The sequence below is a fragment of the Capricornis sumatraensis genome, chromosome 9 (assembly GCF_032405125.1).
Source record: "Capricornis sumatraensis isolate serow.1 chromosome 9, serow.2, whole genome shotgun sequence".
Classification (NCBI taxonomy): Eukaryota; Metazoa; Chordata; class Mammalia; order Artiodactyla; family Bovidae; genus Capricornis; species Capricornis sumatraensis.
The window spans coordinates 60036314-60108402 of NC_091077.1; the positions used below are offsets into that span (position 1 = coordinate 60036314).

The window sequence follows — 72089 nt, forward strand, 5'->3', positions numbered from 1 at the left end:
GCAAATTTAACAGATTTACAGGTGAACCAAAGTACACAGAATCACAAAGAAATGGAAAGATATCCCATGCTCTTGGATTGGAAGAATTAATATTGTTAAATGGCCATACTATCCAAAGCAACCTACAGATTTCATGAGATTCTTATCAAATCACCCATGACATTTTTCACAGAACTAGAACAAATAATCCTAAAATTTATATGGAACCATAAAAGACTCAGAATTGCCAAAGCAATCCTGGGGGGAAAGAAAAAAAGCAGGAGGCATAACCCTCACAGTCTTCAGACAATACTTCAAAGCTACAGTAATTGAAACAATGGCATTGGCACAAAAACAGACATATGGATCAATGGAACAGAATAGAGAGCCCAGAAATAAAACCACATACAGTCAATTAATCTTTGACAAAGGAGGCAAGAATATATGGTAGAAAAAATACAGTTTATACAGTAAGTGGTGCTGGGAAAGTTGGATAGCCTCACAGAAATCAATGAAGTTACACTGACACACAAAAATAAATTCAAAATGACTCACACCACACACAAAAATAAACTCAAAATGACTTAAAGACTTAAATGTAAGACGTGATACCATAAAACTCCTAGAAGAAAATACAGGCAAAACATTCTCTGACATAAATCGTACCAATGTTTTCTCAGGTCCATCTCCCAAAGAAATAAAAACAAATATAAACAAATGGGACCTAATCAAATTGACAAGCTTCCGTACAGCAAAGGAAACCATAAATAAAACAAAAAGACAACCTTAGTCTGAGAAAAAATATTTGCAAATGCTGTGAGTGACAGGAGCTCAATTTCCAAAATATACAAACAGCTCATACAACTCAACAACATAAAAACAAACAACCCAAATGAAAAATGGGCAGAAAATCTAAATAGACATTTCTCCAAAGAAGACTAACAGATGATCAATGGGCACATGAAAATATGCCCATCATTGCTAATTATGAGAGAAATGCAAATCAAAACTATAATGAGGTACCACCTCATATCAGTCAGAATGGCCATCATTAAAATGTAAACAAATAACAAATAGTGGATAGGGTGTGGAGGAAAGGGAACCCTTCTACACTATTGGTAGGAATGTAAGTTGGCGCAGCCACTATGGAAAACAGTATGGAAGTTCCTCAAAAACCTAAAAATAGAGTTGCCATATGATTCAGCAATCCCATTCTTGAGCACATATCCAGACAAAATCACAAGTCAAAAAGATAAATGCACCCATACATACATAGCAGCACTATTCACAGTAGCCAAAACTAGGAAACAAATGTCCATCAACAGATGAATGGAAAAGAAGATGTGGTACATATATACAATAGAATACTGCTACTGCTGCTGCTAAGTCGCTTCAGTCATGTCCGACTCTGTGCGACCCCAGAGACGGCAGCCCACCAGGCTCCCCCGTCCCTGGGATTCTCCAGGCAAGAACACTGCAGTGGGGTGCCATTGCCTTCTCCAATGCATGAAAGAGAAAAGTGAAAGTGAAATTGCTCAGTCGTGCCCAACTCCTAGCGACCCCATGGACTGCAGCCTACCAGGCTCCTCCATCCATGGGATTTTCCAGGCAGGAGTACTGGAGTGGGGTGCCATTGCCTTATCCACAACAGAATACTATTCAGCCATAAAAAAACACAAATGAAATAATACCATTTGCAGCAACATGGATGGACCTGGAGATGATCATACTTATTACACTAGGTGAAGTAAATCATACTTATCATACTAGGTGAAGTAAGTCAGAAAGACAAATACCATATGATATCACTTGTTCAATCTAATATATAACAGAAATGAACCTATCTAGGAAACAAAAACAGACTCACAGACATAGAGAACAGACTTGGGTTTACCAAGAGGGAGGGGGTCAGTGGAGGGATGGGTTGAGAGTTTGGGGTAAGGAGATGCAAACCATTATATATAGAATGAATAAACAGCAAGGTCCTACTGTGCAGCACAGGGAACACCACAGTATGTTCAATATCCTGTGATAAATCATAATGGAAAGGAATTTTTTAAAGAATATATTTGTGTGTGTACATATGACTGAATCACTTTCCTATACAGCAGAAATTAACACAACATTGTAAATCAACTATAATTCAATTTTTAAAAGTATGCAGAATCAGAAAACTCTAACCAAATTTCTTAGTGAAGTGTAAAATGGGTAGCTATAATGCTCTTCACCCAAATATATGTGTGTGTGGCTGGGGGTGTTGTTGCTGTTTAGTCACTAAGTCGTGTCCGATTCTTTTGCAACCAGGATTACCTTGGCAAGAATACTAGAGTGGGTTGCCATTTTATTCTCCAGGGGATCTCCCCAACCCAGGGACTGAACTCATGTCTCATGCATTTCAGGCAGATTCTTTACCATTGAGCCACCTGAGAAGCCCATGTGTGTAGGTATTTATGTGTATATATGTGTATGTATTTATGTATACAGATATGTATATTTGTAACAACTGAAAAATACTTGGCCAAACAGAAACTCATATGAGCAGAGACCGCAAATGATAAACTCATTGTGAGCCAATAAGATGTAGCTGTTGGGGAGAAGAAAAATCTTAATGCAATGTTAAAATATGATATTAAACTACATTAAGTACAGTAATGGGATTCCCTGGTAGTGCAGATAGTAAAGAGTCTGCCTACAATGCATGAGACCCGAGTTCAACCCCTGGGTCAGGAAGATCCCCTGGAGAAGGAAATGGCAACCCACTCCAGTATTTTGGCCTGGAAAATCCCATGGATGGATGAACCTTGGGCGGGGGGGCTACAACCCATGGGGTTGCAAAGAGTTGGACACAACTAAAGAAGCAGGGGAAGTACAGTAATGACCCTCAGTACTCTCTCTACCCACCAGCCAATACCTGTTATAAGAAGCACACTATCAAAGGGACAGGAACTGGCATCTGGCCAGAGGAGAGTAATAGGTCAGTGGGGAAAAGGGGAAAAGGAGAGGGTCTGTAACCTGAGACAAGTGGGGAATGGTTCATGGCTTGGATCCCAGAGATCCCAGAGAAGCAAGTCTTCTTCAAATATAAGATTCGTAACCATTCTGGAATGCATGTGCCTCCCAGCAATGTTGTTGAAAGGCTTCTGCATGGGAGGTTAGACTCAACTTCAACATCCCTCCCTTGGGGATTTTATGGTTTGTGGTGGGGGCAAAACCACATCTATCTTACATGGTAGTAGACTAGGTCACTTCATTTCCTTCCTGAAGAATACTCTAGAGTAGAGAGCATTTTAACAACCAATCAAGCTCCTAAGAGAAAATAAGATGTACCAATATGTGCACAATATTCCTGACTAGAAGATGCACTGCTGACTCAACTCACCACCTCTATCCTACCCGTCCACACCACCAATCATCTGGTTGCCCCAAGAAGCTAGAAAGAGAGGGCAGAGTATCTTACAGTAAATCTAAGCTGTCTGTGATCAGATGGTGAGACTTGTAGCTAGATCTTGCATGTTTCCACATTTCAGAACAACAGTGAACCACCAGCATCTGGGGTATTTCAGATGCTCATTAAAAATCCATGTTCCTGGGTTATCTCCCAGACCTACTGAATCAAAATTATTGGGGTAAGAACCAGAAAGTTCATTTTATGCAAGTTTCCCCGGTAACTCCTTTTCACATTCTCTGAGAACCATGGTTCCAGAGCATTGCTTCTCATCCTTTAGTGTGCACTAGAATCACCTGGAAAACAGGGTAAAGCCAGGCTCCTTGGCCCCAGAGACTGTGCTTCAGATGTCTTAGGTAGAGCCCTGATATTCACATTTCATACAATCTCAGGGGTGACACTGATGTTGCTGGTCCAGTCAGTGGGCCATTCTTGGAGTTCATTGCCTTAGAAAATTCCTGATTCTGTCATCAAAGAACTCAATACTGCGGTAGCCCCAGCTGACTCCCCACCTTCTGGAATCCACATCCTTGGTAAATCCTTCCCTTTTGTGTGGGCTGGACCTAGTGATTCACATATAATGGAAAAAAAAAAAAGCAAAACTAGTTGGATGCCACCTCTGAGACTAGTTATGACAAGACAGTGACTACCCATTCTCACCCTTGCTCTTATTCTTCTCACCTGCCATGCTATGAGCTGCCCAATGGCAAGGCCCACAAGGCAAGAACCTGTGGGCAGCCTCTGGCCAACAGCAAGCAAGGCACTAACTCCTACTAATAGCAATGTGAGGGAGTTTGGAAACATATCCTTCCCTAGCTGAGCCTGAGAAGACTACAGGTATAGCTGATGCCTTCATGGAAGCCCTGTGAGCTACTCTGAGCCAGAGGACCCAGAGAAGTCAAGCTTGGATTCCTGCCTTCTCACAGAAGCTGTGAAATAATCAATGTTCCAAGTCACTAGATGTGTTATGCAATGATAGATAATAGAGATGCTTTGTACATGAGCAACCCTGGAATCAATATGACCCCTTGGTATTTAACCCATCCTTCAAGTCTCTCATCTCATCTTCCTTATTATTAAGGAGACAAATGTGTGAATAAACATAAATGAGCAATGTTTAATAATACACACTATTTACATGTAATTTACGTCATAATGTTCTTAGTGCTCAATTTTTAAGCCATGACCCTGGGGAGGCTTCCCCTGGGTTTTAGGGAAGTTGTAGGGGAGCAGAGCCTCAGGGCAGGATGGGGAATGGTACAGACCTCACCCTCTGTGCACTCGACCTGGCCATTCTGAGGCTGTGTCTTTTGCACTAAGAGCATGGTGAATTCTCACCCGCCAGTCCTTGTGACAGGAGGAGTAGCACCTCTACTGGCTGAAGAAAGAGAAGAAAGAAATGACTAATTTCACAGCTGGCAAGGGGAGGGGTCTTTCCCTGAGAAAAGTCAGTAAAGGGAACAAAGTCCAATCTGCTTGCATTCTCTCCAGTGCAGTGCCTGATTTCTTCACTGAGAGAAGGGGACAGCTTTTCTAGGGGCAAAAGTTCTCATTTTCTCTAGAACTGTGTGTCTAGAAAGTACATTTCAGGGGCTGCATGTGTGGAAGGGCCACAGTCTACTGGAAAGGCTCTAGACACAAAGCCAGGACCCTAATCCCTGCTCTACCATCCATTCCTTGTGTGACTGAATTGAGCCCACTCCCTCTAGACTGTGCTCTTCCCATTCTGAGATGAGACGATGGACCAGGACATGGCTTGAACTCCCCAGATTAGTGTCTAAGAGGCTAAGAAGAGAGGTAGCTTCTGACCATGGCAACTGGTTGGAGATGGGACAGCTGTCCTCAGAGGGCCAGGCCCCCACCACTCAGCCAGCGTGCCCTCTCTGAGGAGCGCCCAGAGGGACAGCTATGCCACAGGGGGCTCTGGCAGATGTTGTCCAGCCTGGTCCTAATGATGTCCTGCAGCTCCTCGTCACCAAGCAGGACCGCTGCCGCCAGGGCCAGCCAGAAGTACTCGGTGGCATCGTGCGCATCCTAATCCCCAGCATGGGGGCAGAAAAGAGACAGCATTAGCAGACATTTCCAGGAGAGGCTTGGAGGCAATGCCGGGAAATTTAAGAAAACTAGCTTTTGCCTGTTTGACATCCTTTCCCACCCCTTTCTCCTGGTTCCTTGGGGGAGTTCCCTCACCAAGTCCACGGCAGTTCTGTGACATTGCTAACCTTGGTGGCCCTCCTCCCGAGGCACAGGGATGGCGTCTTACCCAGACACAGACAATCATGAAGCAGCATCACTCTGGGCACAGAGCTTTAGGTATATGAATATGACTCAAGCTGACTTGTCCCAGGTCACTCCCTGGGACCTTTCAAGTGTGACCTAAGAGAGAAAATGGTCCCTCATCCTTTTAGATGAGGGCTTGAACCTGCCAGTAATAGAAGGAGAAAAGGCCAAGTAATAGAGAGAAGTAGAAACATTCTAAGCCAAGGAATACAGAGAGAGGTCCCCACCTCTCTCTCAGATCCATGATGGCATCTGACTACCAGCTTCCAGAACTACCTGAAATTAAACTTACACCTGAACGTCCCAGTTCCTTGAGCCAATAAATCTCCTTATTTGCTTAAGCTAGTTTGAGTTGAGCTCTTTCCCTTGCAATGCCTAGAATCCTTGGTTGATGGAATCAAATCATATACATTTTGTCCCACTTCCTGGGAGCTGTGGATCAAAGGCAAGATTGCTGAGGGGAGTCCTTCACTACCCCATTTCTCCCTACATGGTTGGAACGCAGAACATACGGTTCTTCCGGTGAGACTCAAAAAGATATGTCTGGTTCTCATTAACCCTCATAAGTCAATAATAAATTCAGACCAGAAACACTCTGGCAAATAAGAAAAAGACAGCAGAGCTGCCCTAAGGGTCTGCAAACAGAAGCCACTGTTTCTGTGTGAAGAGAGAAAGGGTTGTGCTAAAGCAGACACAGACATCTGGTAAGGGAAGCCGGTGCCTAGGGACAAAGTTCAAGGGCCAGAATGCAACTGAGAATTATAGACCACACACACAGTTCTATTAATAGAAGTCACTGGAAAAATAAGAAGTTCTGGATTCAACTCCAGCAGAGCAAACAGGAGATCAGGGATAAGATCTTCTCAGGACCTAGGCATGGTTATACTCTTAAGACCCTGCATGTTATTATCTCAAACATGCAAACATGTACCTAGATTTCATCTAAAATATCATTTATAAAACCTCATAAGAAGTGAGTTTCAACTGACTAGTTCATCTACAACATTTTTTAGACATACAGTTAGGAATTAATTTTAATTTTGAAGCTTATAGTTCTTTTGTTTGGGGGTCTCGTGTATTGTTTAGGTCTCATATATTTTCACAGGCCCTGGAGGAGCTCACAGGCACTAGAACATGTGCCCATAGTATATGATAAATGAAATGGTCCCAGAAATCCCAGCAGGGCAAGGAAAGAGAGGAACACGTCTCCTCAGCAGAGATGGGAGCCTCTTTGAGGTCTCCAAGGGGGGCTAAGTGGAGACTGTCATTGTGTTCCCAGAGGAGCCACACCCCACCCTATGAGACAATACTCCCCGATTTACCTCTCTCTACTTTACCCTGAAGGCTCAGGGTCAGGGAAGAATACAACTGGACAGCAGCTCTCAGACAGCCTCACACGCCTGGTTCTTACCTTCAGCTGGTAGAAGGTGAGTCGGCCCAGACGATAATACACCTTGGCATAGTATAAGGCCTCCTTGGGGCTCTGCAGGCAGGGTGGACAGAGGGACAGAGTCTTCAGGTAGCAGTCCTCAGCCATCTCATACATGTGCAGGGAATAGTACACAGTGGCCAGACGGTGGAAGGCCACCAGCTCCTGCCGCTGATCTCCTAGAAATTGGAAGACTGAGAGAGAGATCCTACAGCCACACCTTGCATCATTAGTTCACTCATTCATTCTGTACAGTTTAGAGACCCTTTCACTTTTAACTCATGCTTTAGAATCTTGGGATCTAATGGGTCTATGACTGGTTTTGTCTTTGGTGGATTCACTGTTTCAATAACTAACTCTTTTAACACAAAATAAACTTTTAAAGAGAACAAAGGCTTCCAATTGTCTTTTTTGGAATATTTACAAGGTGGCTGTTTGATGCAATCTAAAAACATCACTTTTAAGCTTCAAAGAGCCAAAAGCCAAAGCTAAAAGAGAAAAATCCAACTCTCTGATATGGAAATATCCAGTCATGTGGAATAGCTTGAAAGGGTGAATATATCCTCCTTTCAGCTTCCGTCCAAGGAAGGATAAGAATGCTCCAGAGGGAGCTGCCTGGGCCCTCAAGGCCTTCCTAAGACCAGCAGACAGTTGCACAAATAAGGTTTTCTGCTGTAAAGGAAGAGTTAGGAAAAGAAGAGAGAGCTCTGAAGTGCAATTAAACACAATAAAGTTCAGTACCATCCAGATCTCATGCCCTGGAGAATGCCCAGAAGTCCCTTCTAGAATCATCACAGAAGACTCCATTTGCCCATACATCTAATCAAGCATGCTTTAATAAAACCTGCTTTTCCTCAAGCATCAATATTTGAGATGAGTTTATCTTTGTATATTCTGCATCTGCATTTTTTTTTTCTATTTTAGTGACTTACATTGTTTCTCATTAGCTTTTGTTGTAAATGCAAGCTATTTCAGCTACTGAGTGAGTTAGGTTAATGGGAATCTGACTTTCATTTACATTTCAATACCATAGGAAAATACGCACTTGACTAATAATCAACTAATTAAAAAGTTAAGGCACAGTGCTTTTGTAATAGGCCATTAATGCATAGGATAGGATAGGATAAAATACCATATGTGCATAGGACAAAATACCATTTACCCTGAACTCAGAATAAAACCAACGATACTAACTATAATAGTGTGCACAAGTAACACTTATCAAGGACTTATATACCAAGCACTGTGCTGTGGGTTTCAGCTGGATTATCATTGGTCTTCATAACAACTGCATGCTGTGGGTGTCATTTTTAATCCTGATTTGCCAATGACAAACTTGAGGCTTATAGATATTAAATTAAGCAACTTGCTTACCTGGGGGCTCCTTGACACTTTGACCTAAAGTTTGAACCTATGGAGTCTGACTCCATGGGTATGCTCTTACAACTTTGTTGTCCCTCAGGGAGCATCACCCCCTCCCATACAGTACCCCCAGACAATTAGGACCACCTACCTGCAACTGTGCTGAGTCTGGCTGCCAAGGTGGCAAACTCCAAAGCCTTCTCATAGCCTTCCAGGCTGATCTGCAGCTCTGTCAGCTTGTTGAAAATCCGGAGCTCGGTTCTCACTGCCTTCATCCTCCTTGCTAAGGGAACAGCCCCAGTCTGAGAACAGAGGCACAAGGAAACAGTCTAGCCAAGAATCATCAACACATACCATATTCTAGAAGGTTATATTATATCTTACTGCCAGGGACTGAGGGATGGCAGTGACTGAAGCTCAGGAGGAGATGGCACTTCCCATGCATGGCTTTTCTCAACTCTCTCCTGATCCTTGCTCAACTTAGTTGCTCTGCCCAGACCTCAGAGGTGGAGGAACTAGAGGTCATCAGGCTACCCTGAAACTGAGAGCAGGAAAGAGAAGACAACTTTCCTCAAGGCCACATGGGAAGTTACTCACCTTCCAGTTATACACTCCCTTAGCACCCACAGTGCTAATCTACGAAGTACATACATGGAGTATGTGCGTAGTGTCAGAGAATCCCCAGCAAATAGTCATTTCTATTATTTTCATTATGAATGTTGGGCAGGTCACTTCATCTCTCTGACCTTCAGTTTTGTCATCTATAAAATGTGTATGACCATGAGAACCTCAAAAGTCAAAGACGTGTTTTTCATTCACTCCTACCAGTGCCTGGCACATATTGCCTGCTTGATGAATGTTTGATGACTGAATAAACAATTGAACAAGCAAATGAGTAAGTATTGGAATAAGTGAAATTTTAGGATCAAATAAGATAACAAAGTTTCCTAAACTTCAGTCTGTAATGAACAATTATGGTTTTTTACATATCTACTTAACATATGGACATTTATTTAATTACTATTATTTCTTAAATTAACTGTCTTTTTTTTTCTTGCTTCATTCTTTGCAATAATATCTGTAAAATCATGCATCTGATGAACTGGTATTATACATATTTAATTTTTTAATATATTTTAATACATAATAAAACACAGTAAAGCAAAAGTGTTCATCCATAGACCAATCATCTCCCACCATGTCATGTACATAGAAACATTCTGGTCGACAAAGACATGAGCTACAAACTGTATAGTACCATGCACCTAAAAGTTGTCATTATTATGGTATGTTCTCTCGGGAAGAATACTTTATTTATCAACCACAAGAGTGACAGAGTTTATCAGCTCCTTCTTTGAGAGCCTGCTGGACTTAAGAGAGGGAGAGCCTGTAGGCATTGAATGAAGAAAGGAAGACACAGAAATACCATCAAGAGAGGGGAACTGGGCCCCAGACCAAAGTCCAAGTGAACCTGCCTACATTTGTGCCACAGCCTGGCTGGGGATACTGCTGACTATGCAGCCCATGACTCACTCGGTAATACTCCACTGCACGATGCCTGTGGCGAGTCCCGTTGAAGAACACATCACCCGCTTCCTCATAGAGCTTGAGAGCCAAGGAGGGCTCCTCTGACTTCAGGGCTTTCTGGATGGCTGCCTGGGTGGAACAGAGACTGCTGTCAAAGGTGGAGAGAAGCACTTCTGAATGTCCACAGGACTGGCAAGGACATCCTGACCATCTAGCTTAACCCTCTGTTAAAGTCCCCTGAACCTTAAATGACATGGAGATGAGATCATTTGATAAGATGATAAGTTTACTTTGATGGCCCTAGAAATGGTTTTCAGCAGCACAAACATCTTGTAATAGTTGAATATTTATTTTAATGTGTTTCAGAGAGAAAAGATTAATAATACATCAATAGATAGCTAGAGGGAAACTTGTATAACACAGGGAGCTCAGCTCAGCGTTCTGTGACAACCTAGATGGGTGGGATGGGGGAAGTGGTTGGAGGAAGGCTCAAGAGGAAGGGGAATATATGTATTATAGCTGACTCACATTGTTGTACAGCAGAAACCAACAGAATATTGTAAAGCAATTATCCTCCAATTAAAAATTTAAAAAAATAATACATCAAAATATCTGATTTTAGATAGCACCGTTTAATGTAAAAAGTTAAGTTGATTTGAAGTTGAGTCAAAGAAAAATAAATAAATAAATAATGGTACAGAGGTATTAGCTATGGTAAAACTATAAACGTGATGTATAAATGACTGAAGTTTGGAAAAAGTGAGTTCATCCAACACTTAAGAGTTTCCAGACAGAGAAACAGGCTCAGAATAAGGAGTTTTAAGTTTACATCAATAGTTAGTGGCAAACAAATGCCAGTGTCCTTGATTCCATTACCCTTCTCCTGGCCCTTATGATCTCTTTATCTCAAACAAGCTATTTAATTTTGCACCTAAACAAAATGTGATGAAGACATAGAAGAGAAGAATGTACCACACCAGCAGCACAACTACAGTATCTCAAAGATCCTTAGGTAGAGAATGGTTTACCTCAATGGGAATGACTGCAGAACATCAAGTCAGGTGGTAGTCTAGGGTTAGGGGTACCTGGGACCAATCCCGGTCTGTGAATTACAGGGCCAAGGTCCCTCAGTTATTTTTATTGCATATACAGATACACAAAGATAGAGGCAGTGAGATAACATCCTGGAGTCAGGAGTTCTGCCACCAAGCAATGAACAACCCCAATAGCCCCCTCTGGGCCTTTGTCTCCTAGAGAGAAAAAGACAAGACCAAATTTTCTGTTCTCTGATAATTCTTCCACTTCTAAAATCCCACAGCAGAATAGAGTCTCTGAAAGAAAAATCTTTAAGTCATACTGCTGGAGAGCAGTTTTAACCACTTACTAGCTGTATCACTTTAGGCAAGTTACTCAGCCTCACTGAGTATTGTCTGTAAAATGTAAATTTCAGTAGAAACTCCTGCAGCATTTGTAATGAGGATGAAACAACATCATGCATGTGAAGTGTTTAACAAAGTCTCGCATGCAAAGTAAGCCTTCAAACAATGTTATACAATCATTATTAAGACTCAGTGGAAGCAAATTTGTGTGAGTATAAGTAACAGAGTAAGGGAGTTGGGTAAAGGGGAAGAAAATGACAAATGAGAAGGAAGTGAAGATTAACAGGCATATTTTTGATAGAGTACATCTTCTTATATACCATCATAATGTCAGTATTGTACACATAGTGATAATGATGATGAAATACCATTTATTAAGCATTTACTAAGTCCCATGTACTTAGTAAATATTTATGTACATGTGCTTACTATGCAAATGTTATACTTAATATTTACTAAAGACAGATCCCCTCATGAAGAAACTGAGGCCCAGAGAGCTCAGATAGGTCACACGGTTCATAATCAATGGCCCTGTGATTTGATTCCAGGTCCATCTTTCTTTAAAGCAGAGGTACTTAATCTACACTATGATATACTACAGATGTTAAAGGTGTGCAAAAAAAAAATCATAAGAAAATAATGATGTTAATATACTGCAAACATCAACCTTCTTTACCTCCCTGAAGTCAAGCTGTGTGTTGAGCTTTAGAAAGATGGATAAAACTGCCAAGACAGATGAGCAAGTCTCCCATCATGTTCTTTTAGAGGTCACACACGCATATGGAAACTCAGGGACTGGCCCACAGCTGCTTGTATTTAGCCTACCAGATTGCCCTGGTTTCCATCTTGAGTCCAGGGAGCAGCCTAGAGTTGACTGTCCCTCTAAAAGCTTGACAAGAACATCACCTCTCCCTAGTTCCAGCTCACCACTTTGGAGGCTACAGCTGCTCCCACTCCCATGGTCCAGGCCAGCAGATAAGCTCTGCTGGAGACCTACCTGCAGGTACAGCTCCACCAGTTCATCTTCCTGCATGAGGTAGTGGAGTCGCCCAGCCCCAAGCCAGGCCTCAGCAGCCTTGTCTCTCTCCCCCAGGTCAATGAAGATACGCAGGCTCTCCTTGATGCAGGTGAGGGACCTCCTGAGGGACCTGGGGATGAACATGGACCTATAAGGTATAAGGGCTCAAAGAGACCTAGAGTCATTCAGCACAGGAGGACACTGAAGCTCTAGTGGGGAAACAACATTATTTCAGATCACACAGGGAGATCTGCCTAAACCAGCTGTGATCTGGATCTGCCTAAACCAGCTATGATCTCGTTCCAAACCAGCTGTGATCTGGATCTGCCTAAACCAACTGTGAGACCTTGAGAAAGTACAGAATCTCTCTGTCCCTTGATTTCCCCATCTGCAAAATGGAGATATAATTGTACCTGCCTCAGAGGATGCTTATGAGAAGTAAACGAGATAGTGTTTTGAACAGTGCCTAACATAGAGTAGGCACTTGATAAACGTTTAAATGTTAATTATCATTTTTATGATTACTGGCCCATGATCCAACTATCTTTCCATGACACTATAACATTTTTCATAAGAACCTAACACAGTGGATGACAAATGCATACTTACTGAGTAAATGCACAAAAGAATGACCATAGTGGTAACTGTAAACCATTAAAAAGATTTTGATGTTTTTATAATAAGAAAAATCAAAGAAGGAGGAAAGTTTTGGTGTTTAACAGACTACTCTTCAGTTATTTGGAAATTGTTCATGTAGAAAACTGTTCCCCTCACGTCAGGGATTAATGAAGAAATGAGGCGTAGGTAATAAAGTGTTGCACAGGTTCAGAATTCCAGAGCAAGAAGGAACACTGGGCATCACCAACTTCAGCAATAATTAGAATCGTCTAGAAACTCTTTAAACATGCATCCACAGGAAAAGTCATCACCTCAATGTGTTGACATACCATGCTAGCCTGGTACACTCTAGCTCAAGCAGCAGCATTTTGTCAAAGCTCCTTATCAGCTACTATTGTGACTCGATTATTGTGCAACTTGGGTTGAGACTCTCTCCTTATTTCATAGGGAAAATGGGCCCAGAGATGGGAAGTGACTTGCACAAGACTGCACACCACACTGGGGAACAATCAAAGGCCAGAACTCCATTCTCCTGAGTCTCAGCCCAGGACTCATCCCACAATACCCATGTTCTTCATAGTGTGATTCATGACTCACCTGTACCAACATTACCTGGGTTGCTTATTAAAAACAGATTCCCAGAGATCTCTCAGACTGACTGAATCAGAATCATCACAGTAGCAAGCCAGGAATCTGAATTTCTAAGACACACCTAGATTATACTACTTTGCACTGAAGTATGGGAAACACCAAACCATGCAAATCCTTCTAGAAACACTGACCATTACCAACTAAGTCTGTAAATAGTTAGGAGGTCCTTATCAAACATGGTTCCATCTCTTGATAGGCAACCCAGGCCCCAGACCCCCTTGTTCACAGTGATGGAAATAAGCATTGTTTTTGACTAATAAGGCCCTGATTCATCTTGGCAACAAGGCAGCTATTAGCCTTCAGAGAAACTGCCAGACATTTGGCCCTTGTAAGTCCTGAGAAGAAAGAACTCTAATTCTCTGCTGCCCTGCTTCTGATATAATATTTACTGACATCAAGGATGGGCAGTGACCACTCTCTGTCAAGAATCAGAATGTCAGATTTGCTGCTGAGATTGTGCTGTGAGCTGAGAAGCTGCACACAATGCTGAAGTGGTCACCAACCTCCCTGGCCTGATAATCACAGGCCTCCTTCACTATAGGAAGCCCTGACCTTTTCTCACCCACTCTGTACCCCTTTAATGCCAAGCAGGGATAACAGGTCTACAGGCCTGGCCTCCACTTCTCCCCCTACTCCCACTGTAACAATTAATGAAGACAGGACCCATACATCTCATCCTGGGACATTCTTGGGATATGGTTATTTTCTCCAAACCCTCAGGGAGCAAGATGTGGGTTATCACAGAGAAATCAACTCACAAGAATGCATTTTGATCTTAGAATTTTTCTCTCTGAGCTCACTGTGACTATGAAAGAGAGGAGGTCAGCGTTCCTCAAAACATACTCCAAGGGGGAAGGCAGGAGTTAGAGAGAGCCAGATGCCCACGTAACTCTATCAACACTCCATGTGCATGGATTTTCCAAAGACCACTGGTTCCACCAAGACTTATACTTGATTCATGACTCCAGTATAAGACAAGCACCTTATGGTCTAAAGTTGGGAAGTGGTCTCCAGCTTCCTTGGTTCTTTCCTACCACCACTCACCACCCCATGTATTTACATCTACCAGTGGCTATGCTATATCACCCACAAGATGAGTCACTAGCTTGGTCTGGAATGTCCCAGCATGCCAATTCTTACAGTCAACACCTGCAGGTTCTAGGTGTGGCTCAGCTCCCAAATCAAAGAAGTAAGGAGAACAGCTGGTAGAAGACTATGAAATCAGTCTTGATCCCAAGTCTCATGAATTCCTAGCCAGCTATGCCCAGGCCCTGCCATAGTATCTCCTCTCCTCTTAAACCCTCAGTTTTCTCTTTTTCTCATTTTTTTCTGCCCCCAAAATTCAATCTCTGCAGCTGAATCCTCGTTTCTTCCTTCCTGTGTGGATATCAGCCATGAGTCTGTGGTGAGGTGACCTCAGTACACCTGCCTTCCCAGACTTCCTCCTACCAACCCCTGCTGGGGTTTTCCAGATCCCTGCCCTGCCTGGATGAATGTTGGACCTCTGGCCAGAGCCCAGCCTCCACTAATTGGTCTCATCCAATTTCCATAATAAGAACTGCCACTCACCAGGGGCTGACCCTGGGCCAGGTGTTGGGATACAAATTTTCAGTACACATCCTTTCATTTAATCCTCAAGAAATCCCCAGCCATGAAAGTTCTTAGCTCATTTTGCAAATAAAGAAACCCATGGGTCTTTTAAAAAACTTGTCCATGTTTGCATTCCTCATTTCTAAAGCTTTATGTGTAGCTTTCTGCTGTTTTGTCTTTAATAATGGCACTGACAGTAATTGTTACTATGATTTATTGAGACCTTAGCATGCACTAGGGGCTTGACATGCATAATTTCATTTAATCACCACAACAGCACTAAGAGAACAGTATTATTATCATATCCATTTGCAAATGGGAAAAATAAGGCTTTGAAGGGTAAGCAATAAAGACCAGGTAATAAACTCTGTTTAAACAAGGATCTAACCCTGAGAATCAAATTCCACAGCTCCCCCACAGACCCTCAAACAGTGCTCAATTTCTGGCTCAGAAATCAACTGTGGAAAGGCTTTTGTTTCTTTTGCCACTTTAACAACTTCAAAATTTTGAAGGACATAAGCAAACTCAAACCTTGAACAAAGTGCCCCCATTGGAAAAAGATGGATGGTGATGTACATCCTAGGCTTGTGATAAAAGAAGGACATGTCAGCAAGTGCAATTCTTTCCTTGTTTATGATTCCAAAAATGTTAGGGATTAGTCATATTAGCTATACTGAAAACCAAACATTGAAACATTTTTTTCAGTTCCATAGGAGTAAGATGCACAAGAATAAGAATAAAAGCCATGAAAAATGACTTCTAGGCATCTAGGGATTGTATTATATGCAAAGAATCATTACTTTGCTAAGGCTTGTTGCATGCAAGGTATTTCTTTCTGAAAAATAACATGCACATCCTTTGTGTCTCTTAGCAACATTTATGTGATACTTGCAGTGAGTATGTGTATAATATCTACTTCCTGACCTAGATGATAAGCATTGTCAGCTCAGGGACTGGGCTGACATTTGTCAGCTTTTAAAATAGGGTCTGGGCCATAGTACATGTTCAGCAAGTATTAGTCGAATTGATCCAATAGAGCCATAAAGTTCTCAAGTAACTCACCTGGTTCAGCTCTACAGCTGAGGCTATAGAAAGTCTAAAGTCTATATTGTATCACCTTGAGACAGAAGACAAGACCCCTAATGACCTTTCTCGTTGAGAGACTGAAAGACTTTATCAAACTAGATTCTGTAGTCATCACCATGAAAGTAAAGAAAGCAATTCTCAAAAGATATACTGAACAAAGGGACAGCAAAGTGTCTCAAGACAAAATTCTGAAGGCTGAGCCGAAGTTTTCATCATCTACTGCCCTGCCTTCCTACTCACCATCACTGAACACTAGAGAAAACCTTTCAAATAGGAGGAATGTAAATAAGCAGAAAAGCAGTATGGGTAGTGAAAATCACTCACTCTTTCTTCCTCATAAGGTCATCCTGAGATTGCACGTTGGTTGGTAATCAGTGCATGCTCAATGAATGTCTTCTGTTACTATTATGACCACCATTTTCTATATGGATGCCGACTGTGCCAGTCCAGAGGCCCACTGTAAACCCCTGCACCCCCATCTAACCTCCACATCCCTCCCCGGGAAGTAGGCTATAGTCTTCTCTCTCCTTTAGTACCTATACCCAGAGAAACATCAAACTCGGTCTGTTAAATCTACAAAATGTTTTTCAAATGTGTCCTCCCCTTTCCATTGCTACAGTTAGACCCTTGGTCCCAAATGGTCTTCTCTTACCCTTCTCCAGTTTTCAAAATCTTTCTTATCCCTCAAGGGCATCTCTAAATGTTATCACCTTCATGAAGTGTTCCCTGACAGATCCACCAACCCTTAGCTGAAAGTGTTGTTTCCTCTCCCTCCAAACCTGCCCCGGCAGATGCCTGCCATCTCGCCCATGAACACTTCCTGCCTTTGCCTGATATGGCTTTGAGCTTTGTAAGAATGGAAATTCCATGAGGAGAATTTAGTTGAAAAAACCATTATCAAAACCCACCTAATAAATTCTTCCTAGAAGTCAGTGCCAGGAACAAATTTGCTCCAACAGATACATTTGTTTTTATTTTTTTTATCAGACAGTGAGAACCTCATATGGTTTTCCCCTTTTTACCTCAGCTACCAGGAAGCTTAGAGCTAAATTACAGTAACCACCTCCAGGTGCATGGAAACACTTGTTTATCGATTTCTGTTAGCTGGTCTTTGTTCTATTCTTTTTCACAAAGGCTTTGCAGGAGTAGTTGATTTACACATGCTAAATAAATATAGCATTATAGCATGTTCTTGACAAACTAAGCACCCTGAAAAGGGGTAAACATCTTATGCCCACACAAATATATATGTCTCTCTGTTCTACTCTAGACACCAGGTCTGCCCACTTGGAGTTTACAGTCACTACATCAAGACCCTCTGAAGCTACTGCAGAGTCTTTAAAAATCCCCAAAAGTTTAGGTCTCTGATCTAGAAGGCCCAAAACTTTAAGAATCTGCCTCCAAAACCCAAGACTCTGGAGGCAACAGGAATTCTTATACTAACACGGCCATTACCAGTGTCAGCATAGCATAGCTGGCTCATCCTAGACTTAACATTTTAGAACAAGAAGGCACCTTATTCAATTTAACCTTATAAATGGGGCAACCAAGAGGAGAAATGACTCATTTAAGGACACGTTATAAGCTCATGGCAGGCTCAGGTTTCCTGACTCCCAATCCAGTTTTGGTCTCTTCTCCCACTGCTCTGTGGCCTGTGACTTCCAGACACTCCTTGGAGCAACTCCAGCTACACACTTTCCCTTCTCTCTATATACTCCTCACACCTAAGAAATCCAGTGGTCCTTCATATTGCCTTAAGAAAGACCTCTGCACTCTGTTGACAGAATCCAGGGCTTTTTCTTTGGCTTTTCCCTTAGAATATCAGTGGTTTTCGACAGCTGGAGGCAGGAGGAAGGCTGTGAGCAAAGGATGGCAGTTGGGTAGGTGACTAATCACTGCACAGCAATTAATCCGAGATTGAAGTTGCACACAGGGAAGGGTGGCAATAAACCTGACACATATTTGCCACCCATACTCCTGTCCCTTAAAAGTCAACTTTCCCAAAGCCCATTCTCACTATGTGTTACCATGAATATATGACTATCTCATCTCTAAGATTAATTTAAGCCTACCTTCTGGATCTGCTCCCAAACTATACAGATTCCTAAGGTGTTCTGAACAGAAACAAAGTGGGGCTGGGGCCAGGCTTCCTGGCCCCTCACAGGCTGCAATGATCCAAAACTCCATTCCTGGGACAAAAGACAATGGGATATTTGGAGGATACCTGATTCTTGTGAGAGAGGGAAGAGATGAGGGAGAGGGAGACAGAATGGGAGAAAGAAAGACAAAGAAAGATTTCATTATCTGATTATTAGGTGCCCAAGGTTACCACGTTGCCTAGAAAAGCAAAAATTATCATTTAAATAGCTTTTCCTCAATTACTTCTCTTTGCTCAACCCTAGCAATCATCTCTCCCCCATGTTAGAAGTCATTCATAATTATGAATAAATGCTACAATGCCAATCTATTGCAAAGTATATAATTAAATATAAACCATGCAGAGTTTAATGGAAACAATTAAAGGCTTGTTAGAGAGCAGAGTTGCAGGCCATGCCATTGGCAAATGAGGATCAGGCAGATCTGATCAGTGAAGAGACAGAAAGGAAAATCAGCAAGAGATGGCAGGATAGTTCACCTGAGAATAATTTAAATACCAAGAGTGAAAAAAAAAAAAAGCCTTTGGGTAAAACAGTTACGTTTTGGGATATTTTTGAAAAATGAGCCTTTCTAAGAGAGTCCCGAAAAGTCAATCACAAAACACTTCTTTTGCTATGTTTAGTCTACGACTCAGTGCACAGTTGCAGTTATAACCTTAGCTTCTTAACTAAAAAGTGAAAATAAACTTAGTTTCATCATTTCCAGTTTCATTTTAAAGGTAAGTTACCATCAAAATTTTTTACTGTGAAATTTTACACCCCTGCTTTCTGTGCATTTATTTACTTTGTGTCTTTTCTCTAATACCAACTGTCCTCAGGTAATGAAGACCTCCTGAGAGTTCCATGGTCCTCAGTATAATAATTGCCACCTCTCTGAATTATGCACCCTCAGCCACATCCATTTGATGGATTATTATAGAGACACACAGGTAATTACTTGTAACATAGCCAACATGATCGAGCCTTATCAGGCACTGTCCAAGTGTCCCGTGTGCACTAACTGGTGAGGAAGCAGAGGCATGGGCAAGTATAAAAATTGCCCAGAGTCACACAGCTAATAAGTGATGGGTGGCACTGAGTTTACAATGTGTGTTAGCTGCAAAGACGACATTCTTTTCCATGATACCATAAACACATCATGTACATTTGGACCTAACTTTGTGAGGGAAAGTATACTGATTCTCCTTAAGGAAGGAAAGATGTTTCTAGGAGAGTCCTTGAGCCTGCACTCACCTGGATGTGTTTAGGTTCCGATAGAGCTGTCCAAGGGATTCCAGCAGCCTCCCCTCCATCTCCCGGTCTCTGAGTTGCTGAGCTAGTGTCAGCCAGTGCTCGTGGTAGGTGATGCATGCCTCGGGGTTTGGGGACACAGAGCTGTAGAAATGGCAGAGGGATTTGGTGACCTGAAGCTGACCTGAACATAAAGCAGGAACATGGATGAGATGACTGGAGACAGGACAAAGGAAAAAAATGTCCTCTAACACTTTTCTCTAAAGCATCTCAGCAGCACAGGACATACTCACTCTTCAGGTGTTGATGCCTTAAGCCAAACAGCAATGCCATTTCATAACAAAAGCGGCCACTAGCCAGCTGGTGTCCATACACCTGGACCTGGGCCAACCAGAGAAGCACCTGTATTAATTCCATGTCTGTCTCCATGCTGGCCTGGAGTGTAGAATAGAGTTGCACAGATTGTAGAAGATAGTTCCTGGCTGGCTGCTGAGGCCAGGACTTCAGGGTCAGATGGCCAAGATTGGCCAAAGCCACTGCCTGGTTGCGCACATCCCCTACCTCCTGGGCTCTGTTCAAGGCCCGGAGATAGCTCTTGGCTGCCCTGTTCACCCTGCCTTCACCTTGAAGTCCAAGTCCCATGAGGTTATAGACCACTCCTTTGTGGATAACACTCTCTGTCTCCTTCAGGGAGTATAAGAATGGCTCAAGGATGTCCAAAGCCTTCTTTGGCTGGCTGGATAAGAGATAGGCCCATGCCAAGCAGAGGGAAGACTCAAAAGCTTCCTGCTCACTCAGCAGCTGGCCTAGCATCAAAGCTTGGCTCAGGTAATGGATGGCACCATCAGGAGATCTGTGTTGGAGGTACACTTTGGACAAGATGAGACACAGGACCCTCTGGGTGCTCCAGTCTGCCTGTTCCTCACAGGAAGTCAGTGCCTGCCTGAGTGCCGGGCAAGCCAGGGAAGAAACTTCACCCCAGCTTGGGGAGGAGATACCAACGAGCTTGGTGGTATTCTGCAGGACCAGGTGGACCTGCCAAATTGGAAGGGCCATCCCTTGGACACTCGGAGTTCCACGCAGCCGGACAGAAGCCACTGCAAGGTGTGGCAGATATTTCTTGTCATAGAGAAAACTCAAGATGGTGGCTGCAGCATCTGAGGTGGGAGGGTGTCCAGAGAGGAGCTGCAGGCGCTCGGCGAAGGGCAGGACCTCATCATGCCGGCCAAGGCTTAGGAGCAATCGGATGGCCAGAAAGCAGGCCCTGGCCTCCAGTGGGCAGCTGCCTGACACGATGCCCTGTCTCAACACATAGGCCACCACATCCAGCTCGCTCCTGGTACTATACTCCCGGTCAGGCAGGCAGGCCAACAAGGTACCTGCCTTCTCCAGCAAGGATGAGCCTTTATGCCTCAGCCTCTGCCTCAGGTAGATGGCCGCCAAATTGATATACAGGGCAGCCACCAAGGATAGATCCTTAAATCCCCCGTTGAGAATGTGGATGGCCTCCTCAAAGTACACCCTGGCCTGAGAGAGTTTGACCTTCCTGACACTTAGCCGACCCAGGAGGAAGCAGAGCCGGGCGTGGGCCCAGGTCATGTGGCTCCGCTTGGCCCACTTCCTGGAGGCCTCCAGGTAGGCCATGAGCTCGTCCTCCTCAGAGTAACTATAAAAGGAAGACGTGAGAAAAGAGAAGGAAAAATCATAGAGGCTCTTAAAGTGGTCAGCATATCCCTCATGATCCAGAAAAGCCAATATGGGGGCGAAGTTCTCAGCCTCCTCCTCCTCCTGACCAGTGTTCAGGTTCATGAGCAATTCTGGGTCATCGAGGTCATCAGGCTCCGGCAGATGATAGGTGTCTGAGGCAGCTGAAAGCAGCTCTTCCTCCAGACTGGAGTCCTCAGAGCTGCTGGACTGTCTGGAGCCCATGGCCTGATGCTCCTCCCAGGCTCCACCAGGCCGGGTCTCCTTGAAGCCTTCGGATTGGGACACTGTAAGGGACAGGCAGAATTGAGCAACACTAAGTACCTGCAACTATTGTGGCCAGCTCTTGGCAAGAGGACAAGATTCTGTCCCACAGGACTGGAGGTCTGGTTCAGCATGATCGCTACTCACCGCTCAGATCGTTTGGAAGACTTTGGATGGATTCAAACCCACCTGGATAGAGATGAAGGACAGACCTGAGTTAGGTCAGAATGGTCCAGCATGCCTATGCCTGCATGCGTTCCCTGGACCAGTGGCCCCTTGGACACTTTGTGTTTCAGACCAACTGCTGTCCCTAAGGTACAAGACAGCATCTCCCCTTCACCATCAGTGCTGTGGGGACCTAAAGATTATCTGGTTTAACCCACTCACCATACAGTTGAGAACTGAGGTAGAAATGAGAACAGAGCCAGAGAAGAAAAGACAGAAACAGGAGCTCCATGCCAAGAGGTGTGAGTATGCAGGGCAGGGGTGATGACAGAATCTTAAGGCCCAAATCTTTCAGTGAGTTTATGACAGAGCCATGAACCAAACTCCATGGGCAGCACACTCTTGGCATGTGGCATTGCCTCTCGTTTCCATGTGTACAGCCTTCCTTCTTCCTTCCTCTGTCATCCACCCATTCAACAGATTCAGTGTGCATAATGTGCTTTGTAAATATGATAGGATGAGGTGACCAAATGTCAATAATTAAGAAAAGAAGGTAAAGAAGCATCTGAGGTTCCTAAGTCTTGTTCCCTGAACTACTGTGGTGGGATGAGGTGGGAGAAAGCACAATCTCTAGTAGTTTTAGACATTTTGAATTTGTAGTACTTGTAGGAGCTCTAGCAGAGAATCAAATAGATCTGTGGCCAAGGAGAAAAGTGGAGACTTGCAAACATGGATTTGTGACTGACACTGTCACAAAGAATGTCTCAAAGTCCCAAAAGAAGGATTTGGAAGGAAAAGCAAAGCAGGTGGAGGAGGAGCGGTTAGAGGAGATTTGTGAATGAGCTGGGAAAACATCAGCATTTTACTGGCAGATGAGAGCCAATCCAGGAGACTGGAAAGGCACAGAGAAAAGAGGAATCATGGAGACCAGGGTGGTTTATGGTGCAGCCATCTAACAAAAGTGACACAAGTGAAACAAGATAAGTGAACAAAAATGAACACATTTCACCGTGTTCAAAAGTAAATAAAAATGAAATAAGATAAGGTGAAAACCAAAAAGATGACCTTGGGCTTGGCAGCAAAGAAGTTGACCCCCTTGGCCAAAGTAGCCACAGTGAAGCTTGTGGAGGTGAAGGCCAGGTTCGTGCTCCATAGAACAGGGGCTGCTAGAAAAAAGATTCTACCTCTTCCTGACAAAGTAGCAATAGTCAGCCACCTGTGCCCCTACCCTGAGCTCTCCAGTGAACTTTGAGGGTAGCAGGCCCCTCACCAAATCAAGCCTCCACTTGCTATTCTCAGGAGAAGGTTTCTTCTGTGAGTGTCATTGAAGGTACTTGATATCTGCAACCCCAAAAGGTCCTACAGCCAAACACAGCAGAGCTAGAGAGCTGGGCTCTGGGTTCCTGCACCTGTCCCTCACTGATGTTGTGGGACATGTGCTTGTTCTACTGCAACCATTTCTCTTAGGCCAGGACCCCCAAGAACACAAATAATTAGGAATTACCAAAAGAAAAAATACTTCCTCTCAGAGAAAGAATGGAATTTACCAACAGGATGCCCCTTCTGTTGGTTGCCTCGGTGCCAGGGACAACCTGTGAAGCCATGAAGTGCAGCCCGGCACCCAGCAGAGATGCACCCTTGGTCTGTAGATAAGAGCTAATGGGCTGCCTGAGACCTGTCCCTAGATCTCCCTCAACCACTGGGTCAACAGTTGGCAGATACCCTGGATCCAAGTCTATAGCCACCCCTACCTCCAAAGCAGGCCCCTAATCCTTGATTTTCAGACCTTGGCTCCTGACTACCAGGCTACATTCATAACTTCAGCTTCCTGGTTCAGCTTGGTGCAGCAGTGTGATCTGCCCGTAGTAAGAAAGTACTGCCTGGGCTGGTGCTGATACCTGGGCAAGGTGCTAATCACAAATGTTCCTGTGCCTGGAGAAAGTTTCTAACTCCCACTTCTGCTCCAGAGACTAGCCTGTGAGTCCTTCTGCAGAATCTCTGGCCATACCCATGAAATATGTGCCATCTAATGTGGCCACAAAGGAGTGGACGCAGTATCTCCATCACTGAAGAGATAGGAGAAACAGGAATCCTTCCTCAAACCCTGTCATTGGATGAAGCACTTCTTGACACAGAGCAGGGGACCCCTCACAAAGTAAGGGAAAGGAGTGTCATTCATTCATTCAGTCAGTCATTCAGACACCACTGAAACTGTGCTAGGTACTGAGGCTCCTCACTCACCCAAGACTGACATATCCAACAGTCCAAAGTCATTTTGTGTCAGGGACAATGTGGAGAAGTAGGAGTTGTCCTGACTAGAGGACAGGGGAGGGCAGTTCTTATCCTGGTTCAGGCGCTAATTCACTTGGGCCTCAGCTTCCTAATCTATAAAATGAGAGAAGTCATTTCTAAGGGTCTTTCCAGCTATAATGTTCTATGGCCGCACCTTTATTATTGTGGGGCCAGACCTACTTCAGCCCTAGGAGGAAGACCCTCAGCCACAACCCAGGAAGTTTTCTTCTCCAGTTTAGAATGGAAGGTTCAATATGGGCAGCCTCCCATTCTATAGCTGAACTGACTTCATTACATCTCATAGTTTTTAGGCACCAAGTCCCTGTGACTTTAGAATCATCTGAAATCCAAAGTGAAAATGCTGCTAATCAAATATGACCCAGGTCATTAACTGAACTGTGATCACAGCCCCACATACATACATGTGATTAGACTTTAGAGATACTGTACTTTTTGGTTAGGAACAATTCCTTAATCTTGAGGAGTTTGGGCTTTTTCGGGGGGTGGGGAGGCAGTTGAGAAGCAAATACTCACTAAGCTGGTAGACAGATGTTATGTCAGTCTGAGCAAGTGTGCGGAGGAAGCTGACACACTCAGCTTTCCTGTCACTTCCCAGGAACCCCAGAGAGCATTTTTCCTCATCACTGAAAAAGGCGGAGTTCTTGCTCCTGTGTTGAGGCAAAAGACATGGACACAGATCAGTGCAAGGTTTCAGACACGACCTCTTCTCTCTTCACCCTAGAATGCAGTGAAGGACACAGAGAAGCCATCAACCTACACAGTCAGAGCTGAAATCAGACTCCTCATCTCACTGTTGTATAATGCTTTTATCTGTACATCAAAGAAGAGCTGGAGGCACCTCATCTGTGCAGAACCGACCTAAGTGGTGGCTGAAGAAGTGGCACATGAAAACAACCCTCCAATTAAATCTCCATCTCTCAAGAAAAACAAAACCCCTTCCTTCAACCCCTACCCATTCTGTGAGACCACATGGTGACCATTTCTAGGGAAAGAAATAGGAACTGGCTGTCCTAAATGCAGGGGTTGGAAAAGGACCATTAAAAGATGTTTCTTTGACAGATTATTTCAAGAAAACACTCAGGACTGATGACACAATTTAGAGGAACAATGGAGAAAGCTTGACTATAGTCAGAAGAAACTCTTCACAGCTGATATTGACATCAGATTCCATGACACAGCACAACAGTGTTATGCACCATAAAGAGAGGGAAAGAAGGCTGAGGCATGGGAAGTGGGTAGAAGGAAGGCCAGGGGGCTAGAAGAAATGATTATAAATAACAGAGCTCTGTATATTCACTTTACCGTATAAACTAATTGTTAAAACCAATTTGTCAGCTAGATACCTGTCATAAAATCAAAGAACATGAAAACTAGAAGTGCCTTGGAAAGTATTCAGTCCAATATCCATCTAGACAACATTTAATATCTCTTTGTTCCCAATATATTTTTAACTTCAGAATCCAGCTTTAAAACAAAAATAACTTGAAAGCCCAAGTGTTAATACCAGCTAATACTTTGTGGGGGCTGTTTATTATGAATCACTTACTCATTTAATGCATGCAGTTGCCCTATGATGCATATACTATTCTTATTCCCTTTTTACAGAGGAAGAGACTGAGGTACAGAAAAATAAAGTCTGTGGTTCAGTTCAGTTCAGTCTGTGGTTAGGTAACCATAAAGCAGGATATAAGAGGAGCTTCTTTACTTCAAGCATGATTAAGGGAAGGGCTGGGATGCAGTGCCATGGTCTGCCACTTACCCATTGTCTCCGTAGCTCAGATAAATGCAGTTTGAAAGTCAGCCACTTTAGTAGCTGTTTTCTAGTTGAGAAAACTAGCCACTAATGTGAACTGCTCAAGGTCACAACTCTGATTAGAGGCAGAACTGGCACTAAAGCTTGTCTTGACATCTGCAGCTCTTGACACAATACTTAAGTCAGTCAGTTCAGTCACTCAGTTGTGTCTGACTCTTTGCAACCCCCTGGGCTGCAGTACACCAAGCCTCCCTGTCTTATGGAACCCCTATCTCTCTGGCTTGACCTCCAGATTCTCCCCAGCAGTTTAAGATATTCCATTCTTGAAAGAGCATGTAATTGAATTCTACATCTAAACTCATTTGAGATAAAAAGAATGATATGATCCCATTCCTGAATTTACTATTTCATTTACTCTTCATAACAATCCTATGATGTAAGTATTTTTGTTCATATTTGTAGATGAAGATTCAGAAAGGTTTAGTGACATGCTCAAAATTACACAGCTGGAAAGTGGTAAAGCTGAGACCGAAGCTGAGGTCTTCTGCCTCTGTGTCCATTGCCTATGGCTAATATGCTAATGCCCTGAGTCCCAGATATTTAGAGAGAGTCCAAGAAGCTTGACAAATTACATTAGGGCTTGCCGGCATGGAGATGGACTTAGAAGGAGTGTGGTAGGGCTTCTAGAAATACAAGAAGCTGAAGCACAGGGCTACTTGCCACCATATACATAGACAAAGCATGGATAAAATCTGATAAACATTTTAATATAGTTTTTAAAGAGAGAAAGGGAAATTCCTAGGAGCCAGAAACAAAAGAAAAAAGCAAAGCCAAATTGGTAAGTTAGAGTAGATGGTCCAGAGATGCTAGTGGTTCTCATCTGGGACATTGGCCCTCAGAGGTGGGGCTGACCTGCTAATACCACTTAGGGACAGAATGTGACTTTGGACCTGTGTGAAGCAGGGAAGCTGAATGGAGCTCCCAAAATAGCTTTGTGTTCCCTATGGCCTAAAGTCTAGAAGTGCTGCGACTTCTATAAAAGGGGATTGGAAACTTCTCATAACCTGCCAAGAACACGCTTTCTGTCTGTCTGAGTGTCTGGAAAAAATAAACCACCTAGGCTTACACTATTACAAGGTGTGGGATATGAATTTACACTGCACAATGTAGGTACCCTATCAGAGAACCAAATCTGAACCACTGAGTTTCTAAGTTTCCAGGGAAAGCAAAGGCCAAAAGTGCTCTGCTGGAATGCTTTCTGTAGTAAAGGCTTCAGGCAAAGACCATCTTTTAAAATGTTGAAAGTTCATTCACATAACTGAAAATACAAACCACACAAGAAAATGAACTATTGATGAAGAGAGTCAGCAAATGCACAAATGGGTAGATCAACACTACAATAGAACTAACAGTAATCTGAAGATAATTTATAATAAGCATGGTTAAAATAATGAAATAAAAAGAATGAATAGAGGCTACAATGAAAATATGGGGCTATAAGAGCAGAAACAGCATATGTGAAAAATAGTAAAATACAAATTTTAGAAGTGAAAATAAAAGCATGGACATTTGGGACCATATGAGTAAAGTTAAACAACAGGTTTAGTCACAACAGAGAAGAAAATTGGTGAAACTGAAGAATGTTCTGAGGAAATCACCCAGAATGTAGCCTAGCATGACAAAAGATGAAAAATATAAAGGAACTGATTAAGCAAGATTGAGGATAGAATGACAAGTCCAACATACCTCTAACAGGAATTCCAGAAGAGAGACTAAAGAGAATGAGAGAGAGGCAATATTCAAAGGAAGAATGACTGAGCATTTTCCAGAATTGAAGAAAGACATGAGTCTTCAAATTGAAGAAGCACACCAAGTCCTAAGCAAAATAAATAAAAATAATACAATTTAAACATGATTTCCATTTCATTAAGGTTATAAGTCTTTTTGGATTTTCTATTTCTCCTAATCATTCTTTCTGGGTTCAATTATCAATTAATTAACTATTCAACTCATGGAATAAAAGAGTTAAATATAAATGATAGGAACATAAATTTATGAAATAAAAGCAAAGTAGAAAAATTATAAAGGTAAATATGAAATTAATGAAATAGAAAACAAACAATAAAGATGGTCAGCAAAAGAAAAATTGGTTTCCTGAAAAGACTAATAAGATTGACAAAACTCTGGCAAAATGGATTTGAAATTTTATATTAATAATTAATTTTCACTCTACACTTTGAAGATATTATTCTACACCTATGTAAATGATCATGCAAGAGTATATTTTAAGTATCTTAAAGAGATGGAAAGCATTTACCAACTCACAGATCTCCACTGAAATATCTACCTAGAGGTGTACATGATGGAGAAGGAAGTGGACAACTTGCTATAAATAATAGGATATATCAAAGCTAGACATACTACGGTACAATTGCAAAACATCAATAACAAAACAAAACCTTAACAAAACAGTGAGATAAAAGCTACCTACTGCAAAGAAATGGTTATGAAACAGCAAACTTCTCATCAACAAAAATAGATGCCACAAGAAATGGAATTATAAAGAAGACACAGATAAACAATAAGAATAAAAGAGGGGATTAACAAAGAAATTTTTTAACATTTAATACCATGAAATATTGGCTTTTCTCCTATTCTCTTATATCTGGTTTTGAGTACATTAATCTTTCAATCTTGTTTATTTTTAAATGTAGGCATTTAAGTATATAAATTTCTTGTAAGTAACACTTTACAAAAATTATATCTTTTACAACATGAATAAATCTTAAATTTATAATGTCAATTGTGGAAAAGGCCAGTTGTAGAAAAAACATTTATATAAAATTTTAATACACAAAACCATAGTATTTTCATTTATAAACAAATGTCAATTTTTTAAGTGTATCAGAATAAAGACTAGAAATTTCAAACAGTGTTGGCCTATAGGATGGAATCAGGATCAGAGGATGGAAGTATGAGGGGGTAAAAAGGCATCTTCAATTATATCTAAGGACTTTTTTTCACTTAAAACACACACAAACTCAAACACAAACACATTAAATGCTTTAAAAAAAAAAAAAAAGAGGACAAATGTGGCCTCCTGTCACTCTCAAAAGGGTGATAGTCTTCAAAGTCACTCTTGTCAAATACAAAGACTATTCAGACAGACCTGCCCAAGGTTTAAGAATGGGTTTTCCAGCTACTGTTGCTGTGAAACTAGGTAGCTGATGTTGAAACCTGAGCTACAAAAAGAGAAACCCACAAAAATTTGCTTCCATGGATAAGCAAGATCCCAGTCCCACGTGTCAGAGGCATGACCTAAATGTGACTCAGCAAACAGCTTCTGAGAAATTTCATTGTCAATACACAGCCAATTTGGTTAAATCAAAAAATATATGCATGTATGCAAACACACAAACATATGTCATAGAAACACTTCAGAGAATAAAAAACCATCAAACGGAGGGAAGCTGCGAGGAGAGGATGGAGACTTCAGCAAATGCTGGGCCATCTTCAGAAACCCGACCCCAAACACAGACTAAGAGTGACACCCAGTGGCCTGATCACAGGGACAGCACAGCACACAGGGATGGCTTGTTCCTAGTCCATACCATGGCTGCTTCAGGCGGCAGGTTGTCTGTGGGGTTTTCATCCAATTGCTGTGTTTTGAGAGTGTCTGTAATCTAGAGAGTGCTTTGGGGGTGTGCAATGAACAAGTACCCCTCCCCTCTCCCTCTGCCACCCTTCTCTGTCTCCTGTCCACTCTCCCCTTCCTGCCCTACCAAATGTGCAATCTTTGGTGCATGGGGTCCCACGGATGACCAGGTGGAGGCCAACAGGTGACTGTGCAAGTAAGAAGAAGGTGTCCTACCACCTCTGTGATACAGGGGATGATATTCTGCAGGATGAGTGTACCCTATGCAACTAAGCCAGCTAAAATGTGATGATCAGATTAATTTAGTAGTACTGGGTTATTGTCACTTGAGGCATGGTATGAGGAGTTGTTAAGTCATGTCTGACTCTTTTGCAATCCCATGAAATGTAGCCTGCCAGGCTACTGGAGTGGATTGCTATTTCCTTCTCTGGGGGAGCTTCCCTCCCAATGCAGGCATCGAACCTATGTTTCCTGCATTGACAAGCGGATTCTTTACTGCTGAGCTGCCAGGGAAACCCATGGTATGAGGTACAGAAGTGAAATATAATTGATGAAATCTGACACCTACCCTCAATAGCCTATTTAATGGCCTCTCAAAGATTACCACCCACAACAGTAACAGCAATAATGAGTTAATGTATATTGATCATAATACACACACACACCCCCTCATACACACTATGCCAGACACCATTTTAAGGGATTTACATGTAGCTCATTTCAACTCAAGACAATCTTATGGGCAAATACTAACACTGTATGTATTTTGCAGATGAGAAAACTAAAGCTTAGAGAGACAAATTAACATACCCGAAGTCACCCACTGGTAAGCTAATGGAGACACAGGAAGTGCTCCTGTGGGTATAAATGCCTATCAGGAAATCTGGCTCTGAAACTCTTTATTACTGAGCTATGCTACTTTCCAATGACCAGTGACCTCCTCATGGTGAATGACTTCTCAATGGTCAATCTCAAAGCCCTTTCACAGTGTTAAGCATCCCCCCATCTCCCACATAGCTAGTAGTTCCTCCTTCTCAGCTGTCTCCTTCACTACATTCTTTCTTTCTCTGCTCTGTAAATGGTTCTTCCCATTTACTGAGACTCTGTTCTTTTTATTCTTTCTCCCTTTCATCAGAGCCTCAGGACTCTGCTGTTGAAAGAGAACCCCAGATTTAACATCAGAAATCTGGGATGGGTTCAGCTATTTCACTCCTGGGATCCTCACCTACCCCTGCAGTAAACTGAGGGGATAGTTAGAGCAGCAGTTTTCACCCAATCTGTACACTAGCCCCTCTGCAGAGCTTTTAAAATCATAGCGACCCAGGCCCCACACACACCAATGAGAATGAACTTCTAGGGGCAAGACACAAGGATCCATATTTGTAAAGCTCCCACAATCTCTGAAGTGTTGACTGAGCCTAGCAGTGTTCTCTCCTCTCCAGTCCCCTTGCTCCTTCCTAAATGTCCCTGAACTCAAACTTGTTATTGGTCCCTTGCCTCCAGGCTATCCCCTGACCATGCATAGCTCGCCCAAAGCCAGAGCTGGCTTCTTAGACAGAAGTCCCAGGCACATTATGTCACCCTTGCTCAGATACATTCAGTAGCTCCTCATTCCCTGGCAGGTGAAGGACAGGTCCTTGGCATTGGCATTTCCTTTCACATCATGGCCCCCATGAGCCTTTGCCACACTAGCGTCTACCTGGTGAGCTGCTCCTAACAACATGACTCACTCCTCAATATCTCCCTCACTGTCCTACCTGTGACCTCCCTTCCTATTTATGTCTGTTGAAATGTCTTCTATCATGCAAAGCTGAACTCAAATGTTACCGTTTTGAGGAAAGTTCTCTTGACAGAGTTTACCTCCTTATAAACTCCTATTGTACTCCATACCTCTCCAGGAACTCAGTGAGTCATTCCTCTTATAGAGGTACCTGGGTTCCCACATGTTTGTGTAGGGAAAATTACCTTCTCTCCCCTCTCCCTACAAAGGCAAAAGCTTGTTCTTGGCTCTCTCTCTCCTTAGGGGCTCTTTCAGTGAGGGAAGGAGTTCCAGTCTGAGTGTTCAGAGCCAAAGGCATTGCTTGGGCCATGTTTTCCCCACATGGAGGGCCACAGTATCTCAAGTTTAGCCACCTACTCTGTGTTTCCTCTAGTACTTCCTGGACCCAGGCTTTTTACTATTTCCTATCCCAGTGCAGGATGCTCACCCAGAGACACTTGGAGGTATTCTAGGACTCTATGACAGGGTGGCTGGAGCAGGCTTGTCACCTGCTGCTGACTGGTCACATGGTAGTTCTGTACCTCAGAACCAAGCCTTTTGGATTTAAGGCAGGAAACAGTAAAAGAGGCACTCCGTCATCCTGGCCAACACTGACTTCCCACATTGAACTTGCACCAGATAGACCTACGTGAGAGGGAACTCTCCATTTACTAAGCAATAGTCTACAGGTCCCTGTGCATGCACTCCCTTGATGGGGCCCCTTGGTTGGATGGGAAGGTCTAAGAGCAGGCCTTGAGTTTGGAGGGTTGTGCTTCTCTCCTTGCACAGAGGAAGGCCTCAGTGACCATCTGCTGAAATGAACTGACTTCTTCCCTGGTCACTCATCTTTCCCTTCCTATCACTCCTCATGTTGTCTAGGTTGTCAGAATGTGCTCTTATGGCTTTGTGTTACTACGAAGCCCGGAAGCTCATCTGCAACCTGCACAGAATGGGACAGGACCACTGGGGAAAGTGGCCCTGCTCCAGCACATCTCAGATGGTCTACCTGTCATACTTACATTGGGGAATAAGAATCAGGATCTATCATCCTGGTGGGGACAAAGCCCACTTCTCCTGAGAGCGCTGACTTCCCAATGAACCACTGAAGCCCAGGAATGACAAAGCCGATGATCTCAATGCTTTCTCCCTGGTGGAAATTCAGCTCGTCCTTTTCTTCCCTCTCATATTCCTTCCAGGCTTTACATTTTCCTCTGCCTGTGGGAAAACAACACACAGGTCAACCAAATAAGGCAGAAACAGCTGAGCCACTCACTAGCTTCCAATGTAATATGAAATGAAATGTTCCCAAGACTTCAGAACTTTTAAGGACCAGTGAAACTTCTCCCTCCTCTTCAAAAAAATAAAGAAAGAAATTGGCAGGAATGATCCAGGGTAACTGGCTTTTCATTTGGCCAATCTAGGAAATTCAAAAAATGAACTATCATCTACTTTCACCATTGTTTTATAAAAGAAACTTTAACAAATGTAGGAAATATCATCTCAGAATGCTAGGTATTTCTTAAAACAGAATAAAGGCAGCTTGTGTAAAACTGGAAAGCTCACTATATTGTCCTACTTTGTCTTATTTGCCATTACCATGCAAACACTTCATTATGGTTAGCACAGATCTACAGACCAGGGTGAGGACCACTGTAGGATCTCTCCACTTCTTTCTGGCTCCTTTGGCCATTATGACTGGCCAACTCTCTAGCTGTTGATTGTGTCTTCAAAATCAGAAGTTCCCACTGCTTTGGGGGTTAACAGTATCTACCATGAGTTAAACACTTACAGTGTGACACAACTGTACTGACTGACTTATAGATGTCACTTAGTTTAGTTCCCATGACAAATCTGAAGTTGGTTTTACAGTAACCTCATTTGCTATTGAGGAAGTTGTGGCATAGTGAGGGCACATCACAAATAGGCTGAGGTCACACTGGTTTTAAGTTGTAGGGCTAGAATCTGAACCCAGAACATACTTCACAGCCCCATGTTCCGAACTACAAGACCATACTGCCTCAGACACATAAAAATCTTGTTTATGGTTGATTATTTATTAGATATACTGTCTGGATCTGATAATGCCCTCTGTATATTTTTAAGTGTTATTTGAGCTCAGAACTTTAAAAATTGCACTTTGTTCTAGGTGTGGTAAGGCAGCTCCAAGGATGAAAATGAAAACATTAAATTTTATTATCTAGTAGATATAAATATACTTACAGATATATGTGTGTTTATATGTGTGTGTATATTTATGTGTGTATATGTATATATAAGTATGTGCATCACATGCATGCTCAGTCAAGTCCAACTCTTTGTGACCCTATGGACTGTAGCCTGCCAGGCTCCTCTATCCATGGGATTCTCCAGGCAAGAATACCAGAGTGGGCTGCCATTTCTTTCTCCAGGGAATCTTCCCAACCTAGGGGTCGAACCCATGTCTCTTGTGTCTCCTGCATTGGCAGGTGGATTATTTATCACTGAGCCACCTGAGAAGCCCATATATACCCACACATACATAGAGAGATTAACTAAAATGTATGCGTATATTTATGCACATATATGTATGCATGTATTTCATTATTCAACAAGTATTTACTGAGCACCCACTATGTGCCAAGCATTCTTAATCTTCCTAAGCACAAAATTCTAAAGGAGATTAGAAAACATTTTGACTAGAGATTGAAAACAGGCAGCCTGGAGGCCACATCTGGCCTACATGGGGCTTCTTTTTCACCCACATATCTTTAAAACCCTACGGTCCCCACCATTTCCTAACATCATCTTCTATTCAGGCCCTCCATGCATCTGTGTGTTCTGCCTGCCCTTGGAGCCATTTATATCTACAGTATAGCCCTGATTTGAGACCTCTCACTTCACAGGCAAGGGAACCCATGTCTACGGATGGTATAACTGGCTTCCCCAGATGGAGTCAACAACAGAGATGAGACAGGAATTCACATCAACTGACTCCAAATCTGTGGATAAAGTAGGAGGCAGAGCAATATTATCTCCCTACTAATACTGTCTTCAACTCAGCCATACCGATCTGATAGGAGCCTGCCCAATCCCTCTTCCTGGAAAGGCCACAGTTTCCTGGATAATTCTTTAGGAACCATCTGCCAATGGAAACACAGGGTTTGCAAACATGGATTTCAAAAAATTTGAAAAGTGAACAGAATAATTCATTAAAATAACAATGATGATAATAATGATAAGTATTATTGTCATTTAGATTACTCTAATTTTAATAGTGGCAAACATTCATTGAGAACTTACTTTTTATCAAGCGTTATGAAAAAGAGGGAAGCTTAACAGGCCTGGGGTATTTTCTAGCCCAGCAATTAGTTAGCCAGTTAAATAACTAACAAAGGATCCCACTCCATTCTACTGTCAGACTCTCTGATACACAGGGCCCATGGCCTGGAATCATGTTTATTGTCACTCTGATGGAATTTATACTACCTCCCAGTAAGGATTCTCAGACTTTAGTGTGAAAAACATCCCCTGATATTTAAAGGGAGCTTACATAAATTGAAGATTTTTGGATCCAACCCCAAGAGAGACTGAGAAAGACCAGGGATATAAACTTGTAGTAAAATCTCCAAGTGACTCTGGTACAAATGGTCCCCAGTCCCCACAAACACTGCACTGGAGACCAGGCAGTGTATTTCTTCTTTGATGCAATGTCCATTTGAAATTTTGGGTTTTCTCCATTTCATCTAATTGTACAAATCTTGACTGTTAAAAAAAAAGAAAAAGATAAAAAGCATCCAGGTTTGTCCCCTCCCTGGCACCATGGATGTCCATATCTACAAATGTACCTACTCTGTTCTGTGCAGACTTCAGTGTGCTCTGGGACCCTCTCCCAGGATTTGAGTGGCTACTCACTGGTGGAAAGGGAGAAGCAGGGGTTCCAAGGCTGACACTGGCACCAGGCCCCGCTGACCCGTCACCAAGGACACACCTTCCCACTCAGACTCGCCTTCAGCCATCTTCACCGAGATTAACTCATTCTTGCAAAGTGTCAAATACTCCCCTTCCTTCTCAGCTGGCTGAGCCACAGAGCACATGGCTCTGCAGAAGAAGTGACCTGTAGATAATGAGAAAAGCTCTTTCCAAGGAGTACTAGGAAGTGAAAAGGGAGTATCCACTATGTATATTTCCATCAGAGCCCAAATACTTTTCTTTCTGAAAATAAAGTACACAATCCAGGGAGAGGTGCTACAGGAGGTCTTTGGGACCCCAGGAAATTGGTACCAGGTCCAAAAAAAAAAAAAAACACTTAGAGGGAATTCACTTAAAATAGGCACCAAAAATTCCAAATAATTCTCAAGAATGAGGTTTAATTGGGACTTCACCTTAAGAAAAGATGAAACAAAGTTAGTGAAAATATATTTAAGAGAACTTCAGTTATAATTGCAACCTCATGCTTAATCTTAAGATCAAAAAAGAATAAATTGATTTGGGTGAACATAATTTCTCCAACTAAATTTCATAGTTGTACAGTATGAAAGTTTTTCTTTCATGTATGATTCATGTGATACAATCAGAAAGAGAATTATTCTGCAAAATATTCTACAGAAATCTGGCTCTTTCACTGTGTCTATTGAAAGGGTATTGCTGAACCACGAAAGATGCCAGAATTCTTGGCCTCCAGAGGAGAAGAATTCAATCTGGGGCCAGAGATGAGGCTTGATCGCTCAGGGCTTTTGTGTAATAACGTTTTATAAAGTATAAAAAAGAAAGCTTCTGACATAGACATCAGAAGAGGGCAGAAAGAGTGCCCCCCTGTCACTAATCTTACGGGATTAGTCAGAAGGTTTTCGGGAAGGAGAAACTGTCCTTAAGCAGGATACATTGTTGTTGTATAATCCTTAGTACAGAGTTTAAACTGAGTTGTGTAACTGACCAAGACTAAGGAATGCAGACAAAAAAGCTTGTCCTTTCCTCCTCCTTGAGAATTCCAGACCTCTATCTCCACTTCGAGAGCCCCAGACCTCTATCTCCTCCTTGGGGACTCTGGACTTCTTATCAATTTGCCTAGGAATTGACTCTCTCACTATGATATCATCACTTGTTAACCAGCTGGTTGCAGTCTGGATCAATCCTTCCTTGTAAACAGATTGGTGGATGTTCCAAGAAGTTTTCCAATATCATTTTCTTCAATCTCATGAAATCATGTAAGTTTTGTAAGATCTGCAATTTTATTTTACAATCAAATTATATCACATGCTTGGCATAGTGGTTCTTAATCTTGGGTGCACGTTAGAATAATCTGCAACTTTTGAAAAATATCAAAGCCTGACCCCCATCTCTGGAGATAAACTGACCCCAGTGGAGCCCTGACATGGACATCTTCTTAAAAATTCTCAAGTGGTTCCAACATCAGACAATCAGTGACACTGGCCAACACAGCTGTTCATATGATATTGATGTTAAACTGAGATGCTTGAAATAATACTGTAACAGGTGGGTTCATTTGTGAATATTTTCATGTTTGAATGGTTTTTGCCTCCCTCTGTATCCTATTGCAAGGACTCTGATAACAAATATCCAGATAAGACCCTCATTCCCACCCCTACACCATACTCACCTTCCTGGATCAGGAGTCCCAGGTATATACTTTCCAGGTGTTTATCATCTATTGACACGTGGATCTCTGTATCCTCAACCAGTCGGCAGTTGAGCCAATACTTGTGGTCAAAAAGGAGATGCTCCAGACATGTAGATACATAGCCTAAGTCAAGCCGAACAGGATTCCTCAACAAGATTCCTGCCATTAGCTGAGCATTAGGGTGAGCAATTTCCCACCTGAATTTCTTCCCCAGACTTTCATCCCTAACCTGACTACATTTAACTGGAATTAGAAGAGCACAGAGAGGTAGCTAGAAATTTTCTAAAACTAATTAGTTCTTCTCAGCATCTGTTGGGAAGTACAAATCATTTTTAAATCATATTTATTTTCAACATATTATGAGTCTCCATAAAAGCAGAATGAGATTATCAAACCAAACTATCTTTCTATAATATACCCATACAGGAATCTCCAAGATTACAATGTTGACTCTGGGGGTTCCTGGTTCCCCCTTAAAGTTCTCCTGACCAAATCCAAATTCTTATATCCCTGATGATGCAGTAGCCAGGGAGATTCTCTATGATCCATAAGTGAGTCAGGATTTACTTTAACATTCCTCTGACCTTCCCCTTACCTCATGCCCAGTAAGATCTCACTTGTTAAAACCAGACTAAAAACTATGCAAATTTCAAAACTGTAATGATAATGGATAGTATTTTAAACATTCCTACAAATTTAAATGATTTGTATTAAAATTTTGATTCTTCTCTAGACTTCCTTATTTTCTTAAGATGCAAAACCTGTCTTTTTCCATCCTGACTCTCCATTGTACTGATTTAGGCCCTGTGTATCTTCTGTAACAGTGCCTATCATACTTTAATGTGCACAAAAAATCACCTGGGACATTATTAAAATAGAGGTGCAGGTTCAGTAGGTTTAGGGTGGGGCCTGTTGTTGTTGTTCATTTGCTAAGGATTCCGTTTTTCTAACAAGCCCCACTTGATGCTGATGTTGCTGGTCCATGGAGCGTACTTTGAATAATAAGGATCTCTAATGGTCACAGAAGGAAATGGGTGGAATGGAGAGCAGAAAATCACCCTGACTACAAGAGAAGAATTTATGGCTTCTAGTGAAGAGCCATCTTGACCCTCCTCCCCTACATGAAATCACTTCCTGCGGTTTGCATGGAGTCCCGCATTGTCTAAGAGATGTAAAACATGCGCATCAATTCAAGAGGCCTCCTCTTGCTTTGCTTGGTTTTGCTTTGCAATTGTAACTTTCCTGTCATGAGTTACTCTCCATGGAGATGGTAGGTTAACTATTTCCCACCACACTGGTACTGGTGCTGTGCCCCAATATTCTTCTTTACCTTTTGAAAACCCTGCATCCTGAGGCCCCTTTAGCAGACCATTTCCCCATATCTTTCTTTGACTCTTCCAAAAACATGGAACATGGATCTGGAACTATTTTGAACAGCTATTTAGATCCTACCTAACGCTGATTTCTTTTTAACCATAAATTTTGAATTTATCTCTACTTTGAATTTTGTAGATGAACAATAACTATTGGGCAGTTTTAACTTATCATCTAATAATCTCTCCTTGAAACAAAGAAGTGCTGCATGTGACATTTCAGTGCAGTATCTGCTTTAGATTTAGTTCCAGGAACTTTGTGATATTTCGATTAGAGCATCCAATTAGGCACTATCTCTTTTAATTATCAGAGCCACACCAATTCCTTAATGTCAAGCTCTACAAAATGGCTGATCTGAGACACAGGTGCTCCTTCACCTCCCTGCTCATATCATACCTAAATTCAGGTAGGTGGAGAACTTCCAGATTTCCTCCATAGTCTTAAAGGTGATGAGGAACTGGGCTTTCTGGGACTGGATACCCACCAACCTGGCTGAGAGGTCCTGAGTAAAGAGAACAGTGAGTCAGTCTGGGATGACAGAAGTGTTCTGTGAACAAGTTCACATATGACAACGTGCTGTGTATGAACTTCTTTTGAGATATAATTGACATATAACACTGTATTAATTTTTAGTGTGCAATATAATGATTTAACATATGTATATATTGTGAAATGATGACCACAGTAAGTTTAGTTAACATCCACCACCTCATATAATTACAGATTCATTTTTTCTTGAGATGAGAACTTTAAAGATCTATTCTCTCAGTAATTTTCAAATATTCAATATAGTATTGTTAACTACAGTCACCATGCTATCTGCTACATTCCCAGCACTTATTTATCTTATAACTGGAAGCTTATACCTTTTAAGCACTTTCACCAATTCTGATGTAGATATTTTACATCACTAGAAAAACAAAAAGGAAATAACCTAAATGATCATCAATAGGAGACTGGTTAAGATAAATTATGATTCATCCATTCAATGGATACGTTATATATTATAAAATTATAATATTATATATCCATAAAAAAGTTCTTCGTGAATTGATACAGGCTCCAAATGTACCCTCTGAATGAAACAACAGCAGCAACAAAAGGAAGCCAAAGCGTAGAACTGTGCACAGAAAATGTTATCTTTTGTGTTTAAAAAAAAAAAGTATGTGTTAGAGGCTGAAGAATGCATCACAGAAGGCACTTTGGAAGTAAATTCAATAGTGAATCTCTGTTTAATAATTATTTTTATGAAACCAGCAAACAGAAAAACTAAAACATACAAAAATAAAAAGTATCCATAATCCCTCCTCCTAGAGATCATCAATGTTAACAACTTTGTCTATGAACTTTGAAACTTTTATCCCAAATGTGAGTTTCTACATAACTATTTCTATATGAATAGAATCACATTACTAAGTTGTTTTGTAATAGTTTATCACTAAACAATGTTTTATGAACCATTTCCCAAGTCATTAAATAATCTACATTATTTTTAACGGTTATATATGCCATTGTCACATTAAGATAATTAATTCTTAAAGATTTATTAGGATTAGACATTTGAGTTGTTTTAATTTTTTAACATTCTAAACAATACTGTGATAAACATCCCAATCTAAATCTTTGCATGCATCCTTGATTGTTCTGACACAGGTAATTCCAAGAAGCTCTATACAGTCAACAAAAACAAGACCAGGAGCTGACTCTGGCTCAGATCATGAACTCCTTATTGCCAAATTCAGACTTAAATTGAAGAAAGTAGGGAAAACCACTAGATCATTCAGGTATGACCTAAATCAAATCCCTTATGATTATACAGTGGAAGTGAGAAATAGATTTAAGGGTCTAGATCTGATAGATAGAGTGCCTGATGAACTATTGACGGAGGTTCGTGACACTGTACAGGAGACAGGGATCAAGACCACCCCCATGGAAAAGAAATGCAAAAAAGCAAAATGGCTGTCTGAGGAGGGCTTACAAATAGCTGTGAAAAGAAGAGAGGTGAAAAGCAAAGGAGAAAAGGAAAGATATAAGCATCTGAATGCAGAGTTCCAAAGAATAGCAAGAAGAGATAAGAAAGCCTTCTTCAGTGATCAATGCAAAGAAATAGAGGAAAACAACAGAATGGGAAAGACTAGAGATCTCTTCAAGAAAATTAGAGATACCAAGGGAACATTTCACGCAAAGATGGGCTCGATAAAGGACAGAAATGGTATGGACCTAACAGAAGCAGAAGATATTAAGAAGAGGTGGCAAGAATACACAGAACAACTGTACAAAAAAGATCTTCACGACTCAGATAATCATGATGGTGTGATCACTCACCTAGAGCCAGACATCCTGGAATGTGAAGTTAGTGGGCCATCAGTACGAACAAAGCTAGCGGAGGTGATGGAATTCCAGTTGAGCTATTTCAAATCCTGAAAGATGACGCTGTGAAAGTGCCACACTCAATATGCCAGCAAATTTGGAAAACTCAGCAGTGGCCACAGGACTGGAAAAGGTCAGTTTTCATTCCAATCTCAAAGAAAGGCAATGCCAAAGAATATTCAAACTACCACACAATTGCACTCATCTCACACGCTAGTAAAGTAATGCTCAAAATTCTCCAAGCCAGGCTTCAGCAATAAGTGAACCGTGAACTCCCTGATGTTCAAGCTGGTTTTAGAAAAGGCAGAGGAACCAGAGATCAAATGGCCAACATCCGCTGGATCATGGAAAAAGCAAGAGAGTTCCAGAAAAACATCTATTTCTGTTTTATTGACTATGCCAAAGCCTTTGACTGTGTGGATCACAATAAGCTGTGGAAAATTCTGAAAGAGATGGGAATACCAGACCACCTGGCCTGCCTCTTGAGAAACCTGTATGCAGGTCAGGAAGCAACAGTTAGAACTGGACATGGAACAACAGGCTGGTTCCAAATAGGAAAACGAATATGTCAAGGCTGTATATTGTCACCCACCCTGCTTATTTAACTTATATGCAGAGTACATCATGAGAAATGCTGGGCTGGAAGAAGCACAAGCTGGAATCAAGATTGCCAGAAGAAATATCAATAACCTCAGATATGCAGATGACATCACCTTTATGGCAGAAAGTGAAGAGGAACTCTTGATGAAAGTGAAAGAGGAGAGTGAAAAAGTTGGCTTCAAGCTCAACATTCAGAAAACGAAGATCATGGCATCCGGTCCCATCACTTCATGGGAAATAGATGGGGAAACAGTGAAAACAGTGTCAGACTATTTTTGGTGGGCTCCAAAATCACTGCAGGTGGTGACTGCAGCCATGAAATTAAAAGATTTGGAAGAAAAGTTATGACCAACCTAGATAGCATATTGAAAAGCAGAGACATTACGTTGCCAACAAAGGTCCGTCTAGTCAAGGCTATGGTTTTTCCAGTGGTCATGTATGGATGTGAGAGTTGGACTGGGAAGAAAGCTGCGCACCGAAGAATTGATGCTTTTGAACTGTGGTGTTGGAGAAGACTCTTGAGAGTCCCTTGGACTGCATGGAGTTCCAACCAGTCCATTCTAAAGGAGATCAGCCCTGGGATTTCTTTGGAGGGAATGATGCCAAAGCTGAAACTCCAGTACTTTGGCCACCTCATGCGAAGAGTTGACTCATTGGAAAAGACTCTGATGCTGGGAGAGACTGGGGGCAGGAGGAGAAGGGGACGACAGACGAGATGGCTGGATGGCATCACTGACTCAATGGACATGAATCTGAGTGAACTCCGGGAGTTGGTAATGGACAGGGAGGCCTGGAGTGCTGCAGTCCACGGGGTCACAAAGAGTCAGACACGACTGAGCGACTGAACTGAACTGAATTCCAAGAAGTGTAATTGGAAATACACGTTTTCAATCCTAAAATACAGGAGCCAAGCTACCCTTCAAAAGGCTATACAATTTACACACAAGCAGAGCAAGAAGAGACCTGCAACACTTACCCCCTCTTTTTAAAACACCTGAATAAAAAGGTTTGAATCACTGCCCAGACTTGGTTTTCCCCTAAAACATTTCTCTTCTGTTTGTCCAAGCTTCTGGACTTGACTATAACAAATTATGATCAAAAAGTCCCTCTCCCTCCAGGCCAGGTCCTACCATCAAAGATCAACCCCTGAAATCCTATCCTGAGAGGTTGATTTCATCAACCCCTAAAATCCAACCTTGGAGAAAGAAGAGGACAGAAGGATCAAAGAAAAAGCCCCTACATCAGCAAAGTCAACTCTGAGATTCTCCCATCCCAGGCCCCAAGAGGCCTCAGGTCCTTGGGAGATGTGGATCCTGGTAGTCAGGGAAGAGGTAAAAATTGGTTTACAACAAATTTACTACACACCAGGCACTTCAGCAACAGTTTGATGAGCAATGCTTCATTTAACTTTCATAATAACACTATGAAAAGAGGAGTTAACCCATTCCAAATACACTTTTATCACATTTAACCATTTCTGAAATAAAAGAAGAGGAAGCATGACATCATAAATAATTGTCATCACTTATTTTCCTTCTCAAAATAATAAATTTATAATCAAATGGCATTTCAGATTTAATAGGAAATGGTATTATCCCTGTTTTATACGCAAGGATGCCAGGGCACAGACAGGGGAAGTCAAAGGGGCCATGACACCCAAACTGGATCTCAGTTCTTGCCAAACCCAGTTCTTGCCCATGTCCAAAGTGACTCAAATTAAAAGAAACTCAATGGTGCTGGTTAGTAGCTAATCCCTCCAAGTTCCTGAATTCTGGAGATATAAAAATAAAACCACTCTGCAATTTACAACATATCTGCTATTTCTGGAGCACATCCTACCACCCAAGCACAACACCAAGCTCTCTGTAGATACTATCTCATTTACTTCTCCCAACAAACCAAACACTATCTTTTTTATTATAAGGCTGATTAAGAGAGTATGTTCCTCTTTTAAATTTGTATCAAATTCATACAGAGACGGTAAAATAACTAGAACATGCTAGTTTAATATGTAAAGCAGTGTTCTCTTTCCCCTATCTCTTTTAACAACTTGCAACAACTTTTAACTATTTCTGACTTTAATTCTCCTAGCAAGTATGACACCACCCTTATGGCAGAAAATGAAAAAGAACTAAAGAGCCTCTTGATGAAAGTGAAAAAGGAGAGTGAAAAAGTTGGCTTAAAGCTCAACATTCAGAAAACGAAGATCATGGCATCCAATCCCATCACTTCATGGCAAACAGATGGGGAAACAGTGGAAACAGTGGCTGACTTTATTTTTCTGGGCTCCAAAATCACTGCAGATGGTGATTGCAGCCATGAAATTAAAAGATACTTACTCCTTGGAAGAAAAGTTATGACCAACCTAGACAGCATATTAGAAAGCAGCGACACTACTTTGTCAACAAAGGTCCATCTAGTCAAGGCTATGGTTTTTCCAGTGGTCGTGTATGGATGTGAGAGTTGGACTATAAAGAAAGCTGAGCGCAGAAGAATTGGTGCTTTTGAACTGTGGTGTTGGAGAAGACTCTTGAGAGTCCCCTGGACTGCATGGAGATCCAACCAGTCCATCCTAAAGATCAGTCCTGGGTGTTCATTGGAAGGACTGATGTTGAAGCTGAAATTCCAATACTTTGGCCACCTGATGCGAAGAGCTGACTCATTGGAAAAGACCCTGATGCTGGGAAAGATTGAGGGCAGGAGGAGAAGGGGACGATAGAGGTTGAGATGGTTGGATGGCATCACCGACTCAATGGACATGGGTTTGGGTGGACTCTGGGAGTTGGTGATGGACAAGGAGGCCTGGCGTGCTGCAGTTCATGGGGTCACAAAGAGTTGGACACGACTGAGTGACTGAACTGACTGACTGAAGTACCCCCTAAAATATAAATAATTTAATTATACCCTCCTTCCTTGGTCTAGAACTTGAAGATACTATCTACCTACTATGAAAGATGAGAAATTGGTTTATCTTATTATCTTTTCCTCCTCTCATTCTAAATTTTATAGCTATTAATTTTTGATTGGTAACTTTGGTACTTAAAAAAGTACACTTAGAGGTTACCAGTGTCTGAGGAAAGGGGATAGAGGAGAGTTACTGTTTAGTGGATACAATGTTTTAGTTCAGGATGATGAGAAATTCCAGAATGGACAGTGGTGATGGTTGCACAATAATATAAATGCATTTAATATCACTGATGTGTACAGTAAAAATCATTAAAACTGAAAACGTTATGTTATGTATATTTTATCACAATTATTTAGAGTCAAATTCACAACATTTTTTTAAAAATATACTTTATATTATAATGATTCCCATTCTACAGAAGTATGCAGAAGATCAAAAATTAATAGATTTAAAATGAAGCTTTCTCTGACTCTGACTCCTAACCCATTCCTGCTGAGCAGAGAACCTATACATTATTGTGTATTCAGTTAGAAGTTTTCTTGAGGGACTTTGTTCCTGGCACTGTCCTAGGTGCTGGGGAGAGTGTAGGTACTGGAAGGACAAAAGATGAGGTTGCACTGCTCCCAGAAGCTCACCTTAAACAATGCACGCACCTCCTGGTCCTCATTCTCCAGCGCCCAGAGCCGCCTCCTGGCTGCTTCCTGCAAGGGGCCATTTACACACCTTCTGGAGCGGCTCTTCACACTGAAGGAGAGTGTCAGATCTTAAAGAGAACAGAGGGAGAAAGATCGGGATGGAAATGTAGTAATAGGGAAGAAAGAATTAGGTAACCCCCAATGATTCCCATATCCACTCCCTAAAGTGATGGCCTCATCAATTAGAGACTGTTAAGTAATTGTTAAGTAATCTTAACAATTCTCTGAGCACATTCTTGAAACTTCTCCCCCCCTCAAAAAAAAAAAAAAAATGCTGAAGCCCAGAATGTTCTAGAATCTCAGGAACTGCTACAGTTGGGTTGGTTATTTCTGTTTGTACAGGGTATATTCCTAGCTGCCTGGCCCTGAGGGAACAGTACCACACAGAACCAGCTAAAACATATATTTCCTCCTGTGGATGATTTGTGAACGTTTCCAAAGAATATGAAATTTATCCATATTTATGGAAGAGTATTTATATGTCAGATTTATGATATGTAATAAATATCATGTACTTTATGCATTATACAGTGCTGTTGTTGTGTCTGACTCTTTTGCAACTCCATGGAGTCACACCAGCCTCCTGCAGCCCACCAGGCTCCTCTGTCCATGGCATTTCCCAGGCAAGAGTACTGGAATGGGCTGCCATTTCCTTCTCCAGACAATCTCCCAACCCAAGGATTGAACCCACATCTCTTGCATTGCAAGCTGATTCTTTACCACTAAGTCACCAGGGAAGCCCATGCATTATACCTATACACATGTATTTCCTCGAACATGCTTCTTTCTGATAATGCATTTATTGTTTGTTAGGATAAATGGTTAATATATTATAGCCTATCTTTAATATCTTCAAAGTGCACATTCATTCAAACCAACACTCTGAACAGAAGCTGTTTTAGGTGCTAGGATACAGTGGGAACAAGATAAACATGGTCCTGCTCTCATGGAGCTTGTATTCTTGGCAAGTAACCAATTCCGTGCACACAATAATTTCAGATGGAGAAAAGGGGTATGAGTAAAAAAAAGTTAATAGGGTAAAGAGACAGAGTGATGGAGCTTTTGGAGAGTGGATAGTGCTGTTGTGAAAGGCCACGCTGAGGAGGTTCATCATTATAACTGCACTTTGTCATGTGTCTTCTTTAGACAATAAGTAGCAATCCCATTAATAATTCTCAAACTCAATGAACCATGAAGGCTTCAACTGGATAAGCACAGAGGTTTGTCCTCTAGTCTTAACTTGCCAGGGCTTCTGCAAATTACTGAACACATTAAAGATAGCCCTTGTCATGTTCACCTGAGCACACAGGCAGCCTGAACTTCTATCTTTAAAAAGGCTTGTCTCTAAAGCAGAAGTTGCAGAAATGCTGTGGCTGCAGGCCAGCTCCAACACAATACCCACTGACCTGACATCGGTGAGAGCTTCAGGTGGATGTTTATTCCACTCCGCTCCTGCCTGGCCTGTGTTCTAATCTCATGCAAGTCCTCCATCTTCAGCAGTTCAGGTCCAATGTTCATCTGGTAGCCTCACTGAACACTGATCTCTGGGAGGAGGTAAAGCCCAGGGGGGAGGAGTCACACAGACTTGGGCTCAAGGTTTGGCTCTGCCTTTGTTAACTGAGCCACCCTGAGCAGTTAATTGCCCCTCTACACTTGACTTTTTTCATTAGCTGAAGAACTTTTACAGTACAATCCCACAGAATTTTTAAGAGGCTTACTAAATGAGATTATGTGCATAAAGCATTCTGTTCAGTGTTGGGTGCATACTAAACATTCAACAAACACATTAAGCATTAGCTATTGTACATCACAAACCCCCATCCCTACCCTAGTACTCCAGCAGTTTCTGCTCACTGCCCTCATCATGTCACACTGTAATTAACCTTGACACTAACTGATTCTGTGTTTTCTTTTCACTAAACTTCTTGTCCTTCCAAAGTCTGATCCAAACTCCCCTCCAGAATCTCCTCCAGAAAAGCTCCTGATAAGTGATGGCCCCTTCAAAGTCAATCTCCTTGCCATGCACTTGAGTTCATGGTTATGGAACTCAAAAGACCTGGATTTAAACAAGCAGACTGCTGTTGGATCTCAACCAGTGAGAGCTGATATTGAGAGCAACACCTCTAGGCCAATGTGGGATCCTACAGTGCCCACTGAGGACAAGGGAATAAATCAAGTTCACTCTACTTTTAGTGCAAAGTACATTTTGTCACTTCTTTAATTTTTCTGAAAACTAGTGGTTTAATCATGATAATGTATCTGATTGACTGTCTGTGACTCTTCCTCATGAAGAAGAGGTTGGCAGTTGGAGCTGACTCTCCCCTTCCCACACTATGACCTTCTTGGAAACAGCATTATGGCAGAAAATGCTGAAAGATGGACAAGTTCTGGCTCAGGAGGTTAAGTTACACCTACACGTACCCTTTGTTCACTTGCCTTCATTCACTGATAGGATAAAATGCTGACTCCACTGTGTTCATGAAACAACAGATGGTTGGCGATTCAGCTTTTTCAGAGATGGCCCAAGCTGACAGACAGATAAGCAGATTGACAGAACAGCAAAAAAAAATAGAGGGCAAGGTTTTTTCATAGTCAACAAAGAAATCTGACAGAATTTAAATGGGGAAAAGAAAGAATGTGGCATGACATTATACACTATCCGTTTACATAGTACATATCCATTCAACTGCAGATATTTTTTCACAAATCTTGATTTTGTATGCTGTAGAGAAGTACATGTTTGGGAGACAACAGAGCATCATGGTTACAAACAAGGACCGGGGATTGAATCCCTTTCTCCTCGTGTATTAACTGTATGGCACTGGGGAACTTACCACACTCTGTGAGTCTCTGTTTGCCACCTTTGAAATGCAGAATGTGGTGCCACCTCCTAGAATTGAGTATGTGAGGATGAGAAGTAGATGCAGGCATGACTTAGCATGTGCTTGGTACGTGATTTGCCATTAAAAACAGTACCTGTTACTGGATAATAGAAACTGGGTTTTCCCCAGGTTAATCCTGAGAATTTCCAGTACAAGGTTCAGCTCAGGTACCTCTCTCTCTGAGGATGGTTCTCTTTGCCAGTTTCATTAAAGTCTCTTAAGGATAACATTGTGAAAAATATGTATTATGAAAAAAGATTTATTCTACTTTAATTTCAAAATTTTTTTTTCCTTCTGAAAGAATCAGACAGACACCTTTCTCCTCAACCAATCTCATCCCACATACTCAACCCTTTATTCCCTTATATATTTAATAACCTCTGTATAAGGTGGTATATAGAAGACAAACAAGACCTCCATGGACTTATTCAATCATTCATGTATTTATTTACCAAACATTTTCTGAGCACCAGTTACATATGTACAAACAACTCTTTTAGGTACTATGTAGAAACTTAATTATTCAAAAAATTGCACCTGCCCTTCAGCACCTTTAAATCTATTTGGTGATATATACTTTATTTAATACAGCAAATATGTATAGAGCTCCTAATATGTACCAGATTGTGAAAAGCTTTCAGAGTCAGCTGAGACGGCTTAGCTTTAATCACACAGGCAATGAAGAGCAGTGGAATATTTGTGGACAAGTGAATATCATTGTCAAGGTCATGCTTACAAAGATGTATTTAATGGTGGTGCCTAGGAAGGATCAGAGGGAGGGAACTTGTAGATGAGACTGTTAAGGGGGTTACTGTAACATTCTCCATGAAAAATATTTTTAAATAAGTTTTGTCTTTGGGGTTTAGATACCTGGAATCATGTTCTGTGGCAGGAAACATTTTTCCTTGTTTTCAGACGAGGATATAAATTCACTCGATATGGTTGGATCCTTGGAAGAAGTATCTTTACCTGAAGGAGATCAAATGAAAGATCATTTGTGAGAGTGTAAGTAAGCCATAAGCAAGGGTTACAAGTTTTTGTCAAGCAATCATTCTTTTCTCCAGGCTGGTGGTCCAGAAGAATTCTAATTATTATCACTTTTGCCTTAGAATTATTTAGTTCTCAACTAAAGCATGCTATCTCAATGCTACAGCAGCCTGGGTATCTCCACTATATTTTAAAAAGGGGAAAAAAAAAAGATTTCCCACCTACAGGTCAGAGTGAGTCCCATGGCTTACATGTTCAATATATGCTGAGCTTACAAGGTCATAATAAATCTGACTACAGCAAGGTGGATAATGGAAATGCTGGAGCAGAGCAATTGAAAGTAACATCCTGAGGGAGGTGACTAGGGGACGGTTGTAATGGCCCTGAAATCTATGACTGGCCCCAAACTATCCTTCTGTCTGTCCACTATACAGACTTCTGTATGGCAGGGGTCCTCTACCTCTAGGATCTAATGCCTACTGATCTGAGGTGGAGTTGATGTAATAATAATAGAAATACAATGCACAGTAAATGTAATATGTTGGAATCATCCTAAAACCATTTCCCACCCCCAGTCACTGGAAAAAACTGTCTTTCACAAAACCAGTCCCTGGTGCCAAAAAGGTTGGGGACCGTTGCTGTATGGGATTTATTTCCTCCTCAGTCTTCGCAGCTGTAAAACTAGAATGAAAAAGAGAAGATCATAGCACAAACTAGGGTTAAGGAGGAGGCTATTTCAATGGCACAGAGTTGAAAAGAGAAGAAATGTGCAGTTATAAAGCACAAAGCAGTAGATAAAAAAAAGAACAGAAGGGAAATTTGAAAGTATTGACATGGAATGTAGGCCTTTTTCATGTATCCTCAAAATACAACAAAAGAACTCAAGTTCTTAACCCATTATTGTTGGTTGCTCTGTTCTTTTGAACATGACACTGCTCAAGGACTCTACCATATTGTAAGCAATACCTGACACTGGAAATAGGGTTTAGGAATCTTGGCTCAGCTACTAATTGTCAGTCAGTCATCTAATCCATCCAACTTCTTCATTTGAAAATGCTGGTGGATCAAAGTCAAGCAGATCTATTAGGTTTGCAGTCCAAGAGTGATAAAGAATGAAGTAATCACACACCATCCAATCATGGCTGGTTAACCTTGAACCCAAATCCTTATATTACTGCCAGAAGTCTGCCTTCTTCCATGCCTGTTCAGTGGGATTTTGATCCCAAGCTGAGGATCTCCCATTTTTTCATAGCAGGAACAGTTAGCACTTTTTTAGGGTAATGAACAGGGAGAATGAAATGAATTTAGGCTTGAATGTGCTGTAGGTGGGGTCATTAGCTCACAGTTTTTCATGTAGCAATCTTGTTAGTGCTGAAATTAGGCAGCTTACCTGGAAGCTAACAGTAATGAGCTATAGTCTACCAGGATCATTTTGTAATTCTGCCCCCAGGAACCAAAGTAACTGCAGCAGAAAAAGTTCTGGCTTGAGAATCATGAGAGATGAGTTTGCACAAATCAGATTCTCCCATACATTGGTTAAGTGACACTGGTCAGATATTTCAATTGTCCATTTTTTTCAGATTTCACTTTTCCCGATTATAGATGAAGGCTTGATCTGAGTGCTTTTCAACCCTGTCTGCCTATTTAAGTCACCCAAGTGGCTTTTGAAAAAACTGACTTTTTAAAATATCAGTGCCTAGCCTCATCTCCAAAAATGTTAATTGATGTCCTTCATCATGCTACCCAGTCACACGTACTTTTCTTTTCTCTTCTTTTGTTTTCTTCTCTTTTTTTATTCCCCCTCTCCCAGGAAGAGCAGTGCTCCACCCCACCGCAAGGTCAGCCCACCCCTCACCCTCTGTGCGCTTTGGAGGGGTGGAGGCTGGGAGGTCCAGTACCCCTAGGCTTGCTCTCGGATGGCTAGAGAAGGGTTTCTGACTCAGGGAGTTTCGTCCTCCACCCTTCGTCTCCCCACTGGGCCCACGGAGGCACTTCAAGAGAGGCCAGTTCTCTCTTGGCTGGGGAAGGGCTGAGAGGAGGGGGTTCCTAAGGCAAAGTAAGCGAAACGTCCATGAGGCCTCAGACTTCCATTTACCTCACAAGCTGAAATGTCTCACAGAGACTCCGCTCCGCCTCGCCGGACCCTCCATGGTCGCTCAAACTTCCCCGTGCAACCCCGGCGAAGGGAGAATACGAGGGCCAAGTCAGTCCTCACAGCACGCAGTGAGGACAACCACCACGAGGCACGTGCCTCCCTTATCATCTCGACACTCCAAGAGAGCTGCTCAACGAGACGCACCACCTCAGGGGGGACCCCAGGGGCTCACTGGGAACTGGAAGCTTCACCCGCTGAGGGAAAAAACTGGAGCACTCCAAGGCCACCGCAAGGGCAGGTGGGATATTCACGCACAGAGAGGCTAGCGAGGCGCGACGCCTCGCGAGACCCCCCGGGAAAGCGAGGCGAGACTGTCCACGCTGCGTCTGAGCACCCGGCCCCGCCAATGCCCTGAGACAGCAGGGCAGGAGACCCAGATGGGACGTGATTCACCCAGCACCTGCCTTACACACACCACCAACAGACAGGAAGGGGAGATGAGGGCCCCGGGCAAATGAGAAGAGTGGTCCTGTTGCCTTGAACGTCTGTTCCTTGTCAGGTGCTGCTTAAGCCGAGACAGGAAGAGCGCGACGTCACCACATCGATGCAGGTATTTTTCTTAAGTTCTCCAAATGATTCTGATTTGAGTCAGTAAGAACCACATATCTGCATAAGGTTTTCAAACTTTAATGAATCACCTGGGCTATTGATAAACTGCCCTAGTGGCTCAGACGGTAAAGAATCTGCCTACCATGCAGGAGACCCTGTTTCCATCCCTGGGTCAGCAAGATTTTCTGGAGAAAGGAATGACTGCCCACTCTGGTATTCTTGCCTGGAGAATCCTATGGACAGAGGAACCTGTCCGGCTACAGTCCCAAAGGGTCAGATGCGACTGAGCGAGTAACACTAATCAACACTCATTGATAAAATGCAGATTCTGCCTCAGTAGTTGAAAGCTTGAGATTCTGCATTTCTAATATGCTCCCAGGTAATAATCCTGCAGGTCCTAGAATCACTTTGAGTGGAAGCCTGGTTCCCTACTCTAGGACAGAGTTTGAAAACTGGTATGCCAGAGGCCATGGGCCATAAAAACCCACCAACATTTTTCTTTTTTTTTTTTCCCTCTACACTGTGCAATTTTAAGATTTAAATTGCTCTACATCATTTAGTAATCAGGATGTTTTACATAACCCAGATGCTTAGCTTTGCTTTGAAAACTGGAAGAACTATAGTCTGGGGCCCTCATGCTCATCTGGCAACAGTCAGCTGGCACTGAATGGTTGCTGCCACCTCTACGGGGCATTTGTTCTCTGGCCATCATGGTCCCCAGGAATGCCAGCTCACTTATTTACACCTAGTCCTGGCAAGCTTTGTCTGTCCATGAGACGAGACAGTTGCCTAAGGACAGTGAGGGTCTGTGGCATGATCCCATCTTGAATAAGGAAGTTCAGGATGGTGACCTCAGTTTTGGGGAGAAGGCAGGGTGCACAGCTCTTAAAGAACATGTGAGGTTTAGAGAAGAAAAATCACAGTTTTGCAGAATGTGATCTGTGGATAATCTGCATCAGAATTATTTAGTTCAGTTAGTTCAGTCGCTCAGTCGTGCCCAACTCTTTGCGACCCCATGAATCGCAGCAGGCCAGGCCTCCCTGTCCATCACCAACTCCCGGAGTTCACTCAGACTCACGTCCATTGAGTCCATGATGCCATCCAGCCATCTCATCCTGGGTCGTCCCCTTCTCCTCCTGCCCCCAATCTCTCCCAGCATCAGAGTCTTTTCCAATGAATCAACTCTTCGCATGAGGTGTCCAAAGTACTGGAGCTTCAGCTTTAGCATCATTCCTTCCAAAGAAATCCCAGGGTTGATCTCCTTCAGAATGGACTGGTTGGATCTCCTTGCAGTCCAAGGGACCCTCAAGAGTCTTCTCCAACAGCACAGTACAAACGCATCAATTCTTCGGCGCTCAGCCTTCTTCACAGTCCAATTCTCACATCCATACATGACCACAGGAAAAACCATAGCCTTGACTAGACGGACCTCAGTCGGCAAAGTAATGTCTCTGCTTTTGAATATACTATACTATCTCTTCCAACAACACAAGAGAAGACTGTACACATGGACATCACCAGATGGTCAACACCGAAATGAGATTGATTATATTCTTTGCAGCCAAAGATGGAGAAGCGCTATACAGTCAACAAAAACAAGACCAGGAGCTGACTCTGGCTCAGATCATGAACTCCTTATTGCCAAATTCAGACTTAAATTGAAAAAGTAGGGAAAACCACTAGACCATTCAGGTGTGACCTAAATCAAATCCCTTATGATTATACAGTGGAAGTGAGAAATAAATTTAAGGGTCTAGATCTGATAGATAGAGTGCCTGATGAACTATGGAATGCAGTTCGTGACATTGTACAGGAGATAGGGATCAAGACCATCCCCATGGAAAAGAAATGCAAAAAAGCAAAATGGCTGTCTAGGAGGCCTTACAAATAGCTGTGAAAAGAAGAGAGGCGAAAAGCAAAGGAGAAAAGGAAAGATATAAGCATCTGAATGCAGAGCTCCAAAGAATAGCAAGAAGAGATAAGAAAGCCTTCTTCAGCGATCAATGCAAAGAAATAGAGGAAAACAACAGAATGGGAAAGACTAGAGATCTCTTCAAGAAAATTAGAGATACCAAGGGAACATTTCATGCAAAGATGGGCTCGATAAAGGACAGAAATGGTCTGGACCTAACAGAATTATTAGGTGCTTGCTTTTTAAAAGATACCAAAAAAACTTGGAGCAAAATATAGAAGAGTATTTGCATGACTTGGGGTAGCTAGCGATTTTCTCAACAGAGTGGGAAATGTTGTTGGAATTGTTGTTCAGTCGCTGGACTGTTTGTAACCCCATGGACTGCAGCACGCCACACTTCCCTGACCTACATTATCTCCCAGATATTGCCCAGTTCATGTGCATTTAGTTGGTGATGCTTGCAACCATCTCATCCTCTGTTGTTCCCTTCTTTTCCTGCCCTCATTCCTTCCAAACGTCAGGGTCTTTTCCAATGAGTTGGCTCTTCGCATCAGGTGGCCAAAGTATTGGAGCTTCAGCTTCAGCATCAGTCCCTCCAAAGAATATTCAGGGTTTATTTCCTTTAGGATTCAGTGGTTTGATCTCCTTGCTGTCCAAGGGACTCTCAAGTCTTATCCAAAAAAAAAGAGTCTTCTCCAGCACCATAGTTCAAAAGCATCAGTTCTTTGGCACTCAGCCTTCTTTATGGTCCAACTCTCACACCCATATATGACTACCTGAAAAAACATAGCTCTGACTATACGGACTTTTGTCAGCAAAGTGATATCTCTGCTTTTTAATATGCTGTCTAGGTCTATCACAGCTTTACTTCCAAGGAGCAAGTGTCTTTTAATTTCATGGCTGCAGTCACAGTCTGCAGTGATTTGGGAGCCCAAGAAAATAAAATCTGCTACTGTTTCTACTTTTTCCCCATCTATTTGCCGCGAAGTGATGGGACCGGATACCATGATCTTAGTTTTCTTGAATGTTAAGTTTTAGGGCCAGCATTTTCACTCTTGTCTTTCACCTTCATCAAGAGGCTCTTTAGTTTCTCTTCACATTCTGCCATTAGGGTGGTGTCATCTGCATATCTGAAGTTGTTGTTATTTCTACTGGCAATCTTGATCCCAGGGTGTGCTTCATCCAGCCCAGTATTTCACATGATGTACTCTGCATAGAAGTTAAATAAGCAAGATGACAATATACAGCCTTGATGTACTCCTTTCCCAATATTGAACCAGTCCATTGTTCCATGTCCAATTTTAACTATTACTTCTTGACCTGCATACAGGTTTCTCAGGAGGCAGGTCAGGTGGTCTGGTATTCCATCTCTTGAAGAATTTTCCACAGTTTGTTGTGATCCACACAATCAAAGGTTTTAGCATAGTCAATCAAGCAGAAATAGATGTTTTCCTGGAATTCTCTTGCTTTTGCTATGATTTGACAGATATTGGCAATTTGATCTGTGGTTCCTCTGCCTTTTCTAAATCCAGCTTGTACATCTGGAAGTTCTTGGTTCATGTACCACTGAAGCCTTGCTTGAGGGTTTTTGAGCATTACCTTGCTAGCATGTGAAAGTGAAGTCACTCAGTCGTGCCAGACTCTTATCAACCACATGGACTATACAGTCCATGGAATTCTCCAGGCCAATATACTTGAGTGAGTAGCCATTCCCTTCTCCAGGGGATCTTCCCAACCCAGGGATCAAACCCAGGAATCCCACATTGCAGGAGGATTCTTAACCAGCTGAGCCACCAGGGAAGCCTTGGTAAAATCAGGGAAGCATATGAAATCACATGGGAGGCATGTGAAATCAGAGTAATAGTTGAATATCCTTTGGCATTGCCCTTCTTCATGGTTAGAATGAAAGCTGACCTTTTCCAGTCCTGTGGCCATTGCTGAGTTTTTCAAATGTGCTGGCATATTGAGTGCAGCACTTTAACAACATCATCTTTTAGGTTTTCAAATAGCTCAGCTGGAATCAGTTAAAATCATTTAAATACTTTGATCCAGACATACTTGAAACAAACAATCCCTGGACTTTTCATTTGTGAATCAATAAATTACTTTCTGGAAGCTAGTTTTATTTTTATTATTGGTTAGAGAAAATTACCAACGCTCAGTTCAAAAAAACTTGCCAAACTGCTTTCCAAAGTTGCTGTACCTTTTGCATTCCCATCAGCTGAACATGAAAGTTCCTGTTTCTCCACATCCACATCCACACCGCTTTAGTATCAGTCTTCTTAATTGTAGTCATTCTAGTAGGTGTGTGGTTTTATCTCATTGTTTTAATTTACACTTTCCTAATAACTAATGAGGGATTCCCAGATGGCACTAGTGGTAACGAGTCTGCCTACCAATGCAGGAGATGCAAGAGACTTGGGTTCAGTTCCTGGGTTGGGAAGATTGCCTGGAAAAGAGAATGGCAACCCACTCCAGTATTCTCACCTGTAAAATTCCATGGACAGGGAAGCCTGGTGGAACTAACAGTCCATGGGGTCACAAAGAGTCAGACGTGACTGAACACAGCTAATGATGCTGAACATTTTTCACATGTATGATTTCCATCCCTATATTTTCTGAATGAAACTATCTGACAATTTTTATTGGATTGTTTATTTTCTCATTACTGAGTTATAAGATTTTTTTTCTATTCTGGATACAAGTATTAGATATGTAATTTACAAATATTATCTCCCAGTCTATGGCTCCCTCTTTATTTTGTTGGTAGATTTATATAAGTGGTAGAAAAGTGGGATTACTGGTAAAGAGATCAGCAGGACAGAAGTGAATGTTTGCATGCACATGAGCTGACAACATACTGGAGAGGTCAGGATGATGGAGCTAAAATTGATAAATACAGTAGGGTCAGGATAAGGAGAACATTTTAAAGAAGTTAGAGGAATTTAGACTGGATATAGCAAGCAATATGGAGCTATGTAACATTGTTGAGCATGGGTGTGGCAAAACAAAAGTGGAACTTCCCCATGGGAGAGCACTGAAAGGATAGGGAGAGGCAAGAAAGAAGGGCAGGGAGGATAGCTAAAGACTGTGACGGTCCGCAGCGAGAGCGTGAGAATGTGGACTGTGATCCTGGCAAATGAGAAGACGGAATACAGTGAACAGCACTGTATTTTAAAGTTAGAAAAGGGAAGGCATCTTGACATTTTAAATATGAGAGATAAAAATGAGGAGAGGCAATAATTACAGAAAATGAATATTTGGAGGGACTAGAGATCATTGAATTCCACTCCTAATTTTACTGTTGAGAAACTAAGGCCCAGACAGAAGTAGTGATTTTACCAGAGTCATACAGAGTCTGAGGCCATCCAGATTATGGGTGTAAATCTTGCTGGTTCCACTACATAAACCCAACCTCAGAACGCTGAAGTCTAAGATCTCCAACTCAGGAGATATTTCAGTCACAGAAACTTGCTGGAAATGAGAATATATTCCCACTTCTCTCTCAGTCTCTTCTTGGTCCCACTTATGCACCACCACTCCCAAATTTAAGAAGAAAACTAAACAGTGAAGATTTCCCTGCATACTTTTTTTTCTCCACCCACATTTTATTTCTTTGACTTGACAAGAATACCACCAGCAGTTTTTATGATGTGAACCCACATTGTCCTAGTTGGGACAAATATCAAATTAGAATTACAGCTATGTTTATCTACATGAATATATCTTAGATCATAGTTTAGTAGTGTTAGTCATTTAATCATGTCCAACTCTTTGTGACCCTATGGACTGTAGCCCACAAGGCTCCTCTGTACATGGGATTCTCCAGGCAAAAATACTGGAGTGGGTTGCTATTCCCTTTCTCCAAAGGATCTTCCCGACCTGGGGATCAAACCTGAGTCTTCTGCATTGCAGGCAGATTCTTTACCGTCTGAGCCACCAGGGAAGCCCATCTTAGATCACAGTGTTGAATTATTTAAAAAAAAAAAAAAGCCTGCATAATGATATCACTTTAAATTTAAAAATCTTAATAAATTCTTTACAAGGATTCAGTTCAGTTCAGTTCAGTCACTCAGTTGTGTCCAACTCTTTGCAACCCCATGGACCACAGCACATGAGGCCTCCCTGTCCATCACCAACTCCAGGAGTTTACCCAAGTTCATGTCCACTGAGTCGGTGATGCCATCCAACCATCTCATCATCTGTTGTCCCGTTCTCCTCCTGCCTTCAATCTTTCCCAGCATCAGGATCTTTTCAAATGAGTCAGCTCCTCACATCAGGTGGCCAAAGTATTGTAGTTTCAGCCTCAACATCAGTCCTTCCAAGGAACACTCATGAGTATACAGATATGCAGTGAAAGCACAGAACCACTGAATTCATGAATGTGATTAGTTTGGGGGAGGGAGAGTGAGGAGTAAGATTGGGAAAAACTATCAGGGGACCCTAACTGTATCTATAATCTTTTATTTTTCTAAAAAGTAAAAGAAAGAAATAAAGAAGTCCTGAAGCTAATAGGACATAAAGTAGAAAGTTGCATATTGTCCCATATGCTCAATTATCAGTATATTCAAAATGTCTCAAGTTTTTTAAAGCTCAAATGTGAATCATGACTTACTATTGTCAACATTCATCCCTCCATTTCTTATAATTCTACTGATGATTCATATTTACCAAAAAAAGGTTGAAAGGAAAGTTACAAACAACAGCAATCAATGTAGGCAAATGTATCTCTCCCACATCCTCTGTATAAGGATATAAATCTGCCAGATCTCTTCAAGATAGTATTGAAAGATAAGACGGCAGTGCTAGAAGCTTTTAGGCCAGCAAATCTTGACATGACTTACTCTGTGATCTTAACTAAGCAACTGTGGTTTAACAGTGGCAAGAATTTCCAGGGGTCCAAAAGTCAGAAATAATGGCAGTTACCAGAAACCCACCCCCTGCCCATGTCCAGGGTAAGAAGCATCATGGGAACAAACACTGCAGGCAGAGTCCATGTGTGAGAATACAGCATACCTGGGGGGCATCAGGAACGCGTTTTTCATTTTGTCACTTCACTGCAGACCAGCTGGGCAGCGGTCCAGGGCTTAGTGCTATCAGGCCTTCTTTCCTGCCTACCTAGCCCCTGAGGACTGTTGGTCCTCACTGTTTACTCCCACTGAAACAGACACAATGGCAGAAGCAGCCGAAGAAAGGAGCAGCGACTCCTACTCCAGTGGAGTCAGGCATAGGAGAAGGGATGTTGGAGTGGTCCTTATTAGTTAACAACAAAACAGCCAGCAATTACTGAGCGGCTATCAAAAGTTAGACCCTGCTAAATCCATGAGATGAATTATCTGATTTAATCTTCACAAAAGCTCTGTGTGACAGATACTATCATTATATTCATTTTAGAGACAGGAAAACTGAGGTTCAAAGAATATAAGAGACTTGCCACACTCACATACTATTAAGTCACTCTAGCTTGTGTACCTTGTTCCCGTTCCTAGGATAAATAGGGGAACCTAGAAGGGGATGTTTACAACAACTGACCTCAGACCTACAATGCCATAACATCCTCTCCAGGGAAAGGCCCTGATGAGTACAGAAAACTGGGGAGATGGCATGAAAAGCCTCAATAGAAATAAATACCAGGCTGACTATTGGTGAAAAAGTGAATCCAGGCTGCTAACCAATTGAAGAGCAAAAATGTGGTGAAATAATTGGTAATTGAATGATAGTGTCATAAGAACTTTAAGATTGTTTTCTTCAGTGTTGGTTTGTTTCTTTCGAGCTGCAGAATTCTTTACATGAAATCTTGGGCTAAACAACAGGATGTCAAACAGAAGCAGGGTGATTCAGGCTGAAGCTGGGGCATCAGGGACCAGGCAGGAGCAGAGCTCCCTAATTTACCTCCACAGGCTGAGTTTACAACCCCCTCATTTTATAGATGAACAAAGGGAGACCTAGAGAGAGAGCGTGATATGCCAGAGTCATAGAGATGTGATTAATGTGCCTTGTTTTCTTTACTGTGCTTAATTAACTATGTCAGGTTGTTTTAACTGTATTTCATGTGGACTTAATCCCTACCACAACACTTTATAAGGAAAGCATAATTATATCATAAAACCTGCAAGTGAGAAAACGGAAACACAGAAAGGTTAATAAATAAATTGCTCAAGGCAAATCAAAGAACCAAGACCTTGTCTGGCAAATCCAGACAAGACCTAACCTCAAAGACTGGGTGATTAACTGTGAGGATGCCTAAGAGGAGATAAACCGAACCAGATCTAGAACATAGGTCCCTGCTTTACAGACCAGTGGTCCTTCATATTCTTGCAGCCCCCGTGCAATGTCTGCTCCCATGGGGTACAAGGATAGCAGGATTTAGGGGGAGGGCCGGAAAAGCGTGTACATTTTAGAAATTTGGAGAAGCAAAATGTTTTCTAGCTAAAGGTCGTGCGTTTAGTGCCAAGGGCATTATTTGGGGGATTTTTAAGTCTGGGGTACCTTTAGTCTGGGAGCCTCTCCCTGCTGGAGATACCAAGGTGCCTAGGCTAGAACTTCAAGCAAAGGAAGCAGAACATGGCTGCTTCATATTTGCTTTAGGAACCTCTAGTGCCTTCCACCTAATCGAGCCCAGGTCACAAAACTACACGGGGAAGTTGTCTATCAGAGAGTAGAAAACCGAGGCTAGAGGTTCTCCTGGGCTCCCTCTCCAAGGAAACATGGTGGTGCTCCAGGAAGACATGGAATCCTAACAAGTGTTAGGAATAATTTCTTGGTGTAATGCTCATTTGTCTTCCAAGAGAGTCCTCCCGCAATCCACACTCTTCCCACAAAGCCACAGCTCATCCTGGTGAATGCCATACATGAGACTATTGGGCCTCACCTTGGTCTGCCTCTGAAAAGAAGCAAGGAGTTTGCATTAGGGTGACCAGTGACCCCAGTCTGCCTGGGACTGTTTTGGTTTTAGCGCTGAATGCATCCTAGGAAAGCCCTGGTCCCAGTGAAACCGGCAGTGTTGGTCACCATATGTCAAGCCTCAGATGACTTGACAATTTCTTAGAGCAACAACTCTGAGTGACCTCAGTTTGACGTACACACACATACACACACCACACACACACACACACTGTAACAGGTAGGAGGCAGGAAACTGCCTGTTTTCCTCCAGTAATGTTAACCCTGACAAAAATAGGGTTGAGTGACTAAGGCCAAGTTTATGACCACCGCTGGTCCCCAGAGGAACCAACTGCCTGAGCTTTCTTCCTGAACTGGGGCATCTTGGGAAAAAAGGAAGGAAGGGCTTAGTCACACCCTGGGAGTGGCAGCCAAAAGCAGCCTCCTCTCCTCCTCCTAGAGTGAGCTCAAAGCCTCTTTCTTTAGGAAAAGTAGATGCTTCCCAGGTTTCACTCCCTTTTCACAATGTCAGAATGACAAATACTAAGTGAGGAAGAGGAAGGGAGAAGAAGCCAGAAAGTGCCACCATCTCCCCATCTTGAGAAGAGTAGCTCCCCAACCCAGCAGATCCCTAAGCCTTCAGTGGACCCACCACCGTATCAGGCATTCTACAGGCTGGGGTCCCCCTTGCCCCCAGGAAACTCACCTGGACCCCAGGACAGACTTGGCTCCCCAGGGATGCAGAAGCAGCCACCCATGTGTGCACCATCCTCCCCAGGCTGAGGCCCCTGGGAATACCAGCCAGAGGAGCACTGGAAGGAGACAGCCTCCCAGCGGTGTCCCTCCTCCCGCCTCCTCCCTGGCACACGAGGGACCAAGTCCCGCTCAAAGCACAATGCAGCCTTTGATATCCTGGCTGCGGCAGCAGGCCCGGGGAGGATGGGAGGGGCTGCCCAGCCCTCAGGACCCATAGTCCTTGCACTGTCGGGCCTCTGACTGGGGAGCAGAGCTCCTCCCTGCCTCTCTGCAGACTGCTTCATGCCTATCAGGCTGTGGCACATTCCACACATTCTAGGATCGAGATACACAGTTTGGTTCTTGTGCGGGTGGACGGTGTGGGGGAGTGGCACAGGAGGAGGAGGCAGAGAGCATCTCAGGAATCAAGGCTGCTTCTGTTCTTTCTCCCTCCATGACTGGCTTGGCCCACACGGATTCTCCTGCTGCTGGGAAAGCGCTCCCCACCCAGTCTCTCTCTATAAACACCCCACCTTAGCTATTTGGGTGAAGTTGGAGCTGTGGGTACAGCATTTCACCTCACCCCCAGCCCTGCTGCCAAAATCAGAAGGTCAGAAGGAATCCAAGAAATCACCTGAAGTAGCCCAACATCTTACAGGTGAGAGGTCGGAGGACCAAGTATGTTAAGGCTACAAATATGCACATAAAGTGGGTCACACCAGACCAAACTCTTTTCCATCTTGTTTAAGGAGCAGTCAGTCCTAAAGGAAATCAACCCTAAATATTCATTGGAAGGATTGGGGCTGAAGCGCCAACACTTTGGCTACCTGATGCGAAGAGCCAACTCATTGTAAAAGACCCTGACACTGGGAAAGATTGAGGGAAGAAGAAGGCGGCTTACAGAGGTTGAGATGATTGGATGGCATCGCCAACTCGATGGACATGAGTTTGAGCAAGCTCCCGGAGATGGTGAAGGACAGGGAAACCTGGCATGCTGCAGTCCATGGCATCACAAAGAGCTGGACACAACTTGGCAACAGTAAGGAGCAGAGCAGTAGGATGCAGTTGAAGCAGTATGGCTGAATTTCAGAAAACCTCCCATAGCATCTCCTACGGGAGATGGAGAAAATATGGCCATATGCCAGTAACATTAGACAGAGGCATGACTGATCCAGCAACCAAGCTAAAGGATCATAAGTTACTTATTGTTTCCTTAATGCCTAGAGCAAAGGTCACTCCTGAGTGGTCCAAAGAGTGAGGAGGTGTGGCCTAGAGAAAGCAAGTGGTCCTGCTGTCCAGGCTACTTGGAGGTTGAGCTTGCAGCCAGTCACACGACCACTTCAAGGAGGGAGGTGGCCTGGTTAGTTTTATATTCTGGGAGGATCACTGGGAATACAACATGAAGGAGCACCTGGGTATCAGTCTCACTGGAGTGATCAGGGGTGTCCATCACACACCCCAGCTCAGTCCCAGGTGACGGGTTCTCCACCATGTCTCCAAAGTCTGGCTTCAGTTTCGGTGCTAACCCATCTTGATTCCCAGTGACTGAATGTTCACTACAGGTTAGACACTCATCATAGATTACTTCATTTAAGTCCCATAACAGCCTCATAATATTAGCATTATCATCTTTATTTTGTAAGTGAGGAAGCTAATGTATGTATAAGTTGCCAAAGGCCCCACCATTTATGAATGTCAGATTCAGGGCTTGAGCCAGATCTTGTTGATTTCACAGTCCAGGAGCTTTACTGTTCAGGGTCTTTCCATGACTACAATGAGGAAGGATTTGGAGATCTGATGCTGAGCCCTCTGGAGCTTAGCTGACCACTTGCAGAGGGCCCAGGAGAGGACGCCTAGGGTGGGGCCAGGAATTCAGGGACACAGGGTTTCTCTGATCACAGAACTACCATGGAAGATGTTTTCTCTGCACAGATCAGTTTCAAGTATCCACTTCCCATAATGTGTCTCGTATCTTTTCCCCTCACCAAAGCACAGTGTTTTACATATGAATTTGGATGTTTTCTTGGGCCTAAGATAGAAGGGCAAGGATTTTTTTAACAAAGCAACCACTCAGAACTTTGGGAGGTATGTGAGAACTGGTAAAGAGAAACCATGGTATAATTTGCAAATGATGTCGAATGCTCAGACTTAGCATTTCTCCTTGACTTGGTTCAGATGCAATAATGGAGGTCAGAAATTATAAATGATCAAGACCAACCAATGAAAGGATCCCCAGGCCAGCTCAGAGAGGACAGCCTCAGGCAGTTAGTTGATTGAGGCACACATTTTGGCAAATCTGAACTAAATGGTCCATTTTGGAAAAAGTCATTGCTTCTATTGAGATACAAGAAAGCAGTGTTCTTCTGCTTATGGGAAGCTCAGATGAATTAACCAGAACAAAGAGCTTTCCATATAGAGAGCAGCAGGTACAAAGGCCCTGAGGCTGGAACTTGCCTAGAAAGCTAAAGGAAAAGCGTGTGTGGTTGGAGTCTCTTGAGGCAGGGCAGGGTGTAGAGATGAGGTCACTGAAGGCCGATTGTGTAGGACTTTGAAGGCCGTCTAAAGACTTCAGCTTTTACATTGACAGAGATAAGAGCCAAGAGAGGACACTAAATAGAGGTGTCACATGACTGACTTATGGTTATAAAGTGTCCCTCTGGCTGCTCCTTGGAAAATAGGCTGTAGCTAGAATTCCAAGTATGTAACAATTGTAACATCCAGAAGAGAGATGATGATAGCTTGAACCAGGGTAATAGTAATGGACATTTTTGAATGAAGACTGTATTAGTCAAAGTTCTCTAAAAGAAGCAAATCCACTAGGATATGGGTGTGTGTGTGTGTGTGTGTGTGTGTGTATAAGGAAGAAGGCACTATCCAGTCAAAGGACAAGCCATTGCTAGGCTTCAGGCAATGAAGAACATGGCACAGTGTTCCTCTGGTATGTGACCAGACATTCTGATTTATTATGAAAACCAGACACTCAGATTTTCAGGTATAGTTTCCAAATTTTTAAATGTTCACAAACTGATTCAGAACATTTTCCAAATCACTGTATGGGCCAGTACTTCAGGGCAGATAAACGTGCCTATAGGTCACATCCAGCCTGAGACCAGCCAGTTTGCTGCATCAGATGAAAAATTTAAGTTTTCTCTTATAAAATTTACAATCTATTTGGGTAATAAGATATGTACTTGGATACTAAAATTCACTGGAAGAACTGAAAGATCATCTTATAGGTAGAATTGTGGCCCCCAAAAGTGATATATTGAAACCTTAGCCCCCAGTACATGAGAATGTGACTTTATTTGGAAATATGATTGTTGTAGATGTGATTATTTAGGTTCAGATAAGTTCATACTGGAGTAGGATAGGCCCCTAATCCAATATGACTGGTTACCTTCTTTAAAAAACAAACAGACAAAAATACCCTGTGAAGCGATACACAGAAGGTAACAATGAACAGAGAAATTAGCATTCTGCAGCTGCAGGCCAGGGGACACCAAGGATTGTCAGAAATCACCAGAAGCTAGGAAGAGGCAAGGAAGGATTCTTCCTGCAGGTTGCAGAGGGAACATGGCCAAGCAAATGCCTTGATTTGGGGCCTCTAGCCTCCAGAATTATGAGACATTAAGTTTCTGTTGTTTTAAGCCGCTCAGTTTGTGGTACTTTGTGAGGGCAGCCCAAGGAAACAAAAGCAGACTACATGAGAGATAAGAACAACAGGCCACTTATTCAATCACATTATTCAGTGGACAAAAAGTTATAGAGCATCCCACTACTCTAGGCTGTGATCTAAGTTGTAAGGACACAGCAGTGAATAAGACAGACAGACGACTCTCCCTTGTGTAGCATACATTCTAATAAGGGAAGAAAGACAAGAAACAGAATAAATAAGTAATTTATGCAGTGTGTTGGACAGTGGAAAGTGTTACAGAAAAAAAAAATGGAACCATCAGAGTAGAGGGGCTGCAGTTTTCAAAAGGGTGGAGAAAGAAATGGTCACTAAATGGCTGAGTCTGTTCTCTATTCACCTGAAACTATCACAACATTGTTTATTGATTGGCTATACCCCAATACAAAATAAAATGTTAAAAAAATATATCTAGTTAAAAAAAAGAAGTGGTCACTGAGAAGGTGACAGCTGAGTGATTTGGGGGATGGAGGGGATCATGGGCATCCAGGAGAAGAGCCTGCCAGGAAAAGGGAAGTGCCGGTGCAAAGGCCCTGAGGCAAGAGAGTACCCAGCATGCTAGAGGAACCAGGGAGAGTGTAACTTGAGCAGAGTAACAATGGGGGGAGAAGCAGAGGGTACCTCCAAAGAAGTAATTAAATACAGTTTAAAGAAGGAGCTATTTACAAAAGTGTGGGCAGAGTTAGAGAAAACCAGCAAGGATGGTGAGGTACTGCAAGGCTAGGAAGATGAAGCAGTCATTAACATCCTGAAGGGAAGCCTGAAAGGACAAAAGGAAAGAGTGGCTGTTGGAACCTAGCAAGAGCTGGCTGCAGGCCAAGGTTGATGACAGGCCCTGTGTTATTAATAATGGAACCCAGCTGTGGCCTAGCCAAGGCCATGTGCACACATGGGCCAGAGGAATAATACTCCATCCTCCCACCTCCCAACTTCCATTGACTGAACACAGCTGGAAGCCAAAGTGTGAGAGAGCTGAGTTGAGGTCACCTGTAGAGGCCAGCCTCCAAGGGGCCCAGAGCAGTGGAGAAACGGGTGGAGAAAGGATTCCAGAGGATAACTGAAGATTATCCAATACAGGGGGAGCGGTAACGTCGTCCTGAGAATGCAGGGCTTACTGGACCACTTTAAGGAGGTTGGCTTTCACTCTGAGTGAAATGGCAGCCATTGCAGAGTTTTGAGCAGAGGAGTGACTTGATCTGAAAGAGTCAGAGGAGCTATCACAGGCTACTGCAAAAATCCGAGCAAGAAGAGAGGGCGGCTTGGATCAAGGAGGTAGCAGTGAAGGTAGTGAGTGTGGCAAGATTCCAGCTTATTTTGAAGGTAGAGGCAGAATTACCTGTGGATGAGATGCAGGCTGTAAGAGAAAGAAGGGTAAATCATGGCTCCCTGTGTTTGGGCCTGAGCTCCTGCAAGAAGCAGGGTAGCCATGACCCGAGATGGGGTCCTGCAGGGGGAGTAACCTTGGCTGAGTGGGTGGGTGGACAGGGTGAGAATGAAAAGTCTGTTCTCCATCTGCCTGAGGACCTTGAACAGGCAGGAGGATACACAAGTCTGGAGTTCAAGGTAAAGGCCTCTACTGGAATCAATCGTCAGTATACAGAGATATACTAGAGACATGAGGAGAAAGTTAGCATATCCCATTGATTAAAGCAAAGAAAGCTTCATGGAGGAAGTGGTGTGACTGAGGGCCTTGAAGGATTGAATTTTGACAGACAGACCTAAATGGGAAGAGAATCCCAGACTGAGGAAAAGCCATTGGCAAAGGTGCTAGGATTGTCATTGAGGACAAGTTTAGGAAACAGTCATTCCATTTGAGTGAGCCAGACTGATGCAGGGAGCCAAGTGTAAGCCTCTTAACTTCTGATTCTTTCATCACTAATCTATTTATTCATTGAACATTACTGGTCACCTACTTTAACTGCTATTTTTGTCATGGACATTAATAATAATAAATGCTTACTGAACTCTTATGCTCATGTGAAAAGTCCCCATTTAATCTTCACCCCCTACTTAAAGATCAGCAAACTAGGTCTGGGTGAGTCACCCCAGCTCACCACTGACAGAGCACAGCAGAGTCAGGGCTTGAGCCCAGGAGGGTGACTTCAGGGCCCTGGTCCTCACCACTCTGGTTAGTGCCCGAAGTTTTGCCAGGAGGACCGATCCCTGTCTGTGCCATGTAGCCAGGAGGCTGTCAGAGGTGTAGATAAGCCACCACACCATGGGCAATGTGATGCCCAGACTTTCCTCTGCATGGGGTGAAAGCAAGTCCTTGCCAGGGGTCAGCTGAGCAACTGGCCCAGCAGCTCAGGGAGGACGACTGGCTGCTGATCTGCTGACCAGGGCAGAGGTCACCACACTGCCAGCTCTGACCTCACCCAGGACTGCTGACTGCTCTTTCCAAAACATCAGTTTCCTATTTCTTGGCTCCCACAGCCAACCCGGAGTCAAGGGCAGGCAGCCGATGCCTCACCCTGGAAGGATAGCAGTGAAAAGTGTCCTTACAGTAACATGTCCACTCCCCAACCCCAGTTAAAGGTAAAGAAACTGAGTCCCATAGAAACTGAGTCATTTGGTCAATACTTTTAGGCAATTTTGTGGCAAAGTCTGTATCAGAACTCAAACTTCAGGACTCTCAGTTCAGCATGCTTCCACAGAATGTGACAGATGAATTGGTTCATATTTCAAAATCAGGTTCCCTAGTGAGCAGGCTAGGATAGGATGGGGTGTGTGTGTGTGTGTGTGTGTGTGTGTGTGCAGTTGGGCTGTGCATGCCAAGTACAAGCCCTAGGGCTGACACTCCCCACCACTCCCAAGGAAAAGAATTTCTCCTCAGTCCAGTTTAAGAAAAATTCAGGTTTTCAGGAAATGGGAGAGGAAGAAGGAGTCCCTCCATTCAGTGAGTCCATCTCAGATGTCTTTCTTGGGTGTCCAAGTACCCACAGCCTATGCAGGTGCATGGCTGGAAATAGTGAGAAATGGAAGGAACCTGAATGCCTGTCAGCATGGAAGTGGTCGAATAATGATGGTGCATCTAGTCATCAGTGAAAAAGCACGAAGCAGGTCTAGATAGAGGGTCAAGGGAAGACCTCTAAGATATATTATGAAGCAAAAACTAAAGAAACTTGTATATAGTGCATGTGGTGTGGACCCATTTATGTACAGAAGCATACTGTATATGATTGAATGTATAAAGGGGCCACAGCAGCTTGATGATGACAATTTGTTCATTTATTCCACAGATGCTCACAGAGGGCCCCGCTGTGCCTCCGGCCCTAGGCTGGATGAGAGGATCAGCAGAGAGCAGGGCAGACAACATCCCTACCTTCTGTAGCCAGGTGAGGAGGTGGGGGTAGGGGAAAAGGGACATGACGTCTATTTATTTATGTACTTCTGTGTTCAGGCAAGTTTTCCAGCTAGAATGTTTCATGGTCATAATAAACACAGAACATAGGAACAAAGAGAGGCAGAAAAAGAAGAGAAGAAGGAGGGGAGGTGCGTAGGTAAAGACAGTATGTCAGGGGAGGTCGTGAGAGGGTGACTCTCAAGCTGTTGACACTGTGGCTCTGACTTGAGGAAGGGTCGCTCGTACTGAGCACCTCAGAAGGACAATATCAATTGGAGAATGCCAGACACAATGTCCACAGCATCTTTGAAGTAAGAGGGCATATTCCAGTAACAAAGTCCTGTAACTCCCCACAGTTTCTTGCTGACCTTCAGAGAGCACTGCCGGTAGCTGGTTAGAGCTCCAAGAAGAGGTAACTTTTTAATCCGAGGATCATCTTCTGGGGCTGATGCCATGAAAATATTAATAGCTACACTGTCTTCTGGGAATGCAGTCTTGCAGACATGGCCTCCCTCCTCCCGCCTCCTCATGCTTCCACCTGACCAGCGACCTATTTAGAGGGCCCTCCCTGGTGCTGGAATGCATGACTAATGGCAGAGGAAGCAGAGCAAGCCTCTTCTTTTCTTGAAGGTGCCACATCTCTACTCAGTTTACCTGAGAGCAGATCACACAGTCAGTTACGTGGGTACCCAGAGGGGCATGGCCCTCCCACCCGAGCAACCCCAGTCCTGGGCTTGACTCCTCTGAGCAGAAGAGCGGGGAAACAAGCTATTGGCCAATAAGGTAACAGAAATTTCACCACCACTCTGCGTTTTTACATCACAATGATCAAGTTGGATTTGTGGTTAGACAACCTAAGTTTGAATCCTGGCTCTTGCCATTTTCAAGCTGTATATACTCTCTGGCATATTTCTTCCTTTGTAAATAACAACAACAACAATAGTTATTATATATAATAGTAATAATAATTAAATGGAGGTAACAAAAATGTTCTCCCTCACAAAGTGGCTGTGAGGATATAGAAAAGTGTTCATAGGTGTTTGTTTTTCACTTATGCAAATTGTGTGTGTGTGTGTATGTGCGCGCACGCACACATACATGCACATGCACACTTCCACACACACAATCACAGTCCTGTTAGTCCTGGGCATTTTCTCCATACATCTGGAGCTGGTAAGATTCTGAGAAGAAAGGGACATCCTAAGTGAGCAGAATGTGCCTGGCAGCTGTGACAGAGACAAAATTTCAGTTCCAAGTAAAACCAGATCTGCCTCTCTTCAGAGATAATCAGAAAGATTCCTTTCTGTTACTTCAGGCAAAGGTATCCAGCCTAGGCCACCCTAGCTGCATTTCGGTCCTTACCTCTCCATTGGCTAACATTTTCAACAGAAAGGAATTTTACAAGCTGTTTACTTAAGAAAGAAAGCAAAATCTCATGCTCAACTACTTTCATCATTATATTTGGCTTTGTGATCTCAAGCACAAAGAAATGTGTCTGTCTCTTTCCTTCTCTCTCTCTCTTTTCTGGTGTTTTCACTGATAAATTTCATCCAATGACAGTCAGTCAGCCATGTCCCCTTCAGTGCTTTCCCCTCTTCCTTATATAATGTAGCGTTGAGTCCCCACACTACCTAGGTCTTGCTCCTGTGAAGACTTTGCCCAAGTTCCTCCGGAAGTAGGGTACCCAGATCTCCATCCAATGTCCAGTATGGCTTCGTAATCCATATATGAGTCTGAGGCATTGTTCCCTCCTTTGTTTCACTTACTGTATTTGTATTAATGAATCTCAAGTTTATGTTATCTTACTGAGTCAGGATACAGCTCATATTCTATTCACTTGGAAAGAGTTATCAAAATTCAGATGCCCAGATCTTGCCCAGAATCTCAAGTTTATGTTATCTTACTGAGTCAGGATACAGCTCATATTCTATTCACTTGGAAAGAGTTGTCAAAATTCAGATGCCCAGATCATTGTCTCTGGACACAGAGTGATTGTAGGTCTCCTTTTAGGTCCATTCCAAATGATTCTACTGTGCATCGAGATTTTGGTAAACAATACCCCAGTGGTTTCTTTTGCAGGAATGAGGGGCAGGCAGGTGTGTTTTTCAGGGGTGTACATACCCATCTCTCCTTTCTTATCTTCTGATCCATGCCAAAGTTAATTAAAAGCCTTGACCAATCCTGAACCCCCCTCCCACCTCCAGCAAAACCAATACAATATTGTAAAGTAAAAAAAAATTAATTAATTAAAAAAAAAAAAGCCTTGACCATACGAGGGAAGCACAGGCAGGGGCGACACACTTTGAGAGGGAAAAGACTCTTGAGAGTGTCCCTTTTATTCCTCAAGCTCCACAGATAACCAAATAACGACTTATAGGAGTACAAGAGTTCCCTCCTGACAAATTAGTACATCTCATTATATCCTCACACCATCTGTGACACGGGGGTTGGATCTGCCATTTTGTCAGTGATATAAATGACTTCTCCAGGGTCTTACTATTAGTAATTGGCAGAGATGGACTTTCCCAAACGTTCCAGCCAGCACCAGCACACAGAGTAGCTTTCACCACTTAAGACCTCCAGGAAGACATGAACCAGACATAACATACAGAGCCCCAACCTCCAACCCCTTCCTCAAGCAACACCTGTCTTATAGTAAAAGATTAGAATTTCTTTAACCTACACAGAACCACATATGTACAGGGGTTAGCAAACAAGTAAAACAAGTTTATCGTATATGCATTATAACTTAAAAGGTTTCAACCATATGTGAGCACCCAGGGAAAGTAGGAAAGAAAAACCATTTAAATAAGGTGGCCAGGGCTTCACACAGACTTTAACACAGATGTGAATTATCTGGTGTGGTAGACAGAGCAGTGGCCCCCAAAGATGCACTAACCCCCAAAACCTGTGAGTATGTTTCCTTTCCTGGTTAAAGAGACTTTGCTGATATGATTTAACTTATGGAATTTGAGAATGGGAGGTTGTTTGGATTGTCCAAGTGTAATCACATGGTTTCGTACAAGTGGAAGGGGTCAGAGTCAGAAGATTTGATGGCAGAACTAGAAGCGAAAGTCAGAATCAGAGAAAGCCATCTGAAGATGCTATTATGACCCTGGTTTTAGATGAAAAAAAGGGACATAAGCTAAGGAATGTGGGAACCCTCTAAAAGCTGAAAAAAGCAAGGAATGGATTCTCCCCTAAAACATAAAAATGAACACAGCTCAACCAACATTGTGATTTTACTTAGCCCAGTAAGACCCACTCCAGACTTCTGACATCAGAACTTTAAGATGGGAAAATTTTGTTGTTTCAAGCCAGTAAGTTTGCAATTTGTTCAGCAGCCCTAGGAAAGGAATACACCTGGGAACTGGTCAAATGCAGATCCTTATCCCACATCTAGGAAGGAGTGGGAAACTCAAGAGCATGGTGTGGTACCTATGCTGGTTTTTGGACCACACTTTGAATAGCAAGGCCATAGGCAAATGCCATAGAGCTGTTCCTCCAATGACTGGAGGCCTCCCCTTGGCAGAGGATGGAAGCATTGACCCCACAGACCCCTGAGTTCCTTTCCTCTGAAAATGGTGCAGGTACCTTGTCATTCTTGTTACTTAACATCACCTGTTCTAAGAGCTACCCCCTTCCGTCCTCTGTTTCTGCCCCCACCCCCTTACGTGTGCCTCACAGACTGTAAGCATAAATCGGGGTGTTTTGCCTCTTGTCCCCCTCTGTATCTTGCCGCCTCACCCTCACTGTGCAGCACAGCGCCTGGCACAGAACAGGCTCTCCTGTGTGAACAAATGAATGAGCTACAGAATTAGTGACTTAGTTCCTTTTCAGATAAAGGCCAGAGTCTCTCACATCTTGTTCTGTACAACTGAAATTTTTTAAAGCTACAGAATCCAAAAGTTTACATTGATCCAAGGAGCTCTGTCTTCTTAGACTGGAATCTGTGTTTCAAGCAAATGAAATCAATCTGAATATTGATCTTTCTCACCCATGCTCAAGATCTCTCGCCAAATTTGA

The 72089-nt window shown here is 42.7% G+C and overlaps 1 protein-coding gene across 1 annotated transcript; it reads right to left on the reverse strand.

Moving 5' to 3' along the window:
* Positions 1-5266: 5266 nt before the first annotated feature.
* On the reverse strand, positions 5267-49040 carry SH3TC2 (SH3 domain and tetratricopeptide repeats 2). The gene is made up of 17 exons (XM_068981117.1): positions 49022-49040; positions 48680-48778; positions 44868-44995; positions 38751-38856; positions 36960-37103; positions 35255-35456; positions 34409-34482; positions 32383-32578; positions 24710-24843; positions 21866-21907; positions 20044-21741; positions 19754-19934; positions 12399-12549; positions 10029-10151; positions 8647-8797; positions 7116-7312; positions 5267-5458 (listed from the first exon to the last, which is right to left on the reverse strand). The coding sequence occupies exons 1-17, from the start codon at positions 49038-49040 to the stop codon at positions 5267-5269; spliced, it is 3837 nt and encodes a 1278-aa protein (XP_068837218.1).
* Positions 49041-72089: the final 23049 nt, after the last annotated feature.

Excerpts from the sequence above, each read along its gene's own strand:
- SH3TC2 (XM_068981117.1), bottom strand. Across the intron at positions 44,996-48,679 it reads GCCACAGAACATGATTCCAG|ATCTGACACTCTCCTTCAGT; the intron begins GTATCTAAACCC and ends GTTCTCTTTAAG. Across the intron at positions 24,844-32,382 it reads CCTGATTCTTATTCCCCAAT|GAGCAAGAACTCCGCCTTTT; the intron begins GTAAGTATGACA and ends GCCTCAACACAG.